At 36.1% G+C, this 72089-nt stretch overlaps 2 long non-coding RNA genes across 2 annotated transcripts; both read left to right on the plus strand.

The window, feature by feature from the left end:
• The first annotated feature begins 6988 nt into the window (after positions 1 to 6988).
• LOC123583475 lies at positions 6989 to 30141 on the plus strand. Its single transcript, XR_006704886.1, has 3 exons — positions 6989 to 7059; positions 18663 to 18890; positions 30022 to 30141. It is a non-coding gene; the product is annotated as an uncharacterized LOC123583475 (long non-coding RNA).
• Positions 30142 to 30380: 239 nt separating this feature from the next.
• Positions 30381 to 37174, plus strand: LOC123583480. Its single transcript, XR_006704887.1, has 2 exons — positions 30381 to 30499; positions 36923 to 37174. It is a non-coding gene; the product is annotated as an uncharacterized LOC123583480 (long non-coding RNA).
• The last annotated feature ends 34915 nt before the right edge of the window (positions 37175 to 72089 follow it).

Below are 72089 nucleotides of genomic sequence, written 5' to 3' on the forward strand. Positions count from 1 at the left end.
AAGACCCCAGTAAAATCTCCCATATGGGAAAGAGGGACTGGATTACATAAAGCAGTCACTAGTCTATAGAAAGGATAAAATCCTGTTGGGCAGGCACTGCAAAGTCCCCACACCTGGGAAAAGGGGAATATTCCATTCATATTGTAAATCTTTCTTCTGGAAAGAATAGTTCTTTGAGAACTCTGTTTTGGCCTTCTTTGAAATATTTCCTTGTTGAATGTCCATTATCTAACTAAATATGAAAAATGTCTGCCTTCCTTGGGAGCTGAACAAATTTTGCAGTCACTCTGAGTCCCAGGGCTTTTTCAGTTATGTTTTTTTAAAGATCACCAAGTATTAACAAATTCTGTCCTTTTAAGCTGGTGGTTCTTTTCTATTTGTTGCTCATCAAATCCTTACCCCTCTGCTGCACCCCCAAAAACTACATGCAAAATTGTTTTCTAGATTACCTCTTAAAGCTTGACTATTTCATTGCTTCCTCATCCCACCTCTCTCTTTCTCACAGTATAAATAATGTTATTGAGGCTACCTGAAACAATAGGATTAGGTAAGGGAAAAAATTCTTTTATTATTATTATTTTTTTAATCTTTATTTTTAAGAGAGAGACAGAGTGTGAATGGGAGAGGGGCACAGAAAGAGGGAGGCACAGAGTCTGAACCAGGCTCCAGGCTCTGAACTGTCAGCAAAGATCCTGATGCAGGGCTTGAACCCACAAACTGTGAGATCATGACCTGAGCTGAAGTCAGATGCTTAACTGACTGAGCCAACCAGGCGCCCCTCTTCTCCCTTTGAACCTGGATTATATGTTCTTTAACAGTACAATATATTACAAGTGACCCCCATATAATATTCAAATCTAGATCATAAGAATCCATAACACCTATGCCCAATTCATGTGGGATAGTTACTATGAGGGAAGCCAGATGCCATGTAAAAAGACTATACCAAGAGTACTATGCTGGAGAGGCCCGTTGGCAGCTAGCATCAACTGCAGGCCATGTAAATGAGTCTTATTGGAATTCTATTTGAACTTTCATGATACCTAATTGCAACCGTAAAAGAGACCCTCAAGCAAACCTTTGTAGTCAGACCTCCTTAAATTTCTGACATATAAAACTATGGACAAAATAAAATGGTTGTTTTAAGTGCTATATTCAGGGATAATTTTTACTGAGTAATAGTAACCAGAACAGTAAGAATTATGTATTTATGAAATTTCTGGAAAAAATTTCTTCTAATAGCTGGGGTTCACAAAAGGACTGAAGGGGTTCATAAACCAACCATCTGAAGTGGTAAAATTTATAATATTCATCAACCAATAAAATCTTGTCAGGAATTAAAAAAGCAGAAAAATATGGCCTATAACCAGTGAAACAATTAATAAAAGCAGAACAAGAAACGACAGTGATTAAAGGCTTAAAAAAAAACATAAAATCACAAACATGCACAGGGATGGAAAAGAAACATGAACGTGACGGAAAAATAAAAAGAAGCTATAAAAAAAGAGTGGAATGGAACTTATACAAATAAAAAATACAATATTTTAACTAAATAAATATCAGATTAACATCATATTAGACACTTAAGAAAAGATCAATAAATTTGAAGGTGTAGCAATAAAATTACTCAAAATAAAGCCCATAGAGAAAAAGAAGTCTGAATAGCACACCAGTGATCTCTGTCCAACAGAAAAATATTAAGCTGCTAAACATGTGTGTAACTGGAGTTTCAGAAAAAAATAAGGATGTGAGTAAAAAAAAATTTTTTTAAGGAAATAACTCCCATAATATCAAAGTCAATGAAAATTCTAACCATAGAGATTGAAGAAGCTCAGCAACCCTGAGCAGAATAAATACAATAAAACATCATAATGAAACTGCTAAAACATCAGTGACATAGAGAAAACCTTTAGAGTGGCTGCAGGACAGGAAAGACACATTGCATTAAAAAAGAAAAGCTACTAGGGGCGCCTGGGTGGCGCAGTCGGTTAAGCGTCCGACTTCAGCCAGGTCACGATCTCGCGGTCCGTGAGTTCGAGCCCCGCGTCAGGCTCTGGGCTGATGGCTCAGAGCCTGGAGCCTGTTTCCGATTCTGTGTCTCCCTCTCTCTCTGCCCCTCCCCCGTTCATTCTCTGTCTCTCTCTCTGTCCCAAAAATAAATAAAAAAAAAAACGTTGAAAAAAAAAAAAAGAAAAGCTAAGAACAAGAGCTGGCTTCTTGTAATGGTCTAGGGAAGACACAAGGAAATTAATTTACATCTGTAAACTGTTAAAAGAAAAAAAAAAACTATCAATGATAAGTTTATACCCAGAGAAAATGTGTTTTAAAGTTGAAGGCAAAAACAATTCTACACACAAAATTATCTGATAGAACTCATCACTAGCAGAAACTCTACTGAAAGAAATCATAAAAAAAGTTATTCTAACAAAAGAAAAATGATTCCAAAGATAAATCTGAATCTACACAAAAAATGATGAATGCAAGAAATTTTAACTATGTGGGTAAATACTAAAGCCATTTTTCTCAATTTTTAATATTTTAAGATGATAATGATGTATAGCAAACATAAGAATGTTTGTCAGGATTATAACATGAGTAGAAGTAAAGCACATGACAACATTATCAAAAAAGTGAAGAGGGATCACACTATATGTGACCTGGTTTGGTATTATTTGACTATAGACTGTGATAAGTTAAAGATATATTACAAACCTGAGAGAAACCACTAAATAAATATATCACTAATATGCCCATAGTAGAGACAAATGAAACCAAAACAAATAATTAATCTGAAAAAAGACAGAAAAGAAGAAAAAGGAGAAGTAACAGAAGATGGAAAAATAGAAAACAAATACCTAGATTTTAGATTTATACCAAAACTACATGAACTTTAAGTGATCTAAATACGTTAATTAGGGGCGCCTGGGTGGCGCAGTCGGTTGAGCGTCCGACTTCAGCCAGGTCACGATCTCGCGGTCTGTGAGTTTGAGCCCCACGTCGGGCTCTGGGCTGATGGCTCAGAGCCTGGAGCCTGTTTCCGATTCTTTGTCTCCCTCTCTCTCTGCCCCTCCCCCGTTCATGCTCTGTCTCTCTCTGTCCCAAAAATAAATAAATACGTTAATTAAAAAAGAAGAGAGTGTCAGAATAAATAAAATAGCAAGATGCAACTATATCCTATTAAAAGAATTCCACATTGAGGGGTGCCTGGGTGGCTCCATCGGTTAAGCGTCCGACTTCGGCTCAGGTCATGATCTCACAGTTCGTGAGTTCGAGCTCTGCATGAGGCTCTGTGCTGACAACTTGGAGCCTGAGGCCTGCTTCAGATTCTGTGACTCCCTCTCTCTCTGCCCCTCCCCCGCTCACACTCTGTCTCTGTCTCTCTCAAAAATAAATTTAAAAACGTTAAAAAATTTTAAAAAAAACTAAATAAATAAATAAAAGAATTCCACATTGAATACAGAAACTCAAATTTGTTACAAGTGAAAAGATGAAAAAATATATACCACACAAACACTAATCAATAGAAAGCTAGAGCAGCTGTATTAATACCAGATAAGTAGACTTCAGAACAAAAAGATACAAAGGTACATCCTATAGTGAAAAAGATATAGTTCATTAAGAAGTCATAATAATCCTAAATGTCTATGCATCTAGTAACAAAATATCAAAATACATGAAACAAAAATGATGGAAGTTGAAGAGTTAAAAAAAGACACAATTAGATCTGTGGGCTTCAATATTCCTCTCTTCATTCAATAAAACAAGTAGTGCCCCTGCCACAAATAAATTGGTAAGAACATGGATTTTAATAACATGAAAGAAATTGACATAATTGGCATTCTACTCAACAATAGCTAAATACAATTTTTTTCAAGTGTTTATAAAACATTCCCTAAGATTGATAATCTACTTTCATTTTTAAAAGTCTCTATACATTTAGAAGAATGAAAACAAGCAGAGTTTGTTTTCTAACAAAAAAGATATCTGGAAAATCTCCAAATATTTGAAAATGAGAAACCCGCATGTAAGTAACATATAAGTAAAAGAAAAAACTTAAAAGAGAAAACAGAAATATTTTGAAATGATGGAAAATGAAATACAATATTTAAAAACTTAGAGATGCAGCTAAAGCACTGCTTAGAGGAAAATTTATAGCATTAAACATCAATATTAAAAAGGAAGAAATTTCGCAAACCAAACATCTCATCTTCCACTTTAAAAAACTACAAATGAATATTAAGCCTAAAGTAGGCAGAAGGAAAAACATAAGGATAAGAATAGAAACTAATGACATAAAAAACAGATAAGCAGCAGAGAAAATCAACAAAGCCAAGCAATGTTTCTTTAAAATTCAAAATAATAAATAACCATTTATCTTAGGTCAAGATTTAAAAAAAAAAGTCACCAATATTCAGACTGAAAAAAGTGACATCACTGTAAATACTACAGCCATGCAAAATAAAATAAATAAATAAAAGAATGTTACAAATAATTTTGTCAAAAAAATTAAGAATTCAGATAAAATGGACAAATTCAAAGATACGAATTTTCAAAGATCAATTATTATGTGTATTAGGTCTCTACACGATATATGGGTCTATATATATTATAGAAATTGAATTTGTGATTTTAAAACTTCCCAAAAAGAAAATTCCAGGCTCATCCAGATAGGAAACAAAGTAAAACTTTCTTCATTCTCAGGTGACATAATTGAGTCTGTCTTATACAGACTAAGAAATATACAAGACAACTACAAAAAGTTATTATAAATATGTGTCGCAAGACTGTAGAACATAAGGTCAATACACTAAAATTGACTGCGTTTCTATTTTTTAGCATCCAAAAATTGACATTTTAAATCAAGAAAATAATACCACTTAAAATGGGATAATATTAAGTAATTTTATATTTGGCTTCTTTTGCCTACCATAATGTTTTAGCACTCCATATGTGTTGCTGAACTTACAGTAATTTGTTCCCTTTTGATACCAAATAGCACTCTGTTATGTAGCCAAAACAACATTTGTTCATTAATTTATCAGATGATGGGCATATGGGATGTTTTGAGTTTGGGGTTTTACTTTTACAAATGTAAAACTCTTTATGTAAATATATATGATTATCACTTATAGGTAAATACCTAGAAAAGAGATCTCTGGGTCATATAGTTAAGTCTACTATAAACTCTGTAATGTATTTCTAAGTGATTTTATAATTTGTTTGTGGCATTTTACATTCTCCCTAGCAATATGTAAAAGTTACAGTTCTTCCTCAATCTCACTAAAGCTTAATATTGCCAATCTTTCTCATTTTAGTTATTCTTATGGTTACCTAGTGGTATCTCAATGTACTTTTAATTTCATTTCACCAAAGATGAATTATTTTGAGCGTTTCATAATATTAAATAAAATATTAAATGACCACCAAAAAGAAAATTTAAAATATGACACAGCATTGTGTATGATTATTACAAACTATGTTAAAAGAAGCAGGGTAAATTTGTGGTCCACGCTATGATAATACTCAAGTAAAACTTTGTGACAATATGAATGGACCTAAAGGATTTTGTGCTAAAAGAAATAAGTCAGATAGAAAAAGACAAATACCACATGATTTCACTTGTTTGTGATATCTAAAAAAAAAAACAAAAAAACAAATGAACAAGCAAACAATAACAAAATAGAAAAAGATTTACAAATGCAGAGAACAAACTGTTAGTTGCCAGAGAGGGTGGGGGGAATGGACAAAATAAGTAAAGAAGATCAAGAGGAAAAAATTTCCATTTATGAAGTAAATAAGTCATAGGAATAAAAAGTACAGCACAGAGATTACAGTCACCAATATCGTTAAGAACTTTGTATGGTGGCAGATGGTAACTACACTTATTGTGGTGAGCACTGTGTGTAATACATAGAATTGTCAAATCACTATGTTGTACACCTGAAATTAATTTAACATTGTATGTCAACTATACTTCAGTAAGAAATAATAATAAAATTTTTTTTTAATTTTTTTTTCAATGTTTATTTATTTTTGGGACAGAGAGAGACAGAGCATGAACGGGGGAGGGGCAGAGAGAGAGGGAGACACTGAATCGGAAACAGGCTCCAGGCTCTGAGCCATCAGCCCAGAGCCTGACGCGGGGCTCGAACTCACGGACCGTGAGATCGTGACCTGGCTGAAGTCGGACGCTTAACCGACTGCGCCACCCAGGCGCCCCAAAATTTTTAAAAATTGCATGTGTTTCTGCATAAGATAGGGGATGAAATTGATTTCAATTAGTTGTTTTGCCAGGACTATAGTTACATAGCTTTTTACTTTTTCATATCATTTATATTTTCAAGGGTTGTAATGTGGTCATAATGTAGGTACAAGAGAGGGTGGGAAAGGGAGAATCTGATTCATGCAGGCTAACTATTCAAGGAATGTCTCAAGAATTAGGTAGCATATTTGATCAGACCTAAAAATGTGTTTGTTAGAGCTTGGATGTGTACCACTATGTTTTTGTGTCTCTAATCCTTCCAAAATGAAGATGAGGAAGACCCTCTTGCCAAGTAGACTGGGGACACCCCTGGGCCCTGAGGCCTTCCACCCAGCCCATCCCAAAGATGTCACAGTAGGCTCTTGTTCTCCTCCTGTGAAAGAATTCAAGGACAGACACAACACAGCGGGTGAGCCACACAAGCAGGAAAGATTATTAAAGTGAAAGTACATGTTATGCCCAGAATTCGTGATCCCCAAAGACCACCAGGGAGCCGAGTCCGATGCAAAAGCAAAAGAGTCTTTATTCGAGCTAGCTCGAGCTCAATCCCCTACCTGCACCGACACAGCAGTGAGATACCGGGGAGAGAGAGCGAGTTTCAAAAGCACAAAGGTTTTATTGGGGTCTAGGGGCAGTTGGTGAGGTAATGGCTGTGGCCTCAGCTGATTGGCTGGGGAAGGGTTGTGGCCTTGGCCGATTGGCTGGGGAAGGGTCGGAGTCCTGTAACTCAAGGGGAGGAGGCATGGTCAGCCCGGGTAGGTCCGCCCTTTCATTACACTCTTGATTTGTGAGAGCAGGTTAGAGAGAGAGCTGTGTGCCCTGGGGTTTGGGTTTCTGTCTTTAATGGGCAGTTGTTAAGAAAGGGGAGGAATATTCATAACTTGAGACAGGGATTTCTTACAAGCTGTTTCTTTCCTTATTTGGTCGCTGGTTTCCTGACATGGCAACAGCCACCCTGGGCCTGTCTGGTTGATCCAACTTCTTATGGCTTTGTTTTGGAGTGCTGCCAGGATAGGCTTCTGACTCCCAATAGCTGGCTATGACTTCCTCTTTTTTGACCTCCAGGCATCTTGTTAGAACCTAACTAACTGCCTCTAGCAACATCATTTACATTATAGAGCTGGCCCTAAATTAGCAGAAGCCTTAGAAAAACCTGGAGGCAGTTCATGGATGAAAAGAATGGCAAGAAATGAGTAACTCAGAGGATCTTGCTCTCTGGTTTTCATTCCCACCTAAAACTCTTCTGAAGTGTTCAGGCCATAGACAGAACAAAAAGTCCAGAAAAACTTGTACAGTATTGACTAGTTTAATGAGTCTTATAAAACAAATGGATAATTGATTCTACACATCAGTTGGTGAAGTCTAAAAGGATGAGATGCTCACCTTTGTCCTTCTTAAGTTGCCTCACTGGTCAGAAGTGTTCCAGATTCAGAAGCAATCTATGTATTTTCATGTTTGAAATTTGCTACATTATTTTTTTTTCCTTGTTTCATCTACTAGTCATTGGCCTACGTTGCACAAACTCCTATCACTTACTTGCATCTCCTGTTCATAGTTCTGTAGGCTTTTCTGTATCTCTTGGCTTTGTTTGGACTTGCTTTGAATCTATAAACATCCTCATATATAGTCCTAGGGGAAGTGTAACTTTGTTCAATCATATGTGATGAAGCACTTGTCATTTTCTAATGTACTCTTTTTTTAATACCTACCACTAAGCCAATCACTTTACATTGTTTTGCCATCTCTTTGCCTCCTTCCATGCATTCTAAATCCTTTCATTTATTCTCTGTTCATTCCCCCAGCTCATTTTTTTAACTTCTCAGCTCAGTAATTGAAACTATGTGGCAAATTTCCTTAATTTCTTAATATCTCCTGTAAGTTGCACAGAAGTCCACTCGATCATGCACGTTTATTACATTTCTGTCATTTATTTCTGCCTTAATCCTATTCTTTGATTTTCTGCATTATTAATGTTGTTGTTATAGTTCTTTATCACTCTTCAAAAGAAGTTCTAATATTCCTTTCTCAATTCCTTTTCTTTCTCTCTGCCAATAATTTACCGAAACACTCATCTTGGTGTGTGTGTGTGTTCTTTTTTTTTAATGTTGATTTATTTTTGAGAGAGAGAGAGAGAGCGCGCGCGCACATGAATGGGGGAGGGGAAGAGAGAGAGAGGGAGACACAGAATCTGAAGCAGGCTCCAGGCTCAGAGCTGTCAGTGCAGAGCCCGATGCGGGGCTCGAACTCACAAATTGCGAGATCATGACCTGAGCTGAAGTAGGATGTTTAAATGACTGATCCACCCAGGCACCCCTCATCTTGGTGTTTTGAAAGCCTACTTACATCAAAGATAACAAAACTTTATATTAATTAACTTTAATTTTAAAGATATGCCAAAGAAAGAAGACATCCAAATGGCTAACAGACACATGAAAAGATGCTCAACATCACTCATCATCAGAGAAATACAAATCAAAACCAAATTGAGATACAACCTGATGCCAGTAAGAATGGCTAAAATTAACAACTCAGGAAACAACAGATGTTGGCAAGGATGTGGAGTAAGGGGAATGCAATTGGTGGGGATGCAAAATGGTGCAGCCAAACTGGAAAACAGTGTGGAGGTTTCTCAAAATATTAAAAATAGAATTACCCTATGATCCAGCAATAGCTATACTAGGAATTTATCCAAAGGATACAAGAGTGCTGATTCATAGGGGTGCATGTACCTCAATGTTTATAGCAGTGCTATCAACAATAGCCAAATTATGTAAAGAGCCCAAATGTCCATCAACAGATGAATGGATAAAGAAGATGTGATATATATGTGTATATACACATATATACCATAGAATACTATTTGGCAATGAAAAAGAATGAAATCCTGCCATTTGCAACAAAGTGGATGGAACTGGAGGGTATTTTGCTAAGTGAAATAAGTCAGTCAGAGAAAAACAGATATCATATAATTTCACTCATATGTGGAATTCGAGAAGGTTAACAGAAGACCATGGGGGAAGGGAAGGAAAAATGTTTCAAACAGAGAGGGAGGCAAACCATAAGAAACTCTTAAATATAGAGAATAAACTGAGGGTTGATGGGGGTGGGGGGTGGAGAAAATGAGTGATGGGCATTGAGGAAGGCACTTGGGATGAGCACTGAATGTTATATGTAAGTGATGAATCACAGGAATCTACTCCCAAAGCCAAGAGCATACTGTAAACACTGTATGTTAGCTAATAACAGTAAATTATATATTAAAAATAAATAAATAAATAAATAAATAAATAAATAAATAAATAAACAAACAAATAAATAAATAAATGCCAAAGAGGAATCTTAAGTAGCATAGAAGGCTGGTGGATGGGAAAGACATTTCCAAAAGTTTGGAAAGATGATTTTCATAAATTTTGCTATAACTCTATAAGATTTTCACCTGAATTAATCATTTTTAATTCATATATGTACTTTTTATTTCAAGATTACTTCAGAATCCACATGCTTCCTAATCAGATCCCTCCATTAAGCCTAATGATAGTTGCTTGTCATAAATACAACACATCTACTTTATCTAGAATAAGGCTTCAAAACTTAGTTCTCTCCTCTGCATCACTGTAACTTGCTCCTATAGATTTCTCCTTTTCATATAAATTTCTTTACTTTTTATTTTTTGTGATTTGGGCATGGACATAAATTCTTTTTTTTTTTTTTTCAACGTTTATTTATTTTTGGGACAGAGAGAGACAGAGCATGAACGGGAGAGGGGCAGAGAGAGAGGGAGACACAGAATCGGAAACAGGCTCCAGGCTCTGAGCCATCAGCCCAGAGCCCGACGCAGAACTCACAGACCGCGAGATCGTGACCTGGCTGAAGTCGGACGCTTAACCGACTGCGCCACCCAGGCGCCCCATGGACATAAATTCTTGTCTTCTGTTCCTTCCAGCTAGAATACCATAAGGGCACATTTCAATACATAGTTTCTTATTCTTCAAAGTTATCCACATAAACCCCATAAATTCTTTAAAATTTTTAAATCCTTGTGTGTGTATGTGTGTGTGCATATGCACTCACGTTTAATAGCCATAGCTTCAAATGAACCTCTTTGTGACTAGATTTTTCTATTGAGAGTAGGATAGAGGAGAGAGTTGCCTGAGGAATTCAGCCCTATGGATCATATTATTAAAATTTACCATTCAAATGGTAGCATAATGCAGGAAAAGAGAGGATAGTGAGGAAGGTTAAATTACTCCTCATCATTAAGTTTGAATTAAAAGTGCTACAAAGTTCAATGACAGCTTTCATGAGAAGAAACAATAAATTTCATCCTATCAAAGTAGAGACTCAAACCTGAGATATTTGACATTCAAGAGATAAATCTTGACATTCAGAAGACAATAAATCTTGGTATCTTCAGAAATGTGGAAATGGGACTACAGACTCAGTTTTTTTCAAACCTCACTTCCAAGGAAAAAGCACATTTTTCCTATATGTAGATTTCAAATTAATTACCTCTTCCACGTGTACAAAATTGGTTTTTATCTACTTTTTCATGAAGTGTAAAGTGTTTGGGACCTCAAGTCATTTATTTTAGTAGTGACAATGAACAGAAGCCCAAAGAGCACCTGAGTTCCACTTGGCTAAGTGTCTATATCAGTGAGAGGCTCTAGTGTCTCAACACATGGAGTTCAAATCTGTGCTTAATCCAAATAATAAATTTTTGCATGACACAACCTTAGGGTCACTGGAGAATTGTTGAAATCTCAAATGTTAAGTCCACCATTGTCAAAGGACTATTTGAAATACTGATTCAAACCTCCCTAATGTATGTGCTTTGTGCTGTAATTATGTGACAAATCAAACTGCTGGAACAATGTTTGGAAACTAAAAACTAAACTGTTTTTCCAATTAAAGTGAAAACTGGAAAATATTAAGGAAGAAGAAAATCCCTATTTTATCCTCTTTCCTGGTTCTCAAAACTATCATGAATTTCCTAATATTGTACAGTATAAAACTTGAAAAACTAAGAAATGAGTACGTACACTCATCCCCCCACCCCCAACTTCCAAAGTAAATCAAACCTATCCATTCTAGATTTTTAGGAGAGAAAATTCAGTCATGAAGATATTTAGAAATTAACCCAACTTGGCAGACAAAGATGAGCCATCAGATTTTCTGATTTCTGTTCAAGAGAAGAACCATCTGTCCTCAAGCCAACTATAATATGTGATCTGCATGTAGCTTCATCCAGACTAGCTATGTCTGTAATGTCACCCTATCATGGTAAACACCACTCTAAACTGCCTTTTCTGTCATTGTTAACACTTCTATCAGACACTTTGAAGACTGCTGTAGAAAAACATTTGTTGAACTTCTAGCTCACACAAATACTGTTGGGACCTAGAAAATGGTTTCACAGTTAAATATAGCATTTCAAAAAGAAAAAAAAAGTCATTCATAAGAAATAAAAGCACACGCTCTCTCTCACTCTCCTATTCCACCTCCATCTCTTTGTAGACCAATTCTGTGAAGTTTGGCTAAGGTAGTCTTTGTATCCATGCATAATGGCTCTAAGTAAAGTTCTCCTACAGTTTTTTTAACAAAACTTGGCTTCTTAAATGAAGCATTATATAATACAGGACTAATGGAGGCTTTTGAAAGTAATTTGGGATTTAGGTTAAGAAATAGCAAAATTAAGATTTGAAAATTACATACTCATCATACCTGTTTTTAGCTCAGTTTTCCGGTCATGAATCTTTATTCTGCTCTTAAAAGAAAACCACATATTGAGGAGAGATATGTATAAGACGCAAATTGAGTTTTATGTGGCCTCCTACTATACTTTGAAATATAGTCTCAGTGTATAAAATATGGCACTTGTGTGCCATTATTTTAAATTCACCCCCAAGATTACTGCCTACCCTTATGCCCAATTTTATTTAAATTAAGGATGATGAGGGGCGCCTGGGTGGCACATTCGGTTAAGCGTCCGACTTCAGCCAGGTCACGATCTCGTGGTCCGTGAGTTCGAGCCCCGCGTCGGGCTCTGGGTTGATGGCTCAGAGCCTGGAGCCTGTTTCCGATTCTGTGTCTCCCTCTCTCTCTGCCCCTCCCCCGTTCATGCTCTGTCTCTCTCTGTCCCAAAAATAAATAAACGTTGAAAAAAAATTTTTTAAATTAAGGATGATGAAAGTTCCCACACCTATATTTTGTTTGGAAAAATAATGGTAAAAGTTTGAGTGACTGCTGTTTGAAATAATTCATCTTCCCAAGTTACTAATGTATTATTAAGAAGTGGCTTATTCAGGGGGCGCCTGGGTGGCTCAGTCGGTTGAGGTTCCAACTTCAGCTCAGGTCATGATCACGCAGTTTGTGAATTCGAGCCCTGCATCGGGCTCTGTGCTGACAGCTCAGAGCCTGGAGCCTGCTTCAGATTCTGTGTCTCCCTCTCTCTGCCCCTTCCCCACTCATGCTCTGTCTCTGTCTCTCAAAAATGAATAAACATTAAAAAATTAAAAAAAAAGAAGTGGCTTATCCAGGAAATAAAATAATATTTGCATTGTTGTTACTGAAGATTTTGGTTGTTGCCAAACCCATGTGAAAATCTCAATCACTGGAGAATTCCTCAAAATGTAGATTTCAGGGCTTCAATTTCAGACATATGAAGAATCTCCAGAAATGGAGTGCTATCATTTGTGTTATCTTAAGATGCTCACCCAAATAATTCTGAAGTTCAGAAGGTTGGAGAACCACTTGACTACAATTTATTGGACAAAAATTTGAGGAGCTAATACTTACGGGTTTTCCATAGTAATAAGTATCAATAAGTATCAGTAATAAGTATGCATTCTACTATGAAGAAATAATTTGATATGCTTAAATGAAAACCATTTTATATCTTTTTTTCTGATTCACACTTGCATTAAAACCTTAATAAGGTGAATTTTAAATATGTCTAATCTAGTAAATAAACTGTGATCTCTAAAATGGAAGATGTAAAGCATAGGTTCAATGTTTGTAAGAACATATGCTGTGAACAATAAAAATTCCAATTAAAATTGAAAATATTACCCCAAGCTAGTGTCTTTTGGCACTAATTCTTATTTTAATCAAATGCATCAATTTTTTATAGCTTAGTAGAAAAGGATATCATGTTTTATATATGTATATGTGTTTTTATAGCATTTCATGGAGTCTAAATGGCCTCTAAAGTAGACATTATGCCATTATCTCCTGTATAAATTTTCAGAATATTTGAGAAGAAAGAGGTGCTTCCTTTACAAATCCTAATTGTTTTTCTCTGAATTGTTTTTGAGACTTATTGTGCATAAAACTTGTAGGACTGTATCCTTGTCTTCTGGGCTCTGTGCAAGACAAACATAGTGACATATGTGTTCTCATTCATCTGTGTATCAAGGAACACATATGGTGCCCACTCAGGAAGAGAACTTTGTGCTGAAGATATGGTGGTAAAGGAATCAGAGACACTCCCTACCCTAAGAGAGTTTACCTCCTTATGAGGAAGATAGACATAAAACCTTGGGAAATTATGAATGAAATAAATTCCACCAAGGAGAAATGACAAGTATGAACAGGGCAGGTATTACTGCATAATGGATGTGAAAGAAGAATCCCAAAGGATGAGTAGGAGTTACCTAGTTATCTGGGCAAAGAGAGTTCAAGGCAGAAAAATAAGATGTGGTTAGAGGAGGGCCCAGCATGCTACTTTGTTGAATTGATCTTGAATAGTAGGTGATGGTAGAAATGATGGTGGGCTCTGAAGGAAGACAGCTGTAGTTCTAATCCTAACTCTCCTACCACTACTGAGTCATGCCTTCAGGCAGATTGACTAATCTCTAAAAAGTTCCTCATCTATTAAATGAAGTTTATAATAGGGCTGTAGTGAAGATGAAAGGATCAAATAACAGCTGAATGATTATAGAAAACAAAATGAATACTTGCTTATGCATAGTGATATATAACCTTACCTTGTTTAATACGTAAATTCCTAATACAATTCCTAACTCAGGAACTGGGCTCCAATTCCAGGGCTCTCTACACAGCACTGCTCTGTCAGGTACTATGGATGGGCTCCTGCAGAAAGGCTTTATAAACACATTATTGCTATTCAAGATTTGGCAGAGGAGAAAATTAGAGGAGGAAATTGAAAATATCATAGTCTTTTTTTCCATGTTCAAAAATGTTGGACAGTGTTTAATGGGGAAAAAAGTTTCCTATAAATTTTAGATGTAAAAGAAAAAGCGGCTCATAGATTTGAGAAAGTAAAGATGGATTTAAGAGTAGGAAGTAGCAGGATGGCAAATGAAATTAACTTGGGTAAATGACTCAGAGGGTGGTTGGCAAAAATGATCTTAATTGTTCTTATGCACAGATTATCACTGGAAAAAATATGAAAATTAGATTTGAAAGTGATTGGATTATTTTATGAGCTTTAAGCAATAATTTTTTAATCAAACCTCATGATGCAGGAAGTAAACTGATCATTCAGAGATCAGAATGACATTTATGGGCTTGAGAGATTTCTATCTGTCTCTGAAACTGGCTGAGTGGGCACTACCAAAGGTGGAACTTAGTAAAATGATTTATTACCCAATGTAGTACATAGCTCTTATTATTGCTAATTAATCATTGGGGGCAAATAGAAGACGCTATTTTCTGATACTAATTCAAATTTTTTAAATTAATAGTTTTGAAGAGAATCAGATGTAGAATTAATATATAAGGTGTAAGATTTAACACTCCCCAAATTTTTAAAAATAGATAAATAGGGTTTCATAGGTTTCCAGGCCATACACTGTATTAGGCATTAAGATCTGTTATGGGTTGAATTGCATTCCCAAAAATTCATATGTTGAAATCCTAACCTTAGAATGTGACTTTATTTGGAAATAGGGTCATTATAGATATAATCAATTAAGATGAAGTCACACTGGAGTAGGGTGGGCCCAATCCAATATAAAAAAGTATTCTTGCGGTTCCTGGGTGGCTCAGTTGGTTAAGCCTCTGACTTGGACTAAGGTCATCATCTCGTGGTTTGTGAGTTCAAGCCCCGCATGGGACTCTGAGCTGACAGCTCAGAGCCTGGAGCCTGCTTTGGATTCTGTGTCTCCTCTACTCTCTGCCCCTCCCCTGCTCATGCTCTATCTTGCTCTGTCTCTCAATAATAAATAAACATTAAAAAAATTTTTTTAAAGGTATTCTTATAAAAAGGAGAAATTTGGACACACACACACACACACACACACACACACACACACAACACAGAAAACTTTGTGAAGATAAAGGAAGAGATTGGTGTGATGTTTCTACAAGCCAAAGAACACCAAAGAGTCCCAGAAAACCACCAGAAGCAAGGGGAGAGGCATGGAAAGGAATTCTTCCTCACAGCTCTCAAAAGGAACTGACACTGCCAACACCTTAATCTTAGATTTGTGGCCTCCAGAACTGTGAGTCAATAAGTTCCTGTTATTTAAGCTACCCAGTTTGTGCTCCTTTGTTATAGTAGCCCTAGTAAGCTAACACAGGATTGGAGCAGGAAATTCCCCACCCTCATGGTGCCTATGTTCCAGTTGTGGGTAATAAAGCAGCAAACTTTTCTGTATCTCAACATCAAAAGAAGTTGTAGGGTTGTCTTCTAATGAACAAAATTATATATTTGTAGCTAAAAGAACAAAATGAAAGTAAGTGAATCCAAAAGAATCCATTTATTAGTCAAAAATATAAGTAGTCTGTGCTTTGTGCTGGGTTTTCTCCACTTACTCTTCCAGAACTATGCCTAACCCTTCTCTGTGTTTTGGTTGCTAAACTTTATGGTCTGCATCAGTCAAGATCTCTTCCACTCTATTTTCCAGGTGCATTCAACCAATGGGAGTCACTGAAAGGAGAGCAGGGTTCAGGAGACAGTCCATTAACTTCTCACTATTGGTCTGCAGTGTTGTCAATGGCTAAAATCCTCTCCACCTAATCATTAGTCAGGTGCCTCCTCTCAGTGAGTTCCAGTAATGTTATTCCCTTCTTTCCCCCTTAAAACTAGCTCATGGTAACCATTTCATAATAATTGTTGCTAATTCCCAGGAGCTTTATCCTTTCTCATTGTTACCCTTAACTCCTCCCTTAGAAATAATCCAATTTTCATACTCTCTTTAATGACCTCTTTAACTATCAGTGATTTCTTGCTAACACCATGGCTGATAACAAGAAATTTTCCTTGAATATTCCCAGGAAATAGACTCTAAAATTTGGGTTTTAGGACTGATGTCTCACATATTTGATGAGCATGCAGATTATCTCTTTGCTAAGGGACAATAAGATCTCATGATTGTAGTAGTACCACAGTTACTCGAATTATCACAGGTGGCATGAGATGAGGTGCACTGGAAAAAGGCTTTGAGAGCTCAATTTTCTATGGCATTGAGTTGCTATGTTGACATTGCTAATGTAAAAATCTGGAATATACTTGTTACTTCTAACTAAGCACACACACAAATTAACTCAAAGCCTGACATTCCTTTTCAAAGTGCAGAAAGCCTCTATGAAGCTTTTTCACACATGACTGTGGATCAGATACAAAGCCTGATTGTTAGTGTTATAGAGATGCAACACCAGTTAAACGTACAATTTCCTCAGATTTTTGATGCTAACTTCAAGGTTCCTAGTAGGACCTTGAAAATTGGGATGGGGAGTTTTGGTCAGTGTATCTGCTTGTCCACTTGCTGTGAACATCTGAAAGGAAAGATAGATGACTCAATGTAAAAATCTACATTAATTCATAGTCCATAGATAACAGGTTAGTTGTTGGTCATGGTACTGGAAAAAAACAGATTGGAAAATAAGTGACAGGTATGAATCTACAAGAGAGGATAGTGAATACACATTTCAGAGTATGAAAATATTCATGGGCCACATAAAATCTCTGCATTGAGGTGAAGGCACTCACCAATCAAGTGAATAAAATTACCTGTTGTGTGGATATAAGTTAGCTTTCTATCCTTGGTTGCTAAATTGCTTGTTTAACGGGCCCATTTACAAAGTGGCCACAGTGGCTGGGATGGAGGCTATGCTTTGGGCTCAATAACATAGATAACATAGACTTCCCTTCACTAAGACTGAACTGCTCACAGCTACTTGTTGAGTATTCAACATGCCAACAGCAGAAGTCCATGCTAGGCCCCCAGTATAACCACTTCCTGGAGAGCTAGCCATTCACCGGGTGAAAGTTGACCACTTTCGAGTCCTTTTGTCACAAAGACTGTTCTCATGGGAATATACTCATATGCCAGAAACAGATTTCCTTTTGTGCTGGCAAAACTCTATCAATATTGTTGGGCAGGGACTAACAAAATGCCTTATTCATTTTTAGGATACTTCAGTATCCTTAAAAAAATCACTTTTGCTGAGAGGAAACATTTTACAGTGAAAGAAATATAGCAAGCAGTGTGAAATTCTCAAGGTACTCTCTGATCTTATCATATTCCCCCAAAGAGCAGCGGTTGACAAAGTGATAAATTAGCCACCAAAGGCTCAGAAATGACACTATGTAAGTGAAGACATCCTGTGAGCTTGTAGTTGTCTTCTATAGGATGCATAATAAACTTTAGGCCAGTAAACAATAAATAGTGCCATCTTCTCTATAGATAGACTGCATGAGCCTGGGAAACAAGGTGTGGATGTGGGAAAAGCTCTTCTCACTACTGAACCTAATAGTATGCTAGAAGGGACCTCAGTGTAGTTCAAAAGTCAATGCTTCCACCAGGGAACACAGTCATGATTCTATTGAAATAGAAACTGAAATTAACCTCAGGCTATCTTGGGCTCCTTATTTTAACAGGTAAAGACAGAGGTCAATGTTGTGGCTTGAATAATTAATTTGATTAACAAGGAGAAATTAGATTTCTTCCAACTAGTGGGGGCAACTCACTGTGGCACCTATTAATACAGCCATTCTTCTATCATTTGCCAGTGGGAAATTGGGGCAACACATCAAGACAAGACCATTAGAGATATGGCTTCTATAGAAGTGAAGATTTGGGTCACCCCATCAGAAAAAACTCGTCAACTAATGATGGCAGAGAATAAAGGAAACATGAAACTGGTGATCAAAGAATGAAGCTATAATTTCAACAAACCTTGTAACCTAAGCCTTATAGTCAGCTATAGAAGTGGACACTATGGTCAGCTATGTTCTCCATTAATCATTATTTTTCTCCTTTCCATCCACTATGGACATCTATACTATATATGAAGGGCACTGGTGCTCAATAATATCACAGTTAAAGCTCCTGGTGAGATTCTAGCTACACTGACATCTCCCCAAGGTGATATGATAGTTAATAAGACTTTTTGTTTACTTTATGTTTGGGGATTTTTTTCCTTTGTGTTTCAGATTTGTCTATCTAAAATGAAGAACTGGAATGAATGCCAACTAGAAAAAAAGGGATGGACTGTGCTGATTATTCTGCATTTACTCTTACCTTTATGGATCTGTTCTTTGCGCTGATCTTTACCCCAGAACTACATCACTTGGTATCTCTTGCCCTCTGACATTTTGCTGTTTTCAACCAATAAGAGGCATTACTATGGGAGAAAAGGAGTAAGAGGGCAAAGTTATCAGGTACTTATTTCTACCACACCTCAGCTCCCTCCTCCCAACCCATGATTTTGACAGTGGCCCTCCTCCTCTGTGTAAGTCCACTAATGCTGGGCAGGCCAGTTTTCACAGCAATAGTCATCACTTAGTTTTGCTCTTACCACTCTCTACCATTTCACATGAGACTTTGGAGTAGTAATGGCTCTCATTGTTGGGGGCCCTTGAATGCTTCACCAACCCTTTTTTGTTCTCTTAATTCTGCCTACATTTCCATAATTATTCTCTTTTATTAACTCATCCATTAACTTTCTAGTGTGCCTTCTGTTTTCTACTAGCACCATAACAGACTAAACTCATGGTTGATAAATGTCTTTTGTTATTCCCTACTGTCTCTGTCCCAGGAATAGAAATTATCTTAAAAAAAAAAATCAAGATTCCACCAGACACTACTGTGAAACATGTCTGACCAGCAGTGTGGACTGCACAGCTAAAAAGGTTCCAGAAGAGAAGATATATTCCCTGGAACAGATTCTTTAAGGGTAGTGATATCTTGGTATTGTGTTCTATAATCAAGATACTAAATATTTGGAAAGTTGCTATATTTATACCAACAAATTAGATCAAAACTCTATCTGCAATATGCCAAAGTAAGAAGAATTGATGAGAATAACATAATTACAAAGGTCACAAAATCCAGCATATGAGAATGAATAACAGGGAATCTTCTCACTTATATCTTTGAAAAGCTATTAGACTTTTTAGACCAGCATAATAGCTATCAGTTACTTGGCCAATTGATATATATATATATATATATATATATATATATATATATATATATATGTAGATAGATAGATAGATAGATAGATAGATATTTTTGGGGGGTTTTGTTCCTATGCTACTTTAGAATAATGATAATGACCTATTTTATGAAGTATATGTGCTGCCGAAGCGAGCACAGACCTATTTTATGAAGACTGAACTATTACCTTGAGTGTTGCTCTTTAAGAACCTACACAACTTATTCAAAATACTAACTAAAATCCTGTATATTTCTTTTCTTTTTTGGAACTGAAAGCGTGAAAAAGAAACCTTCAGAATATTACATGGAATCAATGACTACCACATATCAACTCTTATTGGCCATTGCCTTTGCCACCTACCCAATCCTTTTATTGAGAAACAGAGTTTTATGATTCACATTTAACCTCCCAGTTTTGCTCTTTAGGGGCTAAATGCAATATTGTTGAAACATACTCTTTGAATTTAATAAGAAAATGATCGATTTTAATGCTATCTCAGGAGAAAAAAGTGTAATGCTCAACACACTATGGTAAAAAGGAAGAGACAGGCTTCCGTAGCTGTTCATTGCAACTGAAAAAGCCTCCTATTTCTTCCTACATTCCAGACTAAGTCATCACAGCAAACTTGTCGGCTTTAGCCAACTCGTGTTTTTATGTCTCAGCAGAGATGTGCTTCAAAGAAATCTCCCTTTGAAACCTGTGATAAAAAACTACTCAAAGCAAACTGAATCCATAATCAAATAACCTGTATTTTCTTTAAAAAAAAAAAAAAGAAAGGAAAACAGAGCTCTTACTTGCAATACATTTTTAATAGTATTTTGAGTAGCTTTACTATTTTTTTCCCTTGTGGGAATATATCAGATTCAGACATGCTCTGAAAGAACAATCTTCTCTCTAAATAATACATAGCTAATAACTGAATTTAAATAGAATAACATGGGAGCATTTGTCTGTATCAAGGGGTCTCTCCCCCCCCCCCCAAAAAAAAAAGAAAAGAAAAAAAGAAAAATTCTCTAAAATAAAAAATCTATAGCTATTATTTTTAAGCATTTCTAATGGCCAGGAAGGACTCATAATGCAAATTTTAGTTGCTAGTGTGGGCCACAGACCCTACCCCCCAAACTCATTCCCCACTCCTCAATCTAACCCTTTGCCACCTCTACCTATATGGTCCACATACCTCAAATTCTGGTTTAATTTGGACTAAATAAACAGCATATGCAGATACATGCCATGTGCTAGTATCTGAGTTGATATGTGGGAAATACTAGCACTAATGTTGAGAACAAAGTAGCATGTCCCTAACAGTGAATGAATGCATGAATGAATAAACAAATAATACACTACAGATTGAACTTGAATTTAAACCCTATAAACAATAATGTTGATAAATCAATACTTGAAACAATACAGAAAAGTCTTTTTTTATTATTCTGAATTTGTGATCATTTATAGAAAATTAAGGAGGGGGCCTGGGTGGCTCAGTCAGTTGGGTGTCCAACTTCGGCTCAGGTCATGATCTCACGGCTCCTGGGTTTTGGCCTTGCATCAGGCTCTGTGCTGACACCTTGGAGCCTGGAGCCTGCTTTCAATTCTGTGTCTCCTCTCTCTCTGCCCCTCTCCGGCTCATGCTCTGTCTCTCTCTGTCTCTCAACAATAAACATTAAAAAAAAAGTTTTAAATAAAAACAAAAAAAGAAAATTAAGGAGGATTTGACAGCAAACAACTCGTGTACTTCAGAGAAAGAACAATTTTACCACTCATTGGTTCCAAAATTATAAAGTTTTGTTTTATTTTAATGAAGAACACAAAATCACAAATACTGCAACTGATACCAAAGATGAACAAAATTATAACAAAAATAACAGAAATTTGTGTGCAAGGAAGCTAATGGAACAGAAATAGAATCCCGAAAAAGACCCAAACACATATGATCACTTGATTTATGTAGTGCACAACTGTAATTCAAACTAAAAGGGAAGTCTTTTCAATAAATTGTGCTGACCCATTAAGATATCTCTGGAGGAAAAAAAAATGAAATTGACCCTTACCTCACAACATACACAAAAGTAATTAGATATAGATCATAGTCCTAATTGTGAAAAGAAAAACAAAAGGCTTCTAGATGAAAACAGAAGACAATATCTTTTTCATCTCAGATAGGCAAAATTTCTTAAACAGGACACAAGAGCACTACTATTAAAAAATTGTTGAATTAAAAGTTCTGCCCTCAGTCAAAATACATCAAAAATACAAGAGAAAAAAATGCCAAGCTATAGACTGGGAGAAGATATTCCCAATATTTAGGTGCAGCCAAGGACTTGGAGTCAGAATCCTATAAGTCAATAAAATACTAACAACCTATTTTATAAATAAATAAAACTTGAAAGGGAACATTACCAAAAGTGATGTGCAAAAGGACAATAAGCATATGAAAAGATACTCAGTATCATTTGTCATCACAGAAATGCAAATTGAAATCACAATAAGACATACATCCCACAGGAATGGCTAAAATTATACATGATATATATATATATATATATATATATATATATATATTTTATATCTTATTCACAAAACCAACGTTTACTATTATCAAGTGTTGGTGAGGATATGGAGCAATGCAACTCATATATTTTTGATGGGATTGTAAACTGGCACATACATTTTGGAAAAAGGTTATAATAACATATGCACACACATATACACATACACACACATGCGATATTACTGAAAATTTAAATAAGTTTCAAGAGGAAATGCCTGCTTTTGACCATAAAATGGCATGTATAGGACTGTTATGAATATTCATGTCAGTGTTGTTTACAAAAATCAAAACCTGGACAAAATCTAAATGCCCAACAACTATAGAACGAACAAATGAAAATCACCAACACGATGAAAAAAAATTAACTGTATCTACAGACAAAACATGAATACATCTCACACACAGCAAATTGAGCTAAAGAAGCCAGAAAAAAGCATATATACTATATTTAATTAATACAAAGTTGGCAAAACTAATCTATGATGATAGAGATTAATATAGCAGTTATCCTTTGCAAAAATCCTCAACAAGATACTAGCAAACTGGATCCAACAATATATTAAGACAATTATCCACCACAAACAAGTGGGATTTATACTTAGGATGCAGAGCTGGTTCAATATCTACAAAACCATCAATGTGATACATCACATTAGTAAAAGAAAGGACAAGAACCACATGATCTTCTGAACAGATGCAGAGAAAGATTTGACAAAATACAGCACCCTTTCTTGATAAAAAACCTTCAAGAAAGAAGGGATAGAAGGAACATACCTCAAGACCATAAAGGCCATATACAAAAGACCCACTGCTAATATCATCCTCAATGGGGAAAAACTGAGAGCTTTCCCCCATGGTCAGGAACATGATAGGGATGTCCATTCTCACCACTGTTATTTAACCTAGTATTGGAAGTTCTAGCCTCAGCACTCAGACAATACAAAGAAATAAAAGGCATCCAAATTGGCAAGGAGGAAGTCAAACTTTCACTCTTCACAGACAACATGACACTCTATATGGAAAACCCAAAAGATTCCACCAAAAATTTTCTAGAGCTCATCCATGAATTCAGCAAAGTCACACAATATAATATCAATGCACAGAAATTGGTTGCATTTCTATACACCAATAATGAAGCAGCAGAAAGAGAAATCAAGGAATCAATCCCATTTAAAATTGCACCAAAACCCATAAAATACTTAGGCATAAACCTAACCAAACAGATGAAAAATCTATACACTGAAAACTATAGAAAGCTTATGAAAGAAATTGAAGAAGACACACACACGCAAAAATGGAAAAATAGACCATGCTCCATATTGTTAAAATGTTGATACTATCCAAAGCAATCTACATATTCAATGCAATCCATATCAAAATAACACCAACATTCTTCACAGAGCTAGAACAAACAATCCTAAAATTTGTATGGAACCACAAAAGACCCGAATAGCCAAAGCAATCCTGAAAAAGAAAACCAAGGCTAGAGGCAGCACAATTCTTGACCTCAAGATGTATGACAAAGCTGTATTCATCAGGAGAGTATGGTACTGGCACGTAAAACAGACACATAGATCAATGGAACAGAGTAGAGAACCCAGAAATGGACCCACAAACATATGGCCAACTAATCTTTGACAAAGCAGGAAAGAATATCCAGTGGAATAAAGACAGTCTCTTCAGCAATGGAGTTGGGAAAACTGGACAGCAATGTGCAGAAGAATGAAACTGGATCACTTTCTTATACCATACACAAATATAAACCCAAAATGGATGAAAGACCTAAACATAAGATAGGAGGCCATCAAAATCCTACATGAGAAAACAGGCAAAAACCTCTCTGACCTCAGCAACAGCAACTTCTTAGCATGTCTCTGGAGGCAAAGGAAGCAAAAGCAAAAATGAACTATTGGGACCTCATCAAGATAAAAAGCTTCTTCACAGTTAAGGAAACAATCAGCAAAACTAAAACACAAATGATGCAATGGGAGAAGAAATTTGCAAATGACATATCAGATAAAGGGTTAGTATCCAAAATCTATAAAGAATTTATCAAACTCAACTCCCAAAATACAAATAATCCAGTGAAGAAATGGACAAAAGACATGAATAGACACTTCTCCAAAGAAGACATCCAGATGGCTAACAGACACATGAAAAGATGCTCAGCATCATTCATCATCAGGGAAATACAAATCAAAACCACAATGAGATACCACCTCACACCTGTCAGAATGGCTAAAATTAACCATTCAGGCAACAACAGATGTTGGTGAGGATGCAGAGAAAGAGGAACCCTTTTGCACTACTGATGGGGATGTAAACTGGTGCAGCCACTCTTGAAAACAGTGTGGAGGTTCCTCAAAAAATTAAAAATAGAACTATTCCATGGCCCAGCAATTGCACTACTAGGTGTTTATACAAAGAATACAGGTTTCAAGGGGCACATGCACCCCAATGTTTATAACAGGAGTATCAACAATAGCCATAGTATGGAAAGAGCCCAAATGTCCATCAACAGTTGAATGGATAAAGAAGAGGTGGCATATATATATATATATATATATATATATATATATATATATATAATCGAGTATTACTTGGCAATCAAAAAGAATGAAATCTTGCCATTACAGCAAGGTGGATGGAACTATAGGGCATTATGCTAAATGAAATTAGTCAGAGAAAAACAAATATCATATAACTTCACTCATATGTGGAATTTAAAATACAAAACAGATGAACAAAAGGGAAGGGAAGCAAAAAGAATATAAAAACAGGGTGGGGGACAAAACATAAGAGACTCTTAAATACAGAGAACAAACTGAGGTTTGCTGGTGAGGTTGTGGGTGGGGGGTGCACTAAATAGGGAAGGGGAATTAAGGAAAACACTTGGGATGAGCACTGGGTGTTATATGTAGGGGATGAATCACTGGATTCTACTCCTGAAATCATTATTGCACTATATTCTAACTAACTTGGATGTAAATTAAAATAAATAACATAAAATAGAAACAAAAATAGCTGTTATCCTTGAGTGTATACGAACAGAGAAGAAGGATGAGGTAGCATGCTGGGTGTTGGAAATACTCACTTTGATGCAAGTGATGGTTTACCTGTGTGTATACATGTATAGAAAAGCAAGCGTTCACTGTTTGATAATATAGCAGATTTGATTAGCAGGTGATATAGCACAATGGACATGTATTGACTTCTAACTATGCATATGTTATTTCATTCAATTCTCCCAATCATTTTTTGAAGGATATATTATTTCTCCTCCACAGATGATGAGTTGGCTATTTAAAGAGGTTAAATAATATAGCTAAGTCACTCAACAAATTAGTGTAGTTAGCATTCAAGTCCAGATCTCTGAGATTCCTAGATCCATAGTCTTAAAAAAAGGAAAAAGAAATAACAACAACAACAACCATTCTACCTTATCCATACATCTTTTTAAAGCACATTAATGATGTGTTTATGAACAGCCTAATCTTTATAGTTCCAAATGTACTTGAGAAGGGCTTAAGTGAGGCCTCTGACATATGGTAATTTGTAAACTTACTGAGACATGAATGTAAATCTCTAATCATTTAGTTAGGGATTTAGTCTGACTCAATATATAATTCTTAATGCTACATTGCCAATCTCTACCTATCATTTCAAATGCAATAGTTCTTATGAAATTGTTATTAAGTAAATATTCATTGTAAATCTTCAATTTTCCAGGCACTGTTTTAGGTCCCCAAAAATTTATGCTACACATATAACAGGCTAACAATAATAGTATTTAAGAATTTGTTGAAGTAGTCCTAGTAAATGTCAAATATCTATGATAAGTATTTTTTCTTCCTTTTACTATGAAATTATAGATGTGTTAAGAAAGAAACAAATAAAGTCTCATTAGATTGTCTTTAAATAAACTTATTAAAATGTAAGCCATCACTGGTATCATACTGGATGCTGTAATTCTGCTGTAGGACCCAGATCTTCTGGTATGTTCTATTTTCCTTTTTTTGTACCTTACCAGCGGTAAGAACTTGTCTTTTCTATACCTTCCTTCAAATCAAAAACTTCTATCATATGTAAATAACCCCAACTCCTTTCCTAAGACCTTGAAACTCCGTTTCTTTTTGATGCAATAGCTATTAAAATGATCATACCTTATCAATTGGTGCCTTCATTTAGCTTGAAAAAATACACTGAAAATGTGTTTCTCAGTATTGCAATTCAAAATTTTACGTAAGTAAGCTGAGATTGAAGGACATGTAGATGAAGAAACTATGATGAAAATCCAAAACAGCTCTTTTTGGAAACAAATAGTGTTATTTTACAAGGTGATAAAATCATTATTTTTTCCATGTCTAAAAAAACACTCTATTTGAAAGCAATAAATAAAAATAAAAATAAAAATATACTATTTATGAAAATTAATCCAGATGTTTCAGATATAAATTTGAAATTTAATAAAAAATCCTATAGTTTTGTTATTATTAAATCAGTAAAATTGTGAAATCCTTAAAAAATTTTTTTAAACTAAATTTTAGGAATAAATTTAGATAACTTATTCTGATATCTTACCATAGCTGCATCTTGACTCCATTTCTTTTTTTTTTTTTTAATTTTTTTTAATGTTTATTTTTGAGAGAGAAAGAGAGCATGAGCAGGGGAGGGGCAGAGAGAGAGAGAGACACAGAATCCAAAGCAATCTCCAGGCTCTAGCTGTCAGCACAGAGTCCAATGCAGGGCTCAAACTCATGAACCCTGAGATCATGACCTGAGCTGAAGTCGTACCCTTAACCCACTGAACCACCCAGGTGCCCGTATTAACCCCATTTCTACTACAGGAACTGACATCCTTATATTTTAACAGTCTTCAGAACACATAATTTTATGGTAAATGCTTATAACACCAGAAATGGATGGGCATCAGAAAAAAATATTTTCAAAGGTTTGATGATTTAAATCATCAGAGGTTTAACTACTCAAGTAGCCATAATGAAAAATATTACTAATTAACTCAGCATTACTATACTTATTTTACATTTTAATATTATTTTAATTATGTAATACCTATGCAATAGGTACCATAATATAATAGGCTCATAATACTATATAACAGGCATACAAACCCTGTACTCTCTTTCTATAGTTTTTCTCAGACTTAAATTAAGTTTGGGCTTCAAACTACCTTCTAGGTTCTCATAACTCCTAACAAAGCTACCTCATGTTTTGTCCAAGATAAGACATTACACATATAATTACTAACAAGGTGTCTTATAATCCATCCAAACAAGATTATTTGCTATTCCCTAATATTGCATGGTATTGTGATAGAAGCATGGCCTTTGGAGTCAAAACATCCAAATCAAATCCTACTTCATCTTATTCCTGCTCTGTTACCTTGGCCAAGTTATTGAGCCACTCCATTTTTTTCCCCTTATTCCAAAAAAAAAAAGGGGGGGGGGAATAATATCTCTTTCACATTTTCGTGTAGCAGGATTAAAATTTAACACATACAACTCAGATTCATAAAGAAAATGCAACTTCTTTATTTTTGCAACTTCTTTATTTTTGTCTACCAATAATATAACAATTCTCTGAAACCTGAACCTATTGTAATGTGGAAAATAACTGTAATTGCTAAAGATTTCTTTAGGATTAAACTCAGACTTCTATCCCCCTTCTCAGGTCCTTTTCACAGTAGCTTCCAGGAATATAGAGGGAGAGATGTGGCTTAAGAAACCTTATGTTAAAGGATTGATTCAGGATGGCTCCCTTGATCTCTAGGATCATGGTTCTCATCCACTGGCTGGCATCCGAAACTGATACAGCTCAGAATCTGACAATGAGCTGGTAGAGAGTTTGGTGGTGCAATCTGGCTGATTAAACCTCATCTCCAACCTTCCTAGTACTTTCAATCCCCCTGAGAACTCAGTATGATTCATATGGATATGGATCCCAGGAGAGTAAAATTTACAAGAGCTGCTTTGTCCCTGCTTTGATTATTTCCTCTGGAAATTTACCTGTAAGCATCTTGGTCACTTCTCATTTGGTCTATGGCATTCAAGAACCCAGGGCAGCACAGTGTACAGGGTCATCTGCAAGGAGTTCTCTTTCCAGAGGTCCCAATGTGGACCATTGGCAAAAGTCCCATCCCACCCTTATTCAGTGGTATTTTATTTACTAAAATACCTTTGCCTTCCCCCTTCTCTTGTTATCTTCCTTCTTCCAGACACACACTGAGTCAGCATTGAAAGATTTTTTTCTTTCCTCCATATCAGATGTTCCTTTCTCTAGAGAAGGAAGTCTTACAGTTTGGTTATTCTAGGAGAAAGAGCACCTCCACTACCTTATGGAAAAAACTCAATGATTTAAGTCCTTCTTAGTTCTTGAGATGTTCACTAAATGATAAATAAATTTGGAAATTCCTGTTTTCAAAAACACTTACTTGACTACAAAATCTTTTTTTTTTTTTTTTCACATTTAGAAGTAAAAACTGGCCTCATTTCTCCACTTTTCATTCCGTGTTAAATCTCACTACTACTCCAGGCATCTGAAACCCTGGGGCTAGCCAGAGCTAAAATCATGTGTTTAAAAAGACAAAAGAAATGAGCAATAAGAATTTCCCAAATTATCACCTTATTTCTATCCATAAATGTTCTGCTAGTTAAAATAGATTTCCCTCTATCGGTGCATTTTTATATTACAAACTCCTTTAAGGATCCTTCTCAAATTATTAGTTCTTTCATGATCCTTATAAGTAGAGGTAATCTCAGTTATAACCAATATTTCTTGTATTTTGCTTTTATGGTGTTTGTCACTATCTCTCTTCATGTAACAGTTATATCTACCTTTTTCTCACTTGCTAGATCCTATGCTCCTTGTAAATGTGGACTATATATTGGATATAGTCTGACATAATAGGGAGACATGTCTAGCTCTTTTATGAGATCAGACAAGTGACTTAAATTCTCTAATAATAATAATATCTACCTTATAGCCTTGTATAATTATTATTAAAAATATCAATACTATATGTGAAAAATCCCTGTATAGTATCAATTAGCAATTTACTCTCAAAAGATAATAATAAAGTCAATAATTAGAATACAGGACAGTTTTAAGAATAGTCTAGTCCACAGAGTAGACACTCCACTTCTATTCTATTAATATCCAGGAATGACTTTAATCTTTGAAACAAAGCTTCTAATATTGAGAATGCAAATATAATGAACTACGGTGAATGATGAAATTAATATTATTATTTATATTAAAAACAATTTAAATAATCCAGTGAACTGCAATCAAAATACTATGTACTTTTGTATAGGACCTCCTAAAGTATGCAGTTTATTCCTTCTTTCAATAGTCGAATTTTTATTATGAGAGTAGTGACAAAAATAGAACCTTATCCTATATAATATTTTCCATAGAGATTTCTTTATACAAAATATTGTCTTGCTTGTTGCTTTTTGCATTATAGTTAGGACAAGTTAGTTAGATTGGAAAATCTAAAATTCAGAGGTTGGGACATTTCCCCAAGGTCAATTACTGACTAGTTAGTAATGTGAATGGGTTAAGAGTCAGCGCCTCTCAATTTCTTGCTTCAATTCTTCCTTCATCAATCCGAAGCAATAAACTTGTGAAGCTGATATTTTGCTAATGAGAATGCCATTCAGTTTTAGAATATTTTAAAGAATGTTTTTCTATTTATGTCACTTATTAGTAATAATGAGAGTAGCAACAGTGTTTGTTTATTATGTGGGATTTGTGAGAAATAAATTTCCTGCTGTTCTAGGAATGTGGATGTATGCCTGCACCATCAACTGCTGATCAACCGTTTCTTTTGCTACCTTCACAGAAGAGATGAAGTTCCTGTCATCTGAGGACAGACCTTGGCATCAGAAATGCCAAAAGTCCCATGGGGCGCCTGGATGGCGCAGTCGGTTAAGCGTCCGACTTCAGCCAGGTCAGGATCTCACGGTCCGTGAGTTCGAGCCCCGTGTCGGGCTCTGGGCTGATGGCTCAGAGCCTGGAGCCTGTTTCCGATTCTGTGTCTCCCTCTCTCTCTGCCCCTCCCCCGTTCATGCTCTGTCTCTCTCTGTCCCAAAAATAAATAAACGTTGAAAAAAAAAAAAAGAAATGCCAAAAGTCCCATCCCACCCCTATTCAGTGGTATCTTCTCCTGCCCAAAGATATACCTCTGCAACATAACTTAAGGCTAATAGTCGCATCCTGTTCTGAAAAAGAGGAAACACTTGAAATACCATTCAGAGGTGATTAAATACCTGGCTGAATAAGGGAAAAAGTGTTTTCTCTTTCTCCGTTTTCCCCCTTCCTTCCTTCCTGTCCTCTTTCCCTCCTTCCCCCCTTCCTTCCTACCTTCCTTCCTTCTCTTCTCTCTTTCTCTTCATAAAAATTACAGAATTGTAAGCAAACACCAGGTATTATAATAACAGGATCAGAACAACCACAAGCCTTCAAAATGAGACCTTTCAATTATTTTGCATTAAAATTTTTTCAGCTTACCAAGATTTTCTCTCTGTATCTCTTTTCTTTTTTCCCCCACAAACTAAGTGTTGAAAACATAAAAGATTTGAAAAAACAATACCTAAACATATAATGCTTTAAAACATGATAAAATTGTGCTCACTTAGGCTTAAAGACTGCCTTCGAGACAAATTCTTTGTGCAAACACATCAGTTAGAATTCGACCCAACAAAAGTAAATTCTGTTCCTTTATGTACCATTTGGGAGCAGTCTCTCACTAAAGAGGGTGCTTGATATATTCTACTTGTATTGTAAAATTCTAGCTCCCTTCACATAAAGTTTCCAAGGGAAAAATGCCTTGCTCTAAAATGTAGTAGTAACTGCTGCAGATCAACCAGAGATTTGTGCATTACAGTTGACCCTTGAACAATATAGGGAGAGAATAGAGGCACCAAAATCCTGCACAGTAAAAAATCCATGTATAACTTTGGACTCCCCAAAAAACTTAACTACTAATAGCCTACATTAACCAGAAGCCTTACCAATAGCATGAAAGTCAACACATATTTTGTATACAAATTATATACTGTATTCTTAAAGTAAACCATAGAAAAGAAAATGTTATTGAAAAAATCATAAGGAAGAGAAAATACATTTGCAGTCTTGTATTTATCAGAAAAAAATCTGGTTGTAAGTTGTGAGAAGTAAGTGAGATGATTCATTTTCAGAAATACCAAATAAAAGTTGTGCTATCTAGTTAAGAATAGGTTTACAACCTATTGGAAATATGTACAAAGCCTGTCCCCCCAACAATGGAGTCCCAAACCCTTAGACACTTCACTTCCTGGTTCTTGCCCTCTCCATTTCACGGGCTTATTTTTCATGGGTTTTGCAATGAGCATTCACCAAATAACTGAAGTCTCTGCGTCACCTCAAGGAATGTACATTTGTTCCAATCAGACTACTTTTTTGCTTTACATGGGCATAGGCAACTTCCGAGTAAAGTGTAACCTCTGTAGTATTCAGCCAATGAGAAATCAGTCAAGGAAGTTGCACACTAGAAGGTAAATTGCCTGCTGGAACCAGCCTACCTGTGCCTGTCCATCAGACACCTTCTCTTGCAAGAAGGTTGATTAAAGCTTGACTTCACTGTGCTCTGAGTCTCCACCATCCCTCCTTTCATTCGGTCAGTGGGCTCATTTCTCACAAAGTGGACCCATGCAGTTCAAGAGCCAGCTATAGTCAGAAAAGTGATAAAAATGGGCAGAAATCATTTTTCAATCCATTTTTTCTCATCATTTAAAATAAAGCTTTCATGACATTGAGTAGATTTGTTCTAGGTCAGAGCAGCTTCTTAAAGGGCGCTACTTGTCTGCCTTCCCCAAAGAAAAACCACTGATGGGTTCAAAAATAAGAATTACTGGGGATGCAGGGGTGGTTCAGTGGGTTAAGCCTCTGACTCTTGACTTTGGCTCAGGTCACGGTCTCACAGTTTGTGAGATGGAGTCCCACATCTGCTTCTGCACTGATAGCATGGAGCCTGCTTGGGATTCTCTCTCTCCTTCTCTCTCAGCTCCTCCCCAAATCAACATTAAAAAAATAAGAACTGGTCTTAGCTCAAATACACACTTAATTCACAAAAGAAAACTCACTTTCGAGAAACAAAATGTTATCTACAATTATCCAGAACAAGGGTTCACATGAGATTCTATGGCCATAGATTCTTCAATAAACTTTTCATTAGCATGAGAATCTGCGCATTCAGTGAATACTGATTTACCATCTAGTGTGCCAGGGCACAACACTGATCCCTTATCACACCAATTACACACATACACATCCCTACCCATACACAAAAACTCCTCTGAGAATCTATTTTATCATACCCTGTATAAGTTATTTATAGGCACTATAATGATGTATAGCAAAATAACAGAAAACTCAGTGGCTTAAAACTATTTCTTATTGCTCATGAATCTTGAGGTCAATTGGGTAATTTTGAGATATTCACTGAGTTCAAAAAGTGAGAAAAATGAACTTTTTGATTTCCCAGTGCATATAAAAGTTATGTTTATACTATATTGTAGTCTATTAAGTATGCAGTAGCATATCTCTAAAAAATGTACATTGGTTTTTTTTTTAATTTTTTAATGTTTATTTATTTTTAAGAGAGAGAGAGAGACAGAACATGAGAGGGGGAGAGGTAGAGAGAGGGAGACACAGAATTTGAAGCAGGCTCCAGGCTCTGAGCTGTCAGTACAGAACCCGACATAGGGCTCAAACCTATAAACTGAGAGATTATGACCTAGCCAAAGTCAGAAGCTTAACTGACTAAGCCACCCAGGCTCCCCTGTACATTGTTTTTTTTTTTTTTAACAATTTTTTTAGCAACCAAATATCTTAATTAAAAGGTATTTGGTTGGTAAAAAATTTCTAACCATCATCTGAGCTTTCAGCGGGTAGAAATAATTTTGCTTGTGGAGGGTTTTGCCTCAATGATGGCGGCTGCTGACATCAGGGTGGCGGTTCCTGAAGGTTGAGATGGCTGTGACAACTTCTCAAAATAAAACAATAATGAAGTTTGATGCATCAGTTGACTCTTCCTTTCATGAAAGATTTCTCTGTAGCACATGATGCTGCTAATAGTATTTTACCCAAAGTAGAACTTCTTTAAAACCTGGAGTCAATTCTTTCAAACCCTGCTGCTGCTTTATCAACTGAGTTACAGAATATCCTAAATCCTTTGTGGTCATTTCAATAGGTTTCCATCTCAAGAAATCACATTATTTGCTCATCCAGAAGAAGCAACTCCTCATCTGTTAAAGTTTTAATATGAGATTGCAGTAGTTCAATTTATATCTTCAAGCTCCACTTCTAATTCTAGTTCTCTTGTTATTTCCACCATATCTGAAGTTACTTCTTCTACTGAAAACCTGAACCCCTAAAGTCCTCCATGAGGGTTGGACTCAACTTCTTCCAAATTCCTGTTAATATTGATATTTTGACCTGTTCTTAATAGCATCTAATATAGTGAATCTTTTCCAGAAGATTTTCAATTTACTTTCACAAGATTCATCAGGAAATCGCTACATATGGCAGCTATAATTTATGAAATGTATTTCTTAAAAACATAACTTGAAAGTTGAAATGACTCCTTGATCCATGGGCTGCAGAATGGATGTTACATTATCAGACATAAAAACAATAATTTCATTGTACATCTCCATCAGAGATCTTGGGTGACCAGGTGCATTGTCAGTGAACAGTCTTATTTTTAAAGGAATCTTTTTTTTCTGAGCTAGTGGGTCTCAAAATATTTGGTAAACAATGTTGCATACGTGTGTTGTCTTGTAAGCTTTGTTTTCCCATTTCTAGGGCACAGAGGAGATTTAGCATAATTCTTAAGGGCCTTAGAATTTTCAGAATGGCCAATGAGCATTGACTTCAACTTAAAGTCACCAGCTGCATTAGCCCCTAACAAGAGAGTCAGTCTGTCCTTTGAAACTTTGAAGCCAAGTATTGACTTCTTTTCTCTAGCTATGGACGTTCCAGATGACATCTTCTTCCAATAGAAGGTTGTTTCATCCACAATTGAAAATCTGTTATTTAACATAGCCACCTTCATTAGATCTTCTGGATTGCTGTTGGTTTACAACCCTCTCAGGAGCTTCCCAGGGGTAATCTGGAACTGGCCCCCATACTCAGGAGGCAAGGAGAGACCAAAGAAAGAGGGAGCCACTCTAGATTGGTGGGGATGGGAGAAGTTTTAAAAAGCAAACAGAACTTACATATGAGGCTTGTCTTGGTCAGCAGCAAAATGAATGGATCCCTGCACCTGCCTGCCAAATCTTAAAAGTTTACAAAAAGGCCTTAGCCGGGTTCAGTCATGTATTCTGTGCAGCTGTTCTCAACACCACATCATTATCTAAAGGTTATATCCTTAGAGCAGCCTCTGGGAGCTAAAAAGGCAAGAAGAACTCACATTCCAAGGACAGGGGAAGGGATAAGAAGCCTCCAAGGGCCAGAGTCCAGCTCACAGGTCAATGGATGGTCATGTCTTTTTGATGATGTTCCTCAACAGTAACTTGCTGCAGCTCCTGTATCAGCACTTGCTGCTCACTTTGCACTTTTATGTGAGGGAGATGGCTTCTTCCCCTAAATCTTATGGAGCAGCCTCTGCTAGCTTCCAACTTTTCTTTTGCAGTTTCTTCACCTCTCTCAGCCTTCACAAAATTAAAGGGAGTTAGAGCCCTCCTCTGGATTAGGTTTTTTGGCTTAAGGGAATGTTGTGGCTAGTTGGATCCTCTATCCTGATCACACTTTCTCCACATCAGCAATAAGGCTGATTCACTTTCTTATCATTTGTGTGTTCACTGGAGTAGCACTTTTCATTTCCTTTAAGAACTTTTCTTTTGCATTCACAGCTTGGCTGTTTGGCACAAGAAGTCTAGCTTTAGGCCTGTCTTGGCCTTCCAGATGCCTTTCTCATTAAGCTTAATCATTTCTAGCTTTTGATTTCTAGTGGAAGACATGTGACTCTTCCTTTCACTTGAACACTCAGAGGCCACTGTAAGGCTATTAGCTGTCCTAATTTCAAGATTGTTGTAATAACTCAGAAAACAGGGAGCCTAAGGAGAAGAAAAGAGATGGGGGAATGGCTTATTGGTAGAGCAGTCAGAACACATGCAACATTTATTGATTAAGTTTTCCATCTTATGTGGCTGCAGTTTGAGGTCATCCAAAACAATTACAATAGAAATATCAAAGGGTTGCCTGGATGGCTCAGTCAGTTAAGCGTCCAACTTGGCTCAGGTCATGATCTCATAGTTCATGGGTTCAAGCCCCACATTGTGTTCTGTACTGACAGCTCAGAGCCTGGAGCCTCCTTCAGATTCTGTGTCTCCCTCTCTCTCTGCCCCTCCGCTGCTCATGTTCTCTCTCTCTTTCTCAAAAATAAATAAACGTTAAAAAAAATTAAAGACATATCAAAGATCACTGATCACAGGTCACTACAACAAAATAATAATACTGACAAAGTTTTAAATATTTTGAGAATCACAAAAATGTGACACAGAGAGCAAATGCTGTTGGAAACATGGTGTAGGTTTGTCACAAATTTGTACAAACGCACTATGTAGGAAGCATAATAAAGCAAAGCAATAAAACAAGGTATGCCTGCTGTTGAACTTGATCGGGCTCACTCACATCTGGGGGTTAGCTGATGAAGACTGGTCTGGCCGAAGAAGGATGGTGGGTGGTGTAGCTCAAATCCATATATCTCATCCTCCAGAGAGAGCTGGGGGGTTTGAGAGCAGATAAGCAAGTCTCAATATGCAAGTGCTTTTTATGCTTTTTTATGTTCAATTGCCTACAAAGAAGGCCACAATGATTCCTCCTCTCCTTTTATACACTCTTTTTTGCAGTGTGTCTCTTTACCCACCTCTTGAATCTGGGGTGGTCTTGTGACTTGTTTTGACTGTTGGAATGTGTCAATGTGACATTGCTCAACTTCTGACTTGAGGCTTGAAGAGACGTCCAGCTTCTCCTATATTTTCTTAGAAAGTCTTGTTACCACATAAGGAAACTGTACAGCCTGCTTGAGGATGATAAAACTACATAGAGCAGAGATCAGTCACCTAGCTGATAACTCCAATGAAAACCAGCCCCTAAATCAAGCCACCCCAGGAAAGACCAGCAGAAAATCACCCTGCAGAACTAAGCCCAAATTGTTGACTGATGGAACTAAAATAAAATGATTTTTGCCTTAAGTCACTATGTTTGGGGGTGGTTTCTTATACAGCAATAGATAACTGAGATACTCTACATGCATCATATTTGGAAATAATACACCATTGGTCAAATCAAATCATGTAGTTATTTCCAGAGTCAAGAAGTGGGGCAGAATGTTGTACCCACAATGAGAAGAATGAAAATTAAAACCATCAATGCAAATGACCTACTATGTACACATTAAATATGAGAGAACTAATGATAAGAAGCTCAAATGATTCATACAACAGCACTCATTTAGTAACAAAAAGTGCTAATCCTAGCTCCTTCAACTATAAAGCCTAAACTCCTTTTCCTTTACCACTGAAGCCAATCTACGATAGGGGAAATACAGAAGTTCAGCTTGAGGAGGCTAGGGATTCCAACTTCTGTTAAGACCCTTGCTCAAATTTTCCCTTTGCATTTTGTCTTTTCCATAGCTGAAATTAAATTTCCCCCAGAAGACTCAGGGCATTCAAAAGCCAACACCAAATATGAACTAAAGTGGATAATCTTTAAGGACCTTTATACCAACAGCATTTTTTACCAAGCATCAGACTGCCCTTGCTATTAATGGGGCCCCAACAAAGTGCTGTATTTCTGCTGAATGGACTCTGACCTAACTCCAAATGTCTGACTTCCCACAGCATGTACTTCAATTCTTCTAAATAAAGTTCTGTTCAGAAATTCTACTTCTGGTAATTGGTCTATTTCTTTATTGTCCTCTTTGCTTTCTTTAGTCTCAAGGACGGGACATTTTTTTTTCCTGGTTCAAATAACGATGACCAAAGCCCTATTGCCATTTTCAGATCTTCTTAGAGTTGCTTGCCTAGACTTCTAAGAATTATCCAAAACTTCTGCCCATCATCTCATTCTTCACACTGGATAGGATGCCCTGATATTTCAGTGTTAAATCCTACTGCTAGCTGTTTTCTTGCATTTCTATCCTGCTAACTCTTAAGACAAAAAATATCTTATTTATCTTTATGTTTGTATACATTATGTTTACTACAGTGCTTTGCAGTATCTTCAATTTAGCCAGCATTTCATTAAAGTGTGTTGAATAAGTGACACAAGTAAATATTAAATGAATACAACTTGTTATGTGGAAAAGCAGTTTCATATTGTTGCTTATTAGAGGAGAAAGACAGGCCATTACCTCTTCTCTGATACTATTTTTACACTAATACGTTAGTAAGGAAATTACCACTATGACTCTAATTTAATAATACAGAAACAGCTTCTATTACTTTCTGATGTGTCTATAGTTATCTATGGATTGTCTAAAGCTACTGGGTACCATGGTGACCTGTATTTATACGGAGGCTAAGTGGAGAAATGGAAATCTGATTCAGTGGTATCAGAAAAATGAAATTGGGTAAAAAGGAGCACATACTATACTGTAGCACACTCATTTTTCTCTGAGTCACTTTTAGAAGAAAGTACAGTTCTTTCCGTACTTTGGTGGACATAAAACTGGTGGGGAAAAAAAACAACAGAAAGACAGCTGTCTGGAGTCCTTCAATAAAAAGAAACTACAGTAATTTTGATTCCCTCTCCTTTCTACCATCTTCTATATTCCATTTGTAGCAAAAACTATATCCGGTGACCATTGTAGAATAAGTCTGTAATGGTTAATTTTATGGGTCAACTTCACTGGGCCATGAGGTGCCTAGGTATTTGGTTAAACTTTATTGCTGAGTGTGTCTGTGAGAGTGCTTCTGAATGAGATTAACACTTGAATCTGTAGATTGAGAAAAGCAGATTGCTCTGATCAAGGTGGATGGGCCTCGTTCAGTCCAGGCCTGAATAGAATAAAAGGATGAGTAAGATTTTTTTTTCCTCTCTGTCTGACTGACTTTGAGGCAGGACATAGGTCTTCTGCATTTGGACTTGAACTTGACTGGAATTTACACCACCAGCTCTCCTGGTTTTCAGGCCTTCAGACTCAGAGCTATACCACTGGCTCTCTTGGATCTGGACTTTTCAGCCTCCCTAATTGTGTGAGCCAATTTCATATAATGAATATTGGTTCAACTCTCTAGAAAACCCTGACTAGTACAAAGTCCTTCCTCCCAGTAACGCAAGAACCACTGAACAAGCCAAACATTCAGTGATCTCAGATCCCAGAAAGATTAAAAGTAATAGCCCTTTATTATTATCATTTAAACTTCAATCATTTTGAAGCATCTGCCTTTTGAAAACACATAAACTATTCAGCAAATGTATACAAAAAAAAGTTTTTACCACAAAAGACCATGGAAAGGTGAATTCCATATTTTCCTATGTCCATCAGCAAGGCTTGAACAAGTAATGAAAATGAATAATACATATTCTTAAAGGTCTGATGTTTGTCACAGTGCTAAGCAAGGCATATTTACAATTTTCCAATGCTCACTCAGCATTAATAAAGAAAGGATGCCATAATTCCCCACACTATGTCAGAGCAAGCTTTTGTTTTTATATCATATCTGCTATCAGAACATGGAATGAAGACTAGAAAAGATGGAGAATTAGCACCTCCTTCCTCCATTCTCTTCCTTTGCCACTCAAGACACACTTGACAGTATTTTATGTAATTTGTGTGTGTGTGAGTGTGTATGTGTACTTTTAGTTTTAAAAAAACCATTAAAGAAATACATCAAGAGGGGAAACTTAGTCAAAGCAATATAATAAAATACAAGAGTGCTTCAAAATCACACACTTGATGGAAAAGATAAAAGAAAATCAGTGGTAGGACATTTTATGAGAACAAAGACTTTCATGGAAAGATTTCAGCTTTTTTTACTGCTAGGAGTTCAAGAAAGCGGTTCATGCGATGGCTGTCATAACGATCATCACAGATCTAATATATAAATGTCATATTGCTGAGAACATCAGAATTGTTGAGAATTTAAAACAGGAAGAAATCCAGTATGGAAACATACTGTGAATAAAGACATTTCCTATTTTCATATGAGCCTTTGGTCCAACATGTTATTTCTAAAAAGGGACAGGGATGTCCCTTTAGAAAGGAAAAAAGGATAAAAATAATGTTTTTAAAAAACTCAGTAAAGAACAAGAAGGTTAATTTCAATAAATAATCAAAACTTTGTAAATATAAATTTCCTTTTGTGGTTTTATTATATTTTAACCTTTTGTTTAGCACCAACCTATCACACCAGCAGTGACTTTTTATTTAAAACAAAAAATAAAACTGAATAATTTACATCATTGCAACCTCATCTACATGGGATAGATTCTAGAAAGTAGAAAGTATTTTATATAAACAAATCAATATTTGTTCCCTACATCGAATATTATAGAAGATTTTTCTCAATACATTCTAGTGATTATTCAAAGATTCTCATCATTCTAGTTATTTTAGAAAGAAAGTCTCAGCTGAATGCTAATATGTCTGTAATTATACATTCTTTACCTTTTCATTTTGAAATAATTATAGAGTGACAAAAAAACAGGTACAGAGAGGTCCCATGTATCCTTCACCCAGTTTCCCCTGAGGCTTACATTTTACATAACTATAGAACAATATCAAAACCAGGAAAGTCACATTATGACAAAGTGTCTTAATAGTTCTAAGCCATTTGATCACATGGGTAGATTTCTGTAACCACTACCTCAACTAAGATATAGAACCACAAAGATTTCCCTTATACTACCCACTTACAGTCACACTCATCCCTCTGATCCTTAACCCTTGGTAACCACTAGTTGATTAATATATCTACATCCCTGTCTATATATATGTTTATAGTCATATCTAGAATATTATATAATAGGGGACGACTGGATGGCTCAGACAGGTGAGCATCCAACTTCGGCTCAGGTCATTCATGATCTCACAGTTCATGAGTTTGAACACTTCATTGAGTTCGGGTTTGCTGCTGTCAGCCTGTCAGAGCAGAGCCCACTTTGGATCATCTGTCCCCCTTACTCTCTGCCCTTCCCCCACTAATGCTCTCTCTCCACCTCTTCCCTCAAAAACTAAAAAATAAATAAATAAATAAATAAATAAGAATATTACATACTGGAATTGCACATTATGTGACTTTTGTGATTGGCCTTTTGTACTCAACATAACATGCTTGATATCCATCCAAGCTGTTCCTTTTTATTTCTGAATATTATTCCATGGTATGGGTGTACACTATTTACCCATTCACTTGTTTTTTAGTTAATTCATTTATTTTTTTAATTTATATCCAATTTAGTTAGCATATAGTACATTAATGATTTCAGGAGTAGAATCCAGTGATTCATCCCCTACTATAACACCTAGTGCTCATCCCAATAAGTGTCTTCCTTAATGACCATTTAGCCTATCCCCCAACCCACAATCCCTCCAGTAACACTCAGTTTGTTCTCTATATTTAAGAATCTCTTATGTTTTGTCCCCCTGTCTGTTGTTGCATTATTTGTGCTCCCTTCCCTTATGTTCACATGTTTTGTATCTTAAATTCCACATATGATATTTGTCTTTCTCTGACTGACTTATTTCACTTAGCATAATACCCTCTAGTTCCATCCACATTGTTGTAAGTGGCAAGATGTCTTTCTTTTTGATTGCCGAGTAATACTCCATTGTATATTAATACCACATCTTCTTTATCCATTCATCTGTCGATGGACATTTGGGCTCTTTCCATACTTTGGCTATTGTTGACAGAGCTGCTATAAACATGGGGTGCATCTGTGCTTTTGAAACATCACACCAGTACCCTTTAGATAAACACATAGCAGTGCCATTGCTGGGTCGTAGGGTAGTTCTATTTTTAATTTTTTGAGGAACCTCCATACCATTTCCCATAGTGGATGCACCAGTTTGCATTCCCACTAGCAGTGCAAAGGGAGTCCTCTTTCTCCACATCCTTGCCAACATCTGTTGTTGCCTGAGTGGTTAACTGTAGCCATTCTGACAGGTGTGAGGTGGTATCTCATGGTGGTTTAGATTTATATTTCCCTGATGATGAGTGATGTTGAGAATTTTTTCATGGTTTTGTTAGCCATCTGGATGTCTTCTTTGTAAAAGTGTCCATTCATGTCTTTTGCCCATTTCTTCACTGGATTATTTGCTTTTTGGGTGTTGAGTTTGATAAGTTTTTTATAGATTTTGGATACCAACCCATTATCCAATATGTCATTTGCAAATATTTTCTCCCATTCGTCAGTTGTCTTTTAATTTTGCTGATTGTTTCCTTCACCATGCAGAAGCTTTTTTATCTTGATGAGGTCCCAAAATTCATTTTTGCTTTTGCTTCCCTTGCCTCCAGAGACATGTTGAGTAAGAAGTTGCTGTGGCTGAGGTCAAAGAGGTTTCTGCCTGCTTTCTCATCTAGGATGTTGATGGCTTCCTATCTTACATTTAGATCTTTCATCCATTTTGAGTTTATTTTTGTGAATGATGTAAGAAAGTGGTCCAGGTTCGTTTTTCTGCATGCTGCTGTCCAGTTTTCCCAGCACCATTTGCTGAAGAGACTGTCTTTATTCCATTGGATATTCTTTCCTGCTTTGTCAAAGAGTAGTTGGCCATACGTGTATGGGTCCATTTCTGGGTTCTCTACACTGTTCCATTGATTTATGTGTCTGTTTTTGTGCCAGTACCATACTGTCTTGATGATTACAGCTTTGTCATACATCTTGAAGTCCGGAATTGTGCTGCCTCCAGCCTTGGTTTTCTTTTTCAGGATTGCTTTGGCTATTTGGGGTCTTTTCTGGTTCCATACAAATTTTAGGAGTGTTTGCTCTAGATCTGTGAAGAATGTTCGTGTTATTTTGATAGGGATTGCATTGAATATATAGATTGCTTTGAGTAGTAACAACATTTTAACAATATTTGTTCTTCCAGTCTAGAAGCATGGTATAGTTTTCCATTTTTTTGTGTGTCTTCTTCAACTTTTTTCATAAGCTTTCTATAGTTTTCAGTGTATACATTTTTCACCTCTTTGGTTAGGTTTATGCCTAGGTATTTTATGGCTTTTTGTGCAATTGTAAATGGGATTGATTCCTTGACTTCTATTTCTGCTGCTTCATTATTGGTGTGTAGAAATGCAAGCGATTTCTGTTCATTGACTTTATATCTTGTGACTTTGCTAAATTCATGGATCAGTTCTAGCAGTTTTTCGGTGGAATCCTCGGGTTTTCTATGTAGAGTATCATGTCATCTGTGAAGTGTGAAAGTTTGACTTCCTCCTTGCCAATCTGGATGACTTTTTTTCTTTGTGTTGGCTGATTGCTGTGCTTAGGACTTCTAATTCTATGTTGAGTAACAGTGGTGAGAGTAGACAACCCTGTCGTGTTCCTGACCTTAGGAGGAAAGCTCTCAGTTTTTCCACATTGAAGATGATACTACCAGTTGGAGTTTTGTATATGGTCTTTATGATCTTAAGGTATGTCCCTCTATCCCTTCTTTCTTGAGGGTTTTTATCAAAAAGGGATGCTGTATTTTGTCAAATGCTTTCTCTGTATCTATTGAGACAATCATGTGGTTCTTGTTCTTTCTTTTATTAATGTGATGTATCACACTGACTGATTTGCAGATATTGAACCAGCCCTGCATCACAGGTATAAATCCCACTTGGTCATGGTGAATAATTCTTTTAATGTATTGTTGGAACCATTTGTCTAATAATTTGTTGAGAATTTTTGCATCCATGATCATCAGGGAAATTGGTCTACACTTCTTTTTAGGGGGTCTTTGTCTGGAATCAAGGTAATGCTGTCCTGGTTGAATGAGTTTAGAAGTTCTCCTTCCATTTCTATTTTTGGAACAGCTTCAAAAGAATACTGTTAACTCTTCTTTAAATGTTTGGTAGAATTCCCCCTGGAAAGCCATCCAGCCATGGACTCTTTTTTTTTTTTTCTTTTCAGAAGATTTTTGATTACTAATTCAATTTCTTTACTGGTGATGGGTCTGTTCAAATTTTCTATTGCTTCCCGTGTCAGTTTTGGTAATTTATATGTTTCTAGGAGTTTGTCTATTTCTTCCACATTGCCCAATCTATTGGTATATAATTGCTCATAATATTCTCTTATTATTATTCTTATTTCTGCAGTGTTGGTTGTGATCTTTCCTCTTTCATTCTTAATTTTATTTATTTGGGTCCTTACCTTTTTCTTTTTGATCAAATTGGCTAGGGGATTATCAATTTTGTTAATTCCTTCAAAGAACCAGCTCCTGGATTCATTGATCTGTTCTACTGTTTTGTTTTTTTGAATTTTTTTTGGGGGGGGGTTGTTTGTTTTTTTGTTTTGTTTTGTTTTTTGTTTTTTGGTTCCTATAGCATTGATTTCTGCTCTAATCTTTATTATTTCCCATCTTCTGCTTGTTTGGGGTTTTATTTTCTGTTCTTTGTCCAGCTCTTTAAGGTGTAAGGTTAGGCTGTGTATCTGAGACCTTTCTTCCTTCTTTAGGAAGGCCTGGATTGCTATATACTTCCCTTTTATGATGGTCTTTGCTACACCCCAGAGGTTTGGGGTTTTGGTGTTATCATTTTCATTGACTTCCATGTATTTTCTAACTTCCTCTTTAATTTCTTGGTTAACCCATTCACTCTTTAGTAGAATGTTCTTTAATCTCCAAGTATTCATGGTCTTTCCAAATTTTTTCTTGTGGTTGATTTCAAATTACATAGTGTCGTGGTCTCAAATATGCACAGCATGATCTTGATCTTTTTGAACTAGTTGAGGTCTCATTTGTATCCCAGTATGTGATATATTCTGGAGAATGCTACATGTGCACTCAAGATGAATGTGTATTCTGCTCCTTTCAGGATGAAATGTTCTGAATAAATCTGTTAGGTCCGTCTGGTCCATTGTGTCATTCAAAGCCATTGTTTCCTTACTGATTTTCTGTTTAGATGATCTGTCAATTGTTGTAAGTGGGGTGTTGAAGTCCCCTACTATTATGGTATTATTATCAATGAGTTTCTTTATGTTTATGATTAATTGATTTATATATTCGGGTTCTATCATATTGGGGGCATAAATGTTTATAATTGTTTAATCTTGTTGGATAGACCCCTTAATTATGACATAATGTCCTTCTTCATCTCCTGTTACAGTCTTTATTTTAAATCTAGATTGTCTGATGTAAGTATGGCTACTCCAGCTTTCTTTTGGCAACCATTAGCATGATAGATGGTTCTCCATCCCCTTATTTTCAATCTGAAGGTGTCTTTAAGTCTAAAATGGGTCTCTTGCAAACAGCATATAGATGGATCTTGTTTTCTTATCCATTATGTTACCCTATTTATTTTGGTTGGAGTTTCTAGTCCATTGACATTTAGAGTGAGTACTGAAATATATTAATTTATTGCCATTTTGTTGCCTGTAGAGTTGGAGTTTCTGGTGGTGTTCTCTGGTCCTTTCTACTCTTTGTTGCTTTTGGTCTTTTTTGTTTTGTTTCATCTTTTCTCCCCTGAGGGAGCCCGCCCCCTTAAAATTTCTTGCATTGCTGGTTTAGTGGTCATGAACTCCTTTACTTTTTGTTTGTCTGGGAAACTCTTTATATCTCCTTCTATTTTGAATGACAGCCTTACTGGATAAAGAATTCTTGGCTGCATATTTTTCTGATTCAGTACATTGAATATATCCTGCCACGCCTTTCTGGCCTGCAAAGTTTCTGTGGATAGGTCTGCTGTGCACTTGACCTGTCTTCTCTTATAGGCCAAGGACTTTTTTTTTTGCCTTGCTGCTTTCATAATTCTCTCCTTGTCTGTGGATTTTGTGAATTTGACTACTATATTCCTTGTTGACGGTGGTTTTGTTTTGTTTGTTTTGGTTTCTTTTATCCAGTGAGAGTTCTCTGTGCTTCTTGGATATTGAGGTCTGTGTCTTTCCCCAGGTTAGGAAAGTTTTCTGCTATGATTTGCACACATAAACCTTCTACCCCTTTTTCTCTCTCTTCGTCTTCTGGGACTCCTAAGATTCAGATGTTATTTCTTTTTAGTGAGTCACTGAGTTCTCTAATTCTTATATTGTGCTTTTTTCCCTTAGTTTCCCTCTTTTTTTCTGCATTATTCTCCATAATTCCATCTTCTATATCGCTGATTTTCTGTGCTGCTTCATCCATCCTTGCTGCCATGGCATCCATTTGAGATGCATCTCAGTTACAGTGTTTTTAATTTTGTCCTGACTAGATTTTCCTTCTTTTATATCCACATAAAGGAATTCTAAGCTTTTTCCAACTCCAGCAAGCATTCTTATTTTCATTATTCTAAATTCTAGTCCAGACATCTTGCTAATATCTGTGTTGATTAAGTCGTTGGCTGTCATTTCTTTCTGTTCTTTCTTTTGGGGTGAATTCCTTCATTTTGTCATTTTGGAGAAAGAAAAATAATTAATAAAATAAAAAATACAAAGTAAACAAATTAAAAACAACACAAAAAAATCAAATAAAGGAAGCTAGTTCCTAGGTATATTTTGGTCTGCTTGTTGAAAGAAGTTTGATTGAATAGAGAAAAAAAAAATTAAGAAACCATTTAAAATTTTTTTAAATGTATGCAATAAATAGAATAAACTGAATTGAAGAAGGTAAAATAGAAAAACATAAAATAAAAAAACTTACTAAAAAATTAAAACTACAGTAAAAAATTTTTAAAAACTTTTGTATAAAAACAGAAATAAAAAATAAATGCTTTCTCTTGTCTCCAAGAATAAAAAAAGAAAAAGGAAAGAAAAAAAAGAAATGAATAGATGGACCAGTGAACAGAATGAAATATGAATGAAATTATATACAGTTTCCCTTAGAAGTCAAACTATGAAGCACTTTATAGTCTGTACACTAAACAGGCAGAGAGCCTTGTGGTGGTCCACCGTTAGGGCTTGGTTGGTGCAGTTGAATGGGACTTGGTATAACAGCTTCATTGTCCACTAGGTGGCACTGCTTAGCTTACTGGGGTGGATTGTTGTGGTGCACATGCACATGTGTGTGCATGTGCAGGAGAGGTATAAATGGCATCACCCAGATTCCCAGTCTCTGACTCTGAAACTCTGCATTCTCACCAATTGGCAATCAAGCCCTCCTTTGTCTCTGGCTTCCAATCACTGCCCACTTCTACACTGTCCATGTCCAAGCCGTCAGTCTGCCAGGCAGCACCTCCCTTCCAAATTTTATCTCAGATGTTGCTGTTTCTAAACCCCTCACTTCTGAGGGCCTGTGGCTTGGACTCACTCCAACTCTCTGGGGGAGGGTCTCACTAAGCAATGGTCAGGTGCTGGCTTGCCCCCAGGAACATTCTTGGGATCACACTGCTGCAGAGGCTCAGTGGTTGTGGCCAGTGCTAGCTTGCCCCAGAATAAGATTGTGCAATTGCTGCCTGGCAGTGGTTCAAACATTATGGTAAATCACAACATACAACCAGCTCCAGGTTTCACTGCACCCTGGCATCTTTGTTCCAATACCAGCAATCATGTTCTCTGTGGTCTGCTGGGACCTTCACCTGTGGGGAAGTCATACAACCTCTACCAAATGCTCTCCTGGCAGGGGAACCACTTCTCCCTGTGTGACCTGCAGACTCCTTGGACCTCACTGCCTGCTCCTGGGAATTAGCCCTTCCCACCAGAGCACCACCAGGTAATGGGCTGTGGCATTTCTGATGCTGCTCTCCCCTGTTTATAGAGTCCTAATGGTATTGAAACCCTCTTCTTTCTCTCTTTCTTGTTCAGTAATTTGTGGGTATTTCCACTCTTTCCTTTCTCTCCAGCTACTTTTGGGGAGAATGGGTTTCCTGTACTCTCCCCCCTTTCTCTGTCCTCTCTCTGCAAATATAGCTTCCTACCCTCTGCTGCTTCTCTCTCCCCCAGTTCACCTCTCTGTGCCATGTACCTGTGGAGTTCTGTGGCTCAAGTTATGCAGATTGTTGTGTTAATCCTCAGATCAATTTTCTAGGTGTGCAAAATGGTTTGATGCTGATCTAGCTTCATTTCAGGGACGAGAGAAACAGGGAACTTCCATGCTGCTCTGCCATTTTGGCCTTTCCTCTCTATCCATTCACCTATTGTAGGACACTTTGGTTGTTTGCAGTTCAGAGCAATTATAAATAAAGCTTCTATGAACATTCCTGTATAGGGTTTTGTGCAGATAGTTTGACTTCTCTGAGATAAATGCTCAGGAGTGTGATTGTTGGGTTATATAGTTAGTGTAAATTCAGTTTTTTTAAGAAACTGCCAACCTATTTCCCAGAGTGGCCTTATCACTTTAAATTCCCAATAATATTGATATATATGTATCAATATATACAACTATATATATGTATATAATAATGTATGAGAGTTTCTCAGCATATCTGTCAGCATTGGCATTGTCACTATTTTTAAATAGGCTTTATTTTTAGAGCAGTTTAAGGTTTGTAAGAAAAATTAATCAGAAAGCACAGAATTCCTATAAATCTCCTGACCCCATATACATACAGCCTACCCACACAGTAACAGTGTCTCCACTATCAACATCCCACAGCAAAGTGGTACATTTGTAATAATCAATGAATCTACATTGACACATCATTATCACTCAAAGTTCATAGTGTTCATTAGGGTTCCCTTTTAGTTATGAACATTTTATGGATTTTGACACAAGTATACTGACATGTATCAACTATTATAGTATCATAGAGAATAGTTTCACTGTCATTAAAATCCTTTGTGTTCCACCTATTCATCCATTCCTCACCCAAGCTCTAGCAATCATTGATCTTTTCATTGCTTCCATAGTTTGGCCTTTTCCAGAATGTTAAATCATACAATATGTACCCTTTTAAGATTGTAAATTATACTTAATAATAAGCATTTAAGTTTCCTCCATGTATTTCCATGATTTCAAAGCTGTTTTTTTTTTTTATTGTTTTAGCACTGAATCATAGTCCACTACATGGATGATACACCACAGTTTACTTATCTATTAACCTACTATCATGGGTTAAATTATGCACTCCCCCTCATAAACACATGTTAAAGTCATAACCTCTCATACCTCAAAATGTGACTATACTAGGAGATAGGGCCTTTAAAGAGGCAATGAAGTTAAAATTAGGTCATCAACCTGGATCCTAATCCAATATGGCTGGTGTCCTTATGAGAAAATATTAGGACATAGACATGCACAGAGGGAAGACAATGTGAAGACACATGGAGAAGATGGTAATCTATAAACAAAGGAGAGAGGTCATCAGAAGAAACCAACCCTGATAACATCGTGATCTTGGATTTCTGGTCTCCAAAATTATGAGGAAATACATTTCTGTTGTTTAAGCTACCCCATTTGAGGTACTTGGTTATGGCAGCCTTATCAAACTAATAGAACTACTGAAGGACATCTTGTTTGCTTCCAAGCTTTGCAAAAATGAATTAAACTCCTAAGAGAATATGTGTGCAGGTTTTTGTGTGTTAAGTTTCAATTCATTTTAGTAAATACCAAAGAGTGTGATTGCTGATCATAGAGTAAGAGTACATTTAGTTTTGTAGGAAATTGCCAACTTGTCTTTCAGAGTAGCAGCACTCTGGAAGTGCTGGAAGTTTTACATTCCAGTGTATGAGTGATCCAATTACCCTGCATCTACACCAACACCGATTCTTGTCTGTTTTTTTTTTTTTTTTATTACAGTTGTCCTAGTGGTTGTAAAGTAGAATCTCATTGTGATTTTTATTTGCATTGATATTGGCATCTTTTCATGTGCTTATTTACCATTTGTATACTCTCTTCTATGAAATGTTTCTTCAGGTCTTTATCTATTTTCTAATTGGATTGTTTTTTACTGTTGAGTTTTGAGAGGTCCTTATATATTTGTCATTAAGAGTCTCATCCAGATATGTGATTTGCAAATATTTTCTTCAAAGCTATAGCTTTTTATTCTTTAACAGGGTTTTTTGTTTGTTTGTTTGTGTGTTTGTTTTATTTTGTTTTGTTGTTTTTTGTGTTTTCTTTTTCAGAGCAAAGGTTTTTAATTTTGTTGAAATTTGGTTTCTTCCATGAATCATACTCTTAGTATTATGTTTAAGAACTCTTCACCAAATCTTAGTTTCTAAAGATTTTCTCCTACATTTTCTTCTAAAAGTTTTATAGTTTGAGGTACCTGGGTAGCTCAGTTGGTTAAGCTTCTGACCCTTGATTTTGGCTCATGGTTCATGACATTGAGCTCCATGTCTGGCTCTACACTGATAGCACAGAGCCTGTTTGGGATTCTCTCTCTCCCTCTCTCTTTCTGCCCCTCCCCTGCTCACTTATGCACTAGCACTCCCTCTTTCTCTCTCTTTCCTCAAAAAAAAAAATTAATTAAAAAAAATAAAATAAATAAAAGTTTTATAGTTTTACATTAAAATTTTTTTTTAATGTTTATTTTTGAGAGAGAAACAGAGCACAAGTAGGGGAGGAGCAAAGAGAGAGGGAGACACAGAATCTGAAGCAGGCTTCAGGCTCTAAGCTGTCAGCACAGAGCCCGACATGGGGCTTGAACTCACAAACTGTGAGATCATGACCTGAGCCAAAGCAGACGCTTAACTGACTGAGCCACCCAGGTGCCTCTATAGTTTTACATTTTATATTCAAGTCCATATTCCACATTAAGTTAACTTTTATGTAAGACATGTGATATAGGTTAAAGTTTATGTTTCTATTTTAGTTAAGGATATCTAATTGTTCTAGCACCATCTGTTAAAAATATTATCCTTCCCTCACTGTATTTCTTTGCTATGTTTGTTAAAAATCACTTGTCTACACTTGTATGGGGGAATGTCTCTATTCTCCTTATTGTTCCATTGATCTCTGTGATACTCCCTCTACCAATAACATATAATCTTGATTACTGTAGTTATATAATAAATCTTGCTATTGGGTAGAGTGATTCCTTCCCCTTTTTCTTTTTTGACAAAATGTTTTAGCTCTGCACTTCCTTTACATTTCCATATAAACACTGCACTTTTATATATATTCATTTCTCCCTGAACAAAAAGAGTATATCAGTGAACCAGTTAGGATGCATAGCAAATATTTCAAATCTGAGATTTCAAAATATAAAGGTGTTGTATGTCTGTGTGTGTGTGTGTGTGTGTGTGTGTGTGTGTGTGGTATAGTTGTGGTAAGAGAGTGGAAGTGTTCCTTATTATAGCATATATTGATTTGCTGTTTATAATTGGTGTACATGAATTATAGTCTACTGTTTCTTTAACCAAAGTCACTGTATAATATCAATTGTAATTTATTTTGCCAGGTCAATGGTATGCATTTAATAAGAATGAATAAATGATTTCTCAATAAATATAACCAGATGGTAAGCAACATCTTCATTGACAGAAGGATAGCATTTGCTTTACCATATATTAATAAATTAACTAGATGTCTCATATAAGTGGACATATAAGTGCAGTTTTCAGTGCAGCTGAAAATGAGGAAAGAATTAGGTACTTGTATATTCGTGATTGTAGTGCAAATATTGTGAACTCTTGACCATATATAAAGGGAGGAAGGAAGAATCCACTTCTGAAAATTTTGTATTATTATTATTATTAAACACAGATTATAAGTATAGAATATAAGACAAAAGTGTTCTTTAGTTTCTCCTCCAGTGGCTAATCAGTTCATAACAAGTCAGACTGTTAACCATAAAAACTATGTCCTGTTTTTCTGTTTCTTCTCCCCGATCCTGGTTTTCTTAGTCTTTTACTTTACCTACTTCCTTGCGGAATCCCATGTAGTCTCTTCTAGATCCTAGACCCAGATAAGAATCATTCCATTAGGTTGAGATTTTCTTTCCTTCCATCCTAGAGTTAGAGACAAGATAAGAAGTAGGTGTGGTTGGAGGCTTGCTTCAGTATAGCCTTGGGGTGACTCAATTTATTTACAAGACAGACAAACATGTTTTTCTAGTATTTTTTCACATTTTTAGTAAAATCTTGAAACCTATTACTAAAATAATTTTCTGCCACTTTATCAGGACTAAACAAACATTGTTTTTTTTTTTTTTAATGTTAGCTTAGTGTGGTCCATGAACTCTGGAAGGAAGATGGGTATGTATAATTCACCCCAACCTAGCTGAGGAATGGGGGATGTTTTTTTTTAATCCTGCTATAGTATTTTCCTAGGAAATTAGAAGAAAATTTTCTTTTTTCCATATCTGATGTGTCTGCATTTATGCAGAGTCATAGTCCACAGAAGACATTCACATGTTAGTGATTAATTTTATCCTCATGAACTATTGTTGAGGTAGGGAAAGGGGGAATTAATATTGTTATTCAAATTCTAGAAATGAAGAAACTGAGGCCTTAGTGATTATGCAAGGTTAGAGAAGCAGAACTTCTGGCTCCAAGGTAACAGAAACTGTCTAAAACACTATATTGTCTTCTTGCATAATGCCAAAACTTCATGGATTAGTAACTGTAAAAATAAAACTACAGAATGTAACACTTTATGAAAGAAACAAAAACATTTTGATCAGTGAATATAGTGAATATTCAGACTTGATGTTATAGGTTTGTGCATTATATTTTCAGATTATTTAAATACTCCAGAAGCCTAATTTCTTTGAATTATGACCACATGAAACAGTTTTCAATATCTAAAAGTCTCCACACTCCAAAGAAGACTAGTTCTTGACAATGCAACAAAGAAAAAAACAGTAAGAGAAAGCAACAGAAAAGGGATGGGAGAGAAAGGAAAGAAGGAAGGAACGGAGGGAGGGAGAGAGGGAAAAAAAGGAAAGAAGAAAGAAAGATAACTGAAAATATTAGTCAAATATGTTGCTTATTAATGGTATTAATTTGTTTAAAGTATCATAAGTTTTAATGATTAAGTTGTTTCACCCAGATGAGAGCTATTGATTATAATAAATGTTTACTGCTCGGGGATTGTTAAGAAGGTGACTGGGGTCAGACACAAAGGATTGTTTTATAACCACTGAGACTCCAGTTTGTGTCTCACCTCTTAGACTTAATGCACAGTCTGGTACAAGCTCTCATAGGAAACAGAAGCACAGACCCAGCAAGACTTACCATTTTCATATACAGTGCTAGACTAATATAAATTGATTATACACTACTTCATTGCTGCAGAGAAAAATCTATAGCTACTAATGGATTTTGCTTTTAGTGTTGAAAGTCACAGAAATATTATATTCCTGACCTTGAATATTAGTTAATTTCCCTTTAGTGACCACTTTGGTAAATAAAAAAAAAAAAAAACCCACAAATGGCTAAAAGGTTCCTATAAAATTCAACAACCATATGTTTAAAGAAAATAAAGTGGACTTTTATGTCAGGGGTGTGGTCTCTCATATGACAGCTTTGGTAACAACTAGAGATTATTATTCTAGTCACCTACACTTACCCTGATGGTGGCCCATGACACAATTCAGTTTATTCTGCAGGAAAATCCTGAATGATCAAAGCACACACAATCATATCTTGTACATAGGGAAATATATTCAATCCTGTTTATGGTGTTGGAAAAATATAGTCTGAATCTGTCCTCATTATGAAATAAACTTAGCTATCGTTTAGTATGGTTTAATTTCAGAAACACATGTTCTAATTCACAAATGGAACCAATCTGAATGCCATTAACTATTTGTCCCTGAAGGGAAAGAAATTTAGCAAGTGCCTTAAACCCTCTACTGAGGTAATCTTACCTGTTAACTAAGACAATAAAAGGTACTTTCCTCAAAGGGAAATTTTGGATTTATTTAAGTGTTTTTAAATGTACAAAAATAAATTATAAGCACTGTCCAATCTAAAGCAAAATACATCTACAACTCCAATAAAATGGAAACTAATGTAACTGACAATGTTCACTTGGTCTTGTGCATAAGAATTGGAAGTTTGGATTCAGAAGATCTAGAATAAGTGGATTGCAGAGATGGCCCCTATCTTTTGCCCCTCCTGTATTCACCTGTTTTGCCATAGCATAATTTTTCAATCCCTTCCCATAAGCATGAGAGTAGACATAATTACCATCCCTGGGTTCATCCATGAATAACACTGGCAATGATATGCTCATTTACATGACACAAAGAAAAGATTAAAATGAGTTTATACAATTGAGTGCATTCTTACACTTGTCCTCTAATACTGCCACGAAAGGACGTACCTGGGCTAGACTGATGAAGGATGGGAGACATAGGGAGTAGAGCTAAGGTTTCCCAGTTGCCCCCAGATAAGACCATGATAAATCATTTGATAACCAAGTAACCACCAATCATGATCATCAGAGTTGCTTCTAGAACTTTTCTATTAATGTAAGCAATAAATTCCTATGATTGTTTGTCACAGAAGTTCCATGGTTGTTTGTTATACACCATTACTAAGGCTATAGAGAGCTGATGAAAAAAATGCACTGAAAGTGGGGTGCTACAGTAATAAAAATATGATTCATTGATTTGGTGACCAAGAGACAGGTAGTGAGAAAGAAACCATTAGAGGAAGTAGAAAAAACTTCCCCTACAACAGAAAGAAGAAAACTGTAACAGGAAAAGTGAAGAATGGCGACCTGTGTTATAACATTTTGACACATTTAGTAAAACGGTCACATATAACCTAGAAGTTAGAAAATGCACCTAATGAACTTTGGGACTTCACTTAAATGTCCAAGGAAAGTACTTAGAACACCCTCCTCTTGCTTTTAGTTGTTCATGGTAAGGTTCTACAGGAAAAAATAAAGACTAAAAAACATGCCAGTTTTCAAGCAATATATAGTGGGAGTGTGGAGACCTTGGAAATTTTGGAAACTGTTAGTCTGGAAAATAAAACCATTCACATTCCCAGCCTCTCAAACAAGTAAAAGATTATCATATTAACACTTTGCCTCAGGAACAAGGATCTTTGAGACTTTTTGTTGAGACCTCTGGATGAATTAAATTGGTGCCTTGCAGACCTTCTCAGCTGGACAAATAAACTCCTAAGAATCTTAATTGTGTCATTGCACAGCAGCTTGACACGTCAAAACCACCAGGAATTAAATCTAGAGATAAAGGAATGTCTCAAAAACATTTGGGATGCAGCCTGTGGTGTATGTAGTGGACTCAAAATCTGCTATATAGAAAACCCACACAGTTTTCAAGGTGGTTGTACTTGCAAAAGCACTACTAGCTTTTTTTAAAAAATATAATTTATTGTCAAATTGGCTAGCAAACACTGTGCCCAGTGTGCTTTTGGTTTTGGGGGTAGATCCCCGTGGTACAGCACTTACATACAACACCCTGTGCTCATCCCAACAAGTGCCCTTCTCAATACCCATCACTATTTACCCTCTCTCCCACCCTCCATCAACCCTCAGTTTGTTCTCTGTATCTTAAGAGTCTCTTATGGTTTGTCTCCTTCTCTCTCTGTTTGTAACTATTTTCCCCCTTCCCTTTCCCCATGGTCTTCTGTTAAGTTTCTCAAGATCCACATATGAGTGGAAACATGATATCTGTCTTTCTCTGACTGACTTATTTCACTGAGCATAATACTTTTGAGTTCTATCCACGTTGCTGCAAATGGCATTATTTCATTTTTTCTTATTGCCAAGTAGTATTCCATTGTATATATAAACCACATCTTCTTCTATATATAAACCACATTCATCAGTTGCTGGACATTTTGGCTCTTTCCATAATTTGGCTATTGTTGAAAGTGCTGCTATAAACATTGGGGTACATGTGCCCTATGAATCAGCACTCTTGTATCCCTTGGATAAATTCCCAGTAGTGCTATTGCTGGGTCGTAGGGTAGTTCTATTGTTAATTTTTTGAGGAACCTCCACACTGTTTTCCAGAGTGGTTGCACCAGTTTGCATTCCCACTAACAGTGCAAGAGGGTTCCTGTTTCTCCACATCCTCGCTAGCATCTGTTGTTTTCTGACTTGTTAATTTTAGCCACCCTGACCAGTGTGAGGTGGTATCTCACTGTGGTTTTGATTTGTATTCACCTGATGATGAGTGACGTTGAACATCTTTGCATGTGTCTGTTGGCCATCTGGATGTCTTCTTTAGAAAAGTCCTATTCGTGCCTTCTGCCCATTTCTTCACTGGATTATTTGTTTTTCAGGTGTTGAGTTTGGTAAGTTCTTTATAGATTTTGGATGCTAACCTTTATTCCAATATGTCATTTGCAAATGTCTTTTCCCATTCTGTTGGTTGCCTTTTAGTTTTGTTGATTCTTTCCTTTGAAGAAAAAGCATTTAACAAAATACAGCATCCTTTCTTAATAAAAACCCTCAAGAAAGTTGGGATAGAAGAAACATACCTAAACATCATAAAAGCCTTGTATGAAATCCCACAGCTAATATCATCCTCAATGGGGAAAAACTGAGAGCTTTCCCCCTGAGATCAGGAACACGACAGGGATGTCCACTCTCACCGCTGTTGTTTAACACAGTGTTGTAAATCCTAGCATCAGCAATCAGACAACAAAATGAAATAAAAGGCATCAAAATTGGCAAAGCAGAAGTCAAACTTTCACTTTTCGCAGATGAATGATACTCTACACGGAAAACCTGAAAGACTCCATCAAAAGGCTGCTAGGACTGATACATGAATTCAACAAAGTCACAGGGTACAATATCAATGTACAGAAATCAGTTGCATTTCTATACGCCAATAATGAAGTAACAGAAAGAGAAATCAAGAAATTGATCCCATTTACAATTGCACCAAGAACCATAAAATACCTAGGAATAAACCTAACCAAAGATGTAAAAGATCTGTATGCTGAAAACTATAGAAACTTATGAAGGAAACTGAAGAAGACAGAAGGAAATGGAAAAACATTCCATGCTCATGGGTTGGAAGAACAAATATTATTAAAATGTCAATACTATCCAAAGCAATCTACACATTCAATGCAATCCCAATCAAAAATTGAACCAGCATTCTTCTCAAAGCTAGAACAAACAATCCTAAAATTTGTATGGAAACACAAAAGACCCTGAATAGCCAAAGTAATATTGAAAAAGAAAACTACTAGCTTGTCTTAAAGGAACTTAGCCATCCCCATATTAGAAAATCAAGGTAGAATCAAGAAACATACCCCACTCCAGCGTAGGGGAACCTGGCAATATTTTGCCTGGAAGGGTTTCAGACTTGATATGGATTGGTGACTGCTACAGTGCCAATTATTTTTCTTTATTCAAAAGAAAGTGGATTTTGTAATTATTTTCTCCCTGACTGAGTGGCACAAAACAAACCTTTATTGTGTTCATGGATTTTGTGGTTCAGAAATTTTGGCTAGAAACAGTGGAGATAGATTCTCTCTACTCAACAATCTTTGGCATCTCAGCTGGAGGACTGAAAGCTAGGGACCATAATTATCTGAAGACTTATTCACCAAGATGTCTGGTAATAATTTCTAGTGGGGACCTTAGCTCTATCTATTGGGTACATCTTAACATGGTCTTCCCATGTGGACTTGGCTTACTCACAACAGAGTGGTTGGGTTCTGCCAGAAGTATTTACTGATACCATTTTTAAAGATACAATCTGCCATACAGTTTGTGTTGTTTAGGGCCAATTTGGTTTTGTATTTTGTAGTTTTTCTCCAAATCAAGAGAACCCACATCCAAACCTGTTTAAGATGGTAAGATTTTGGACCTTGTGAGATTAATGCTATAACTGGATGATATTGAGGGTTGGGGATAGAGTTGAACATTTTTTGTGTGTTAGACATTAAGTAATTGACGCTATGAGTGAAAACTATATTAACTTGTGCTAATAGATCCAATTGTTTCTCCTTCCCTGTACCCGCAACACTCTGCTATGTAACTTTTCAAAGCTTTCCTAGTGTAGGCGTAGGAAGTATTGATATAATTCCCCTCCCTTGGGCTTGGCCACGTCTCATTTCCTGACCAGGGAATTGTTAGCCAACATGATGCAAACAGAAGCTTAGAATGGTTTAGTACAACAGTATTTGTCCTTGATATTGCCATCAGCCATCAGCATGAGAAGGACCTGAGTAGGCCTGCCTATAAGAAGATGGCAGATGTGGAGCAGAGCCAAGCTGACCCAGTCATTCCAGATAATGTAGCCTGCTTTCACCCAGAAATGAATTGAGTCCCACCAAAACTAGCAAAGCTGATTGCTGACCACCTGGAAGCACAAATTTAGTAAAGGCTTGTTGTTATGGGACAATGAGACCCTGTATTATTTGTTATGAGACTTTTGTGGCAAAAAATAAACTGATATCCATAGATCAGATACCAAATAACATCTGATGAAAGGTAAAAATGAATGCAACTGTTACATCAGGAAGGCACATCAGGGCTAATTAACTTTTCAGGTTTTCCCATGTACTGTATTTATTGGGCACATGCTTGAGAAGCAGAAACTTACTATTCAGGGTGAAATGCTTACAGGTACACATATCACACTCACATCCTATCAAGCTACAGAGAAGTAGTGAGCATCTGTATGAGACAGCTATTTGTACCAGTAAGCAGAGCCATCCAACAACTTATCTGTAGAATGGAGTTCATGTTAACTAGAATATCAGTGATTTTTGCACATCTGCCTATGAAATCAAATTTACATCCTTAACATTTTACTGTAGGAAATTTCCCATTTAAAAATAAGAGACCAATGAAGCACTTTGCAATGAAAGGGCCTATATAGAAAAATGAGAACTACTTTACAAATCACAAATGAGCCTCAATTGTAGATGCACCTTTGGTTAGAAGACTATGAAAAATAACTATGCATATGTTAATAATAACATACACCATTGTTCCTCATAATTTAGATACATCACAGAAACTGAAGAAACAGTTTTACAATGCCAAGAAAATCTGAATGAAGAGAAAGGAAATCACTTTGTGTGTGTTATTCTCCTATTCAGAGAGATTATTAGGATAATTCAGCGCTACTCTAGGCGGACACATTATTCCTAGTTTGAAACATTCGTCTATTTCAAACAACATTGATTAAATTAGGCACTAAGTAGTAACCTAAATGATAACATTTTCAGACCATCCAAAGCATCTTCTTTAGATGTGTGTCTAAGCTCATGTACATCTTTTCAAAAATCTTTGCATATTCCTTCGGGACTAGGAGAAATCCACTGGCATTAAATTTCCAATCGCTGCTGAAAACCATAAAAAAGAGTCAAGTGGCAATTTCAGACAAATGAATGAGGAGACAGGCTCTGGATTCAGACAGCCAAGTTAGAAGCTCCAACATTAACCACCTGGTAACACTGAGCAACTTAACCCCTCTGTGCCTCAATTTTTGAACCTGTAAAATGTGAGTATAATTGTGCTTACATCACATGATGTCGTGAGGAGTGAATTAATATAATGCCTCGCACATGATAAGCACTAAAAAAATGCAAGCTATTGGTACATCTAAATGTAATCATACAGTTCAGTTGCTTGACCATCTTTGATTATATATTAGAATCATTATGCATATCTATGGAATTAGCAGTATTAGATATTAATCATTAATTCCCTGACATTAAACCCAACGGTATTACTTTTGTCCTGTGTCTCAGTGTAAATTGTCTTCCCAAATAGTTATTGCTTTATCTCTAGAAACCCTTCTTGTATTATTAAGGAATAACATTACCAACTATGTGAAAAAAAAGTTACTCTCACTATAAAGATAAAGGAATTCTCACCTGAGCCCTGATACTACCTTATTGTAGAACTTCTGGCACATCGCTTATCTTTTCCTCAGTGCATGTGAAATGGAGAGGCCTGTACTGGAGACTACAGAGGTTTCTTCTGAATCTAAAACTATAAAACTACTTGCATGTATTTAGAAGAAGCACAGGAGTTAGCTTCAGACAAATATGAATGTGAATTCTAGTTTAGTTCCTTGCTCTCTGGGACTCCATCTTTTCCAGGGTTAATATATAAGATTCTTATAATGACTGATATGTGTAAAGTGCGTGTCAATGAGTGGTACATATGAGCACTGAAACACTGATTGCTAAGGCATGTCATGGTAATAAAGGTCTGAGCTCTAGAATCAGACCTCCTGGGTTTAGATCTCAGCTCTTCCACTTGGAAGCTGACTAAAGTCTTTAAATTCAGTTTCTTAGCTCAGTTTCTTATCACTTTCTCATCTGTAAAATAAGAATAATAATGGAATTTTCTTGAGAGGACTGTTATGATGAGTAAAAGAGATAATGTGCATAGAGAATTCAGTATGATTAATTATTATTCCTATTCCTATTATTATGATAAATATACATTTATTCCAGAGCTGTTTGTTACTTCTTATGGATTCTCTATTCACATTCTCCTACACTGCTTTTTTTTATCAGAGAAATGTCATTCAGTAGTAGATTAAAGGTCAGGAAAAATACAGCAAGGATTAAGAACCCAATGAACACATTTTAATTGGCAACTTGAGGAACAATAATTTTTGCATTCTGCTAGATACATTTTAGAGAAATATACATGATTTTCCCTTTTTCCCTGGCACCTATTTAGCCACATTTGCCTCCCAAATATGCCTCCCACTAGGTAGATGTTTGGCATGGCATTTTCCATCCAGTGGTATTTTTAGAGGTGATTTTGGCAAAATGCCCACTTAGAGAGATCATGTTCAATGTAAGCAGATGAGCACTGTAAGCACTGAGTCATTTTGTGTGGAGGTTAGAGTCCTCTGTAGAGCAGTGATTAATGCCAGGGTCTATTATAAACCTCAGTGTACCTTTTATGCCCGTAGATAAAAGAAACATCCCTTCATAAGTTTTCTATCCAAAGGCTATCCAGATGGATGTCAAGTGATACCCTGGTCCCAGGTCTTCACTAAATACAATTTTACTCATGTATATTTATGACTTTTCTATAAGGTGGGTTCTCTACATGTATTTTTTTCTTCATCTGAAAGGGAATTTTATTTTTCTTTTTCTTCTTTTCAATAAAAGCACATGGTTGATGTTATTTAAAGCCTAATGTCCCACAGTGGAGTAGTATATGAGGTCATAAATGGCTCTAGCAGTTATCAAAAGCCTCGGCTTCAACCCGAGCATTTAATCATCTGTAAAAGCCAGTTATAGGCTCATATACTTCCCCTCCGTGAACATTATTCCTCTTATGTGACAAGGGAAAAATATTTTTAAAAAACAGATTAAACAAACCACATCATCCAAAAATTAATAATGAACTATTTTTACCCATCTCATAAGAACTCATAAGTTTCATACTTTTGCTGACTTCTTTCAACATGCATTAATTATTTAATGTCTGTTCAGTTCTTGGAAGATGGTATGCAATATATAAGTGCTAAGTATTATTAATGGTGTTATGTGAGGTTAGTTTGGAAGCATGAATTACATGAAGAATAGCATAAAGGAATGTATGATGGGGAAAAGAAACAAGATTTGTGATTAGGCACATGTCAGTTCAGAGAAGATTCCTTCTGAGAAGGGGGGTCTATTTACACTTTCTGAGTTTTGATTGGTCAAAATGGCTTCTTTCATAGATTTAGGAAGGATGTATTATACTGATGCTGGAAATTTGCATAAGGAAGAGTGCCATGCTTCATACACAGGAGGAAGAGGTTACTAACCCACTACTGAGAAAAAAAGCATTTTAAATCATTTGTTAAAAAATAAGAATGATACATTTATAGTCATACAGAATTTCTCAATTACTTCCCATTTCAAACAAGGATGTCCATTATATAGATCACAAATACACACACACACACACACACACACACTCCCCAGAATCAGCACTGTAGTTGATATGCCCTGGTATAAAAACTTTCTGGACTCTGTGAGGTTTGAAACCATAGTCTATATTTTATAACATAGTTAATTGATCACAAGACACCCTCCAGTGAATAAAACAAAAGGTTTTTAAATATTATATTTTCTGTACTGCAATAGTGAATTCCACCTCTGCTCCCCTCAATATTTTGTAACTGAACCTCCATCTATTTCAAAATAAATAAGTGTAAGTAATTTTCAAATTCTAGAGCACTGTATGAGCATTGTTTAATTTCTACAATTTAGTGTGAATATAAATATTTTATGGCTTAGGTATTGGACCAAAAATGGAGAGATGCAATTTATAATGATTTTGATAACAGAGATTCATTTGTGCAGCCAATTTGATCCAGGCATTTTCTCTTTTCTGTATTCATGTCAACTCTGCAGTCTCTCCCTTCCCTTCTAATTATACTCTGTTGTTTTTCTTGGGGAGTGAACTATGAAGAACACTTTTGCTTGTTGACAGAAATGAAACTGAAGAATATTTTCATGGAAGATTTATGATACATAGCCAATTACATCTGGATTGCAGATAGCAAATTAGTTTTGGATTTGTCTCATTCAAAAATCATTGACAAGTGTGATTCATCATAATAATTTTACAGAGGAATCATAGCAGATCATGGCCTGCACCACAAACGATGCTGTTATCACAATCCATCATGATTAAATAGTGGTCTAGAGTTAGATGAATGAGAACTTGGAATAATATATAAACATTGATAATTAGATGTTGATTTGAAGTAGGGGATGTGGAACCTTGTGTGGTACTACTACCTTACTTAATACTGAGCAGATTAAAAAATTTTTGTGCTTGTTACTTTTGAATTCTATTAGAATCCTCATGAAAATTCTGCCTGAAACTTACAAACAAAAGTCTGTTAACTTCCTATTTAAACACTGTTAGAATAGGCCCTATTGAAATGATTGCCTGTGATGTTATCTATCTTTTATGACAATTCTAAGAAATGCCAGATGAGATTTTTAAAGTTTCAAACATAAAAAAAAAAATTCCCCCCAAAAGGGTATGTTCTTCTCTAGGCCTGATTTATTTCCCCTGAGCTAGAAAAGCAGTACACAACTCAGTTCCCTGTTCTCAAATAGATCTTCATAGATCCTGACTGAAAAAAAAAATGTTAATCTCTGCCTCCTTGGAAACTCTCCTAATGATCCTCATGTCTCCTTGAGTTCGTAATTTATTTACTCATTCAATAAATATTTAGTGAGTATCCTATGACGTGTCAGGTACTGTTCTAGGTACTGGGAACACAACATCAAGAAAACATACAAAAATGTCTGCCTTCTTTGAGCTTACACTATAGTGGGAAGAATCAGAAAATAAGCCAAATAAATACGTTGATGATACTTTGCTGTTGGAGAAAAATAAATCACCAAAAATAGCGTTTAGGGAGTATGAAACTGAAAAAGAGTCCACAAATCTTGAAATATGCTACTTAGGTATGTGCAGATGGAACTGAAAAATTCTTGGTTCTTTCTTCATTGCATGCCCTAAAAAAAAAGTAATTGAGTCAACCATGCATGAAGCCTTTCAAATGCTGCCTGCCTATTGGATCTGCTCGCTAGCTATCCACTGGCTTTGCTCAGAAAGAGCCATATTTTATTGAATTACTGTTTGTAATGTGGACAGGATTATGGTTAGAGTACCTAATAGACTATCTTTAGCACTGAAAAGTCCTGTCCCCTCATTGTACCATGGAGTGAATTTTATAAAGATAGATAAAATGGCTTACAATTCCATGACTAGGGAAATCAGCCTAAAACCTGGCCTAAATTTCAAAACTCCAAGTTCAATATTCCCTGCTGTAATTATGCCCATTCTACTGCCTGTCTGTGCTTAACATACTGGATGCCCCACTGCAGCTCTCCACCCCACAGCTGGGTAGCATTTTTCCTCATAAATATCCAGCCTGGAAAGGTTTAAGATAAGGGTACATTTCTTCAGGGGCTCTAAGCACCAAAAAGATAATTTATGGTCCATCTTCAAGTTATTAAAAATTAAACAATCTTAATACATAAAATATGTATAAAGAAATTCAGAGTTATTTTTCCCAGATGATGTATTTGATGGTTTATTTGCAATATCAAGCATCTAATTATTTAAAAGCATCTAATTATTTAAATTATTATTTTTATTGGTTCCGATTGACTAGTGTTCTAGTTCATACTGATTTTGCCCGTTGGATGATCTTTTACTGATGAGCAGAATCCAGCCCTTTCTTTATGATGCTATTTCACCATTTTTAATAAATATGGTATGACTACGACTGGCTAAGCATGCACCAAACTCACTTCACTCTTCCCTTAGACTACATTTTAAGCCTCCTTTAAAGTCAGATGTAACTATATTTCTAGTATTGGATCACTGGAATAGGATGAAAGTCTAGGCCACCTCCAGGGCTGATCTCTAAACCCCACCATGCGACCCTTCATGCTTCTCCATCCCCCTGGCAGAAGGGAAAGGATTCAGGCGGACATGGAAGAGGCTGGAGCCACAGATGGGGGAGGCATTTGTCGCTGAATTACTTCATAGAAGTCTATTTGCTATATACCCAGATTGGATGCTATGTTAGCAAGGAATACATTTCTGTTGAGCTGAGCCACTGAAATGTTGGGGGTTATTTTCTATATCAGCTAGTCTACTCTGATTAACACATACAAATTGCATCTACATATTTAAATGTCAATCAATGGCTCTTACTCTCCTAAAAGTCTCACAAGCTTTCCTGATTTATATTTCCACTTCCATATACTGTCAAATAACAGAATTTGGGAGCGCTTTTCATATGAAATCTCCAATGAATATCTTTAACTATATTTGGGCCTTTATTATTTGGGGCATAGTTATCTCCTAAAGCTTCTTCACTTAAAAAAAAATCAGTCGATAGTACAGAGCTAATTCTGCAAGATATTCCATTACTACTTGCATATTTTGTGTTTTTATAAGTGACCAGTATTTTTATTAGTAAGAATATTAAGACATGCAAAAGTTACAGAGACTAATACAACTCCCCCTATGCCTTCCACTCATTTTCAGAAATAAATATCCTCATAAACCACTAGCCAGTTTGATCAAAAGAAAAAGGAAAGGACCCAAATAAATAAAATCAAGAATGAAACAGGGGAGATCACAACCAACACAGCAGAAATAAAAACAATAATAAGAGAATATTATGAGCAATTATATTCCAATAAAATGGGAAATCTGGAAGAAATGGACAAATCCCTAGAAACACATACACTACCAAAACTGAAACAGGGAGAAATAGAAAATTTGAACAGACCCATAACCAGTAAAGAAATCAAATTACTAATCAAAAATCTGACAAAAAAAAAAAAAAAAAAAAGAGTCCAGGGCCAGATGGCTTTCCAGGGGAACTCTACCAAATATTTAAGGAAGAGTTAACACCTATTCTCTTGAAGCTGTTCCAAAAAATAGAAATTGAAGGAAACTTCCAAACTTATTCCATGAAGCCAACATTACCTTAATTCCAAAACCAGATATAGACCCCACTAAAAAGGAGAACTACAGACCAATTTCCCTCATGAACATGGATGCAAAAATCCTCAACAAGATATTAGCAACCAGATCCAACAATACATTAAAAAAATTATTCACCGCAACCAAGTGGGATTTATACCTGGGAGGCAGGGTTGGTTCAATATCCACAAAACAATCAACGTGATTCATCACATCAATAAAAGAAGGGACAAGAGCCATATGATCCTCTCAATAGATGCAGAGAAAGAATTTGACAAAATACAACATCCTTTCTTTATAAAAACCCTCAAGAAAGTAGGGAGAGAACGATCATAACTCGAGATCATAAAAGCCATATATGAACGACCCAACGCAAATATCATCCTCAATGGGGAAAAACTGAGAGCTTTTCCCCTAAGGTCAGGAATAAGACAGGGATGTCCATTCTCACCACTGTTATTCAACATAGTATTGGAAGTCTTAGCTTCTGCAATCAGACAACACAAAGAAATAAAAGGCATCCAAATTGGCCAGGAGGAGGTCAAAGTTTCACTCTTTGTAGATGACATGATACTCTATATGGAAAACCCAAAAGATTCCACCAAAAACCTGCTAGAACTGATTCGTGAATTCAGCAAAGTTGCAGTATACAAAATCAATGCACAGAAATTGGTTGCATTCCTATACACCAACAATGAAGCAACAGAAACAGAAATTAAGGAATTGACCCCATTTACAGTTGCACAAAAAACCATAAAATACCTAGCAATAAATCTAACCAAAGAGGTGAAAAATCTATACACTGAAAACTATAGAAAGCTTATGAAAGAAATTGAAGAAGACACAAATAAATGGAAAAAGACTCCATGCTGCTGGATAGGAAGCACAAATATTGTTAAAAATGTTGATACTACCCAAAGCAATCTACACATTCAGTGAAATCCCTATCAAAATAACACCAGCATTCTTCACAGAGCTAGAACAAACAATCCTAAAATTTGTATGGAACCAGAAAAGACCCTGAATAGCCAAAGCAATCTTGAAAAAGAAAACCAAAGCAGGAGGCATTACAATCCCAGACTTCAAGCTATACTACAATGCTGTAATCATCAAGACAGTATGGTACTGGCACAAGAACAGACACTCAGATCAATGGAACAGAATAGAGAACCCAGAAATAGACCCACAAACATATGGCCAACTAACTTTGACAAAGCAGGAAAGAATATCCAATGGAATAAAGACAGTCTCTTCAGCAAGTGGTGCTGGGAAAACTGGACAGTGATATGCAGAAGAATGAACCTGGACCACTTACATCATACACAAAAATAAACTCAAAATGGATGAAAGACCTAAATGTAAGACAGAAAGCCATCAAAATCCTCGAGGAGAAAGCAGGCAAAAACCTCTTTGATCTTGGCCACAGCAACTTCTTACTCAACACATCACCAGAGGCAAGGGAAACAAAAGCAAAAATGAACTGCTGGGACATCATCAAAATAAAAAGCTTCTGCACAGTGAAGGAAACAATCAGCAAAACTAAAAGGCAACCAACAGAATGGGAGAAGATATTTGCAAACGACATATCAGATAAAGGGTTAGTATCCAAAATCTATAAAGAACTTATCAAACTCAACACCCAAAAAAACAAAGAATCCAGTGAAGAAATGGGCAAAAGACATGAATAGACACTTCTCCAAAGAAGACATCCAGATGGCCAACCAACATATGAAAAATGCTCAACATCACTCATCATCAGGGAAATACAAGTCAAGACCACAATGAGATACCACCTGACACCTGTCAGAATGGCTAACATTAACAACTCAAGCAACAAAAGATGTTGGCGAAGATGCGGAGAAAGAGGATCTCTTTTGCATTGTTGGTGGGAATGCAAGCTGGTGCAGCCACTCTGGAAAACAGTATGGAGGTTCCTCAAAAAACTAAAAATAGAACTACCCTACGACCCAGCAATTACACTACTAAGTATTTATCCAAGGGATACAGGTGCTGTATCAAAGGGACATATGCACCCCAGTGTTTATAGCAGCACTATCAACAATAGCCAAAGTATGGAAAGAGCCCAAATGTCCATCGATGGAAAAATGGATAAAGAAGATGTGGTATCTATATACAATGAAGTATTACTCGGCAATCAAAAAGAATGAAATCTTGCCATTTGCAACTATGTGGATAGAACTGGAGGGTATTATGCTAAGTGAAATTAGTCAGAGAAAGACAAATATCATATGAATTCACTCACATGAGGACTTTAAGAGACAAAACAGATGAACATAAGGGAAGGGAAAGAAAACTAATATAAAAACAGGGGACAAAGTATAAGAAACTCATAAATATGGAGAACAAACAGAGGGTTACTGGAGGGGGTATGCAAGGAGGGATGGGCTAAATGGGTAAGGGGCATTAAGGAATCTACTCCTGAAATCATTGTTGCACTATATGCTAACTAATTAAGATGTAAATTTAAAAAGAAAAAAAGAAAGAAATATCCTCATTATAATTAAAGCCTATGGTGAACCCCTCCTCAATCACATTTCCTTTTGTCCTTTCCAGATAGGGTCACTCTCTTGAATTTGGTGTTTAACACCTCTATGTATTTCTTTTCATTTTAATGCAGATATCCATTCCTAAATAATATGTAGTATTGTTTTGCATGTGTTTACATTATCTAAATGTATATATACATATAGAATGGAAATTAGTATATGTGCTTAATTAACTTGCTTATTTTGGTTAACATTATACTTTTAAATTTCATCCTTATTGATACATGTGAGTCCAAATTATTCATTTTCACTACTACATTCCACTGTATGCTTATACTCCAATTTTTCTCTTCTATTGATGGACTTTGAAACTGTTTCTAAATTTTTGCTATTAAAAATATTTGCTATTTGAAACTTCACTATGTATGTCTCTTTATGTGCATTTACAAAGAGTTTCTGTTGGGTGCCTTAAATAGACCTAGAACTTCTGGATTATAGGGGCTATCAGCCAAGATAAACTAGTTATGCTGCAGCAACTACTAATTCCCCAATTTCAGTAGCTTTATACCCAATAGTTAAGGATGTGCTCACATATGTTTGTTGTCCAGGTGATGCTCCAAGTTAGCTGTCCTTCAGGTATAGTCTCTGCATTCAGAATAGTTACTTTGCCATATGCTCACATGATCCCTTGAGCAGACTGAAAGAATGCATGGAATATTGTGTAACACTTAATGCACTTGACTTGGAAACAAAATACACCACTTCCACTCATATTTCATTTTCCTATTTAAGACTTACACCTAGGGGCGCCTGGGTGGCTCAGTCGGTTGAACGGCCGACTTCGGCTCAGGTCATGATCTCGCGGTCCGTGAGTTCCGTGCTGTGCTGACAGCTCAGAGCCTGGAGCCTGTTTCAGATTCTGTGTCTCCCTCTCTCTGACCCTCCCCCGTTCATGCTTTGTCTCTCTCTGTCTCAAAAATAAAATAAACGTTAAAAAAAAATTAAAAAAAAAAAGACTTACACCTATAAAAGCAGCAGGAGAATATAATCCCCCATGGGCTAGGTAGGAGAACCGGATGTGTGTCTTTAATTATACTCAATATTTTGTTTAACATTATATCAGTTAATATTAATGCAATATCTTAGTAATAATTCCAAAATTTCTCCAAAACATTGCACTAACTTACATCAACAGTATACTTTGGAGCAGTAGTGATCTTCCACATCACTGTCAATACTTGACTTTGCCAGCCTCTTTCATTTTTGTCAAACAGGTGGGCATGACACAGCATATTGCTGTGTTTTAACTTGCCTCTCCATGGCTGACAATAAAGACAGCCACCATTTCACGTATTTCCTCTTCTATAAAGTGTTGTTGCTGTTGGCACATTTTTTTTCTATTGAGCTGTTGTTTTCTCTTTGATGTGTAGTTTTTCAAAAAAATAAATTCTAGATGCTAATTCTTTGTCAGCTTTATGTGTTGCAAATATCTTTACAGAGTTTGTAGCTCATCATTTCACTTTTATTTCTGGTAACTTCGGATGACTAGAGATTTGTAATTTAATGTTGTCAAGTTTATCATTTTTTTCTGATCACTATTTTGTTCTTTGTGTCATGCATAAAAAAGTCTTCCCCAATCCTGGGTCATAAATATAATTTTTGCCATAAGTTATGGTTTTTATTTCACATGTACCTATCTAATCTACCTGGAATTCATTGGGGACTAGTGTGATGTACAGATTTCTTTCTCTCCATTTATATAATCCATTTTCACAGCACCATATAATTGAATAGTCTACTTTTTTTCTTTAATGATGTGCAATGGCACCCTATTTTTTATAGTTTCCAAATAAGCATGAGTCTGTTTGTCAGCTCTCTATTCTGCTTCTTTGCTCTGGTGTTTACCATATGACCAGTTGATGCCTTGATTTCTACTGCTATATAGAATTTCCCTATTTTAATTCATTAATATAACCAACAAATATTGGTTTTGCACACACTATGCATCAGGAAATTTTCTAGGGGCTGGGGATTCATCAGAAAACCAAATAAGCAAATCTCCCTACTTTCATCAAGCTTCTCTTGTAGTAGATAAGGTAGGCAATAACAAGTAACAGACAGTACTGACTAATGATTGATACATGATGTGGAAAAAATAAAACTTAACAGGAAGACAGGAAGCTCCAGGGGTGGAAAAGCTACCATTTTATATAAGAGAAGGTACCTATTTGAACAGACATCTGAAGAAGGTAGAGGAGAGGGTCAATCAGATACCCAGAGGAAAAGACTACTCAGAAAGAAATGGAAGTACAAAAGTTATGAATTTGACATTTTTATTTCCAAATATTTTTATATGAATGCTTAAAGTTTTGAAGAAACATAACCTCATTCTTCTTTTCTTTTAAAAATTTTTAATGTTTATTCTTGAGAGAGAGAGAGAGAGAGACAGATTGTGAGCAGGGGAGGGACAGGGAAAGAGGGAGATACAGAATACGAAGCAGGCTCCAGGCTCCGAGCTCCAAGCTGTCAGCATAGAGCCCGATGCCAGGCTGGAACCCATGAACCATGAGATCATGACCTGAGCTAAATTCGGACGCTTACCTGACTGAGCCACCCAGGTGCCCCTCATTCTTCTTTAAAATAGTCTAGGCTTCCCCTGGCCATTTGCTTTTCTATATACACATTTATATATAAATTCTTTAGAGAACAATCTCTTACACTGTTATGCAGAAAGAGTTTACTATGGACTATTAACGTCTGATCCACTAAAATAACACTTACTTTCTCCATTGATAATGTACAAGTTAAAATATAAATAAAATATTTATACAAGTCTATTTTCTTCCACTGAAAATAAGTAGTTTATAAGTCACAGATGAGCCTTCAGCATCCTAGAGTGCCTGATTAGAGGGCTTGGTGAACTTTTCTAGAAAATCAGGACAAGGCTGTTGTTAGTAAATTATACCCTTAATCTGGCCCCACCAGATCAGAATTCCAGTTTCTGCAATGCGACTTTGATTCTGCGAGCTCACACAAGAAAATTAACCACTTTGATTCTCAATTTTCTCATCAGTAAAAAGAGGGTCACAATATACTTGTTCCCTTTAGGAATATTGAGAGGAATAAATAAAATAATATATGTGAGTGTGTTTATCAGTAACTAGCTTAATACATGTTTGTAAGATTTGAATTAGGATATTCATGCAACTCCTGTTGTATATGGTTAGCCATGTTTTTTAGGAGTTAACTCAGGGTTTTTCCAGAGGCAACAAGCTTTTATGGATCAAAATAATTCCCATAATTATTCTCTTACAAAAAGTCCTTCATGGGTCCCATTACCTGCAAGATAAAAAATTGAACTCAAACGTGGCATGCAACCCATTCATCATCTGGCTTCTGGACGATTTTCCAAACTCACCTCCATGCCCCTCCCATACATACCCTATAGTCCATCCCCACTCAGGATCTCTGCATATGCTGTTCCTACTTCCTAAAATGCCCTCTCCTCTTTTTTTCCTTAAGACTGTTGAAAGGTTACCAGTTCTGTGTCACTTTCTCTGTTACTTACAGGCACTGATAAGATATAATCCTGTGCTATTGAATCATTATTTTCCAAGTAAAAGACATTCATTTTTGTGTGTACTAAGGCTTTTAGGCCAGGTCCAATTTGATTGGTCTGAAGAGGATTATAAAATATAGGTGAATTAACACAGGGCAGAATCCTTTAAAACCTGTGACCTACAAAATTGGATGTGTCCTAATAGCCCAAGATAATACTGTTATTGGCTGAAAAATTTGGGCCAGCACCCCTTTATGACTCTGGAAATTTTACAATGACCTTAACAGAACACTGTATGATTCCTACAATTCAGTATGAGAAGCTCATCATTATTTGGTATTGAACAAAACATAGTATAGATTGTATTTGGTCTTAAGTGCAGGTAGTAGTACCTATCAGATGAAATCTTTAGAAATCTACAAGAAATTTATTTTCAGTGCTTCCTCTTGCCTGTAAAGGCACCGTCCTGATTTGGTGAGCATATTAATTGCTTTCTTTGTAGGGAGATCTATGCCTGGGAAATAAACTTGGCTGACCAGCCTATGAACCCAAATCATCTATTTTTTTGTATTGATTTAGCACTGACTCACTTAACCTATTAAAGCACCTAAAGCAGGGTGGAATTTCTCTTATATTTATTGCTCCTCCCAATAGCCTTGTGAAGTAAGTGGTCATAAATGGCAGTTGCAGAACTTGCGTGCCAAACTTCTGTATTGCAGCCATAATACAACCCTCTCAGACACTGGCCAATTGAGCACTCAGATATAAATGTATACTGATAATTACATTTGTCTGGATTTTGTTTTGTCATTTTTTTCACTCCTTTATATGGTGCCAGAATTATAGCAGAATGTTTTTATAATCTTTCCACAATTATATTTTCTCTTACTTGTTCATCTCCCGTACAATGTTAGTATTATTTTTTTATACATTCCAATATCAGGTCCACAACACAATTTGATCCTCCTTTTCTCCTCTACCAAATGTATTTCTAGAAATGATGCTAAGAAAAACTTGCTTGCCTACAAAACACCATTAAGAAAGTTCATTCTATTTGTTTTTTGGCCAGCATTGCCCATTTAGCAGACAATTTTATTGAGCTATGTATATTGATGCGTGCATCTTTTTGAAAGCTCATCATACAGTGACTCTGACATTGCTGTCTGGCTACAGACTATAAGGAGAAATTGTGAGGTTTATAAGGTATACAGCTATCAGAGCTAATTCTCATCTATACTACTACTGCATCACCTAGTTGGTGTTCCTATTTATTACTCTATCTTCAAAGCTCTTAATTATTTCTATTGGCAGAGAATCCTATGCCTGAATTTTGCCAAGCCAACTTTGTGAGATTTATATTGGAA

Source organism: Leopardus geoffroyi, chromosome B1 (assembly GCF_018350155.1).
Source record: "Leopardus geoffroyi isolate Oge1 chromosome B1, O.geoffroyi_Oge1_pat1.0, whole genome shotgun sequence".
Taxonomy (NCBI): Eukaryota; Metazoa; Chordata; class Mammalia; order Carnivora; family Felidae; genus Leopardus; species Leopardus geoffroyi.